This window comes from Aptenodytes patagonicus, chromosome 2 (assembly GCF_965638725.1).
Source record: "Aptenodytes patagonicus chromosome 2, bAptPat1.pri.cur, whole genome shotgun sequence".
Lineage (NCBI taxonomy): Eukaryota > Metazoa > Chordata > Aves > Sphenisciformes > Spheniscidae > Aptenodytes > Aptenodytes patagonicus.
In genome coordinates this window covers 13,434,799-13,506,887 of record NC_134950.1, presented here as the reverse complement: position 1 = coordinate 13,506,887, position 72,089 = coordinate 13,434,799, and positions in this window count along the sequence as shown.

Sequence of the window (72,089 nt, the reverse complement as noted above, 5' to 3'; positions counted from 1 at the left end):
TTTCCCCTGTCTTAGTGCAGGTGGAGGGATAAAAACTCCTCCTAGCAGAGGGATTTCTGCTTTTTAAGACTTAATGTCTTATTTTAATGCTTTACTGGTACACAGCTTTTGTATTTCTTAGATGTGTTTTGGGGTTTTTACTGTTGTTGGTATGCTGGTGGGATCTGGAGAGGTTAAAAGAAAAGGAGGGAATTTTCTCATTGTCATGACCAAAATGGAGCCAAATCCCAGTCCTTTCTCAACCTTCTGCAGACAGAAAGTACCAGCTTTCCTGGTAGAGAAATGGAGCAACACCACCCTTCCCCCCCCTTCAGTTACTCCGGTGTGTGCTGTGATGACAATGTGGGGTCAGTAAATTTAAGGAACTCTGTCTCACTTGACATTTATCTAAGATTTCAGCAAAGATTCTGGGCTTTTATACCACCTACTTGCACAGTTATACACCATAAATATTCTGTGACTTATGAAAACATGTGATGTGTAGTTCAAAACAGTTTCTCTTGCATTCTAGGGAAATCCAAATGCCTTGTCCATGAGTACCTTGAAATTGAAAGCAAGATTAAATCTATATTGCCCTCACCTTGACTTTGGTTATGGTTTCATTTTAAACACAGGTAGTCATCTGCTTGACCAGAATTTAAGTTGGTTAGGTTTTCATCTTGATCAAAGCTACTGAACAAACTGGAAAATGTTTCATGTTTCGTATTTAATTCTTTGAGAATTAAAATAAATCTATCAACTATGGAAAATATTAATGGTTTCTGCTCTTCAACATGTGGAGTCCATGCACACACAGACAATACGATTTTCAAATGCACTTAGCAGTGATCTGACTAAATCTTTGCATATCAGTGTAAAAATAGCTACTATTAATTTTCCTCAGAGTTAAAATAATAATGTTGATAATTGCACATAATGTATTTTACCACAGGAGTCTAGTCAAACATTAATAAGATTTAGAACATCTATGAAAGTGTTAATTTAAATCTGTTTTATCAGTTATCATAAACTGAAAGCTCCAGTGAACCTGTAGGTATTCTGTTCTGCTGTTGCCTAAAAGGAGTTAACACTTATGTGCCAAAAACAGAGAGAGGGTAAAACCATGTAAAAAGTGTTCATAGCCATGCATTGATGTGAAACCGGTATGTCAGATCCACCTTGCCACTGCTGGCCCAGTGCCCCGCACTACCAAGGAAGGTAATGAATACTAAGGGTGAATGTCTTCCTACACCCATATTTGGTGATCACTTTGACCCCAATCATGGGAGAAGACACAACAACGAAACACCTCAAAGAGGACTCTCTGTAGTGTTTCTGCTACTGATTTACCCCATCTGGTACTCTGTCTCCAAGGATGGTAAGTCTCTGAGACTTCAAAAGACTTGGAACGCAAACATGAAAAACATTGCTGAGAACAATGAGGAGCTCCGTTTTCTTTTCTAGGAACAAAAGGGAACAAAAATGGGAGAAACAGACTCACAGGACCCAATATAGAAACAGACTGAACCAAAGAAGTAAAAGACTGTGTGTGATGGCTTTTACGGTAGCTTCTTTGACAATATCAATATCAAGCCATTGGTATGAATAAAACACTCTGCAGTCATGCCTAGACAACAAAGCTGAACTTCAGTCAGGTCCTTAAAAACCCCAGTAACATTAAGCATGTCCACAAATGTTTTGCCAAGGTAGGCTCATAAAGAAATACCTGGCAGCACCACTTCAGTATCACTCAGTACCCTTCTGTCAGGAGTGTCACCACTTCTCAAGCAAATGCTTCAGGTAAAAAAAAATCTTTCAAAACTGTGAGAAAATTAGCCTTTGAATAGATCTAAGAATAAGTTCCCAAAGAAAGCCACAATTCTAAGCTCTCATATAAATCTCCCCTTGGCATCTAAGGTTACAATCTTCTTACTTTAAAGACTGTATGTTTTCACTATGCTCTTAGATGAATTTTTAAGTAAGTCTACTAGTGGTATGGCTGTTTTTGAGAAGAGCTAGTGCCATGTTCTCTATCTGTCTAAAGGAACATCCTCCAGTAATGAGATGAACCTCACAGTGAGGTACAAACAAATTGCAAATGAGCTTTTCCCCGGGAATCCATATGCTACAGCAAGTCCAGAGTGCCTGACCTGCTGAAATGGGAGTGGCTGCAAAAGGTAGAGTTGGATTCATCTGCAAGACATACACCACAGAGAAGAACAGCTTACAGGTTTCCTTACACAGTGCCCTGTGAACGAGTTTTGTGTTTTTCAGGAAGAATTGTCTGGAGGGGCAGACTCAGCCCCCTTACCCTATCTGTCCTGCTGTTTTGCTTAGTTTCCTGCTTTGTCATCCAAAGTAGCAGTAAGCACAGTGTGGGCTGTCCCCATCTGCCTTCAGTACACCTGGCTGTTTTATTGGCATCCCACTGGAAGCTGGTGGACAGTCTGTGGGCCACAAATTCTGTGCTAACCAGCCAGGTGTGCTTGACCACGGCGGCTCTGCTTACTCTGGAAGGTATGCTTCAGCTGCCGGACTTGCCACAGTGCTATGAACATGGAAGGGCAGGCTGGCCTTGAGGCAGTGCAGACAAGCCCCAAACACCATGGTGTTGTTAAGGGTCAACCCTGGTAAACAGAAGCTCCATGTAAAATGATGGACCTTGGCTACACTGCCCAGGGAGCCCTGTGGGGAAATGACCTAAGTGTGCCCTGGCCCTCCACCCCTTTGGTGCCGGGGAAGATTATGGAGCAGTTCATCTTGAGGGCGCTCACAAGGCATGTGCGGGACAACCAGGGGATCAGGCCCAGCCAGCACGGGTTCATGAGAGGCAGGTCCTGCTTGACCAACCTGATCTCCTTCTATGACCAGGTGACCCGCCTAGTGGACGAGGGAAAGGCTGTGGATGTGGTCTACCTGGACTTCAGCAAGGCCTTTGACACTGTCTCCCACAGCATTCTCCTAGAGAAGCTGGCAGCTCACGGCTTAGACAAGTGCACTCTTTGCTCGATCAAAAACTGGCTGGACGGCCGGGCCCAGAGAGTTGTGGTGAATGGAGTTCAATCCAGTTGGCGGCCGGTCACGAGCGGTGTTCCCCAGGGCTCAGTACTGGGGCCGGTCTTGTTTAATATCTTTATCAATGACCTGGACGAGGGAATCTAGTGCACCCTCAGTAAGTTTGCAGACGACACCAAGCTGGGCGGGAGTGTTGATCTGCTCGAGGGTAGGAAGGCTCTGCAGAGGGACCTGGACAGGCTGGATCGATGGGCCCAGGCCAACTGTATGAGGTTCAACAAGGCCAAGTGCCGGGTCCTGCACTTTGGCCACAACAACCCCATGCAGCGCTACAGGCTTGGGGAAGAGTGGCTGGAAAGCTGCCTGGCGGAAAAGGACCTGGGGGTGCTGGTCGACAGCCGGCTGAACATGAGCCGGCAGTGTGCCCAGGTGGCCAAGAAGGCCAATGGCCTCCTGGCCTGTATCAGAAATAGTGTGGCCAGCAGGAGTAGGGAAGTGATTGTGCCCCTGTAGTCGGCACTGGTGAGGCCGCACCTCGAATACTGTGTTCAGTTTTGGGCCCCTCACTACAAGAAGGACGTTGAGGTGCTGGAGCGTGTCCAGAGAAGGGCAACGAGGCTGGTGAGGGGTCTGGAGAACAAGTCTTATGAGGAGCGGCTGAGGGAACTGGGACTGTTTAGCCTGGAGAAAAGGAGGCTGAGGGGAGACCTCATCGCTCTCTACAACTCCCTGAAAGGAGGTTGTAGCGAGGTGGGTGTCGGTCTCTTCTCCCAAGTAACCAGCGATAGGACGAGAGGAAATGGCCTCAAGTTGCGCCAGGGGAGGTTTAGATTGGACGTGAGGAAAAATTTCTTTACTGAAAGAGTGGTTAAACATTGGACCAGGCTGCCCAGGGAAGTGGTCGAGTCCCCATCCCTGGAGGTATTTAAAAGACATGTAGATGAGGTGCTTAGGGACATGGTTTAGTGGGCGTGGTGGTGTTGGGTCGACGGTTGGACTCGATGACCTTAGAGGTCTTTTCCAACCTAAATGATTCTATGATTCTATGATTCTATGATTCAGCTTGGTTTCCACAAGGAGGAACTCAAGAGCTCAGGCAAGATGGAAACTACTGGACACTGGCCTAGGCCTTACTCAGATGGCCGGGGCAAGACACTGGAGACAGCCTGGTGGGGGTCAGTCGAGGCAGAGCCAGCTCTCACCCATTTCCAATGTGGAGAAAGGCAAGTTTTGCCACTCCTTACTGCCTGACCCAGAACATCAAACCAGTGAGTTAAATCACTTTTAAAACATCCATTTTCTTCACCAGCAGCCTTCTGCACTGTGGAACAAGGTGTGACTACTTGTACCCAAGGCAGCTTTAATCCCACAGATTCAGGTAACCGGACCACCATGGCTACGGCAGCTCTAGGCTTGGTGTGGGCTGCACAAATCCACATGGGACTGTGGGGACCTCTACAGCAGCAGCTTAAAAAGAGGCACATCACTAGGCAGAACACAATTTAATGAATAGCAGTGTCTCACAGACCACACGCCTGGTTTTAGCCCCTTTCTGATGCAACTAAAAGGCTCACACTAAAATAATACATGCTTGAGCTACCAAAAGGTACTGTGCATTTGGGACGTCCACACTGTCAATTCCTGCTGCTCAGCTAGATATAGCCACATCTTTTCCTCTGCTAACCTTACCAGACACCTAGACACTTAAGCTCTAGCTCTGAGAAGTACTGAGCAGATTTCCAATGATAATTCAAACTGTATAAGTTTCTGCTTGTGTGAAACAAGATAGGATATTATCCTGATCTCTGTGCAATGTGGGAAACCTGCTAAACTGAATTGAGTAGCTATGTCAATCACCCAGAGTACAGGGGAGATGAAAAAGGGGGGAAAAGATGATCTCTTAGTCTGCACATGAGACTCTCAGGATATGGTAGGAGAAGGTCTTTTAACTTCTATGTGTTTTATATGTTTACCTTACATGTTCTGACTGAGATTTCCAAAGTTGTGCAAAGATGTTGGACCACCGTCCCTGTTAAAGCTTAGGAACTTAATAACCAAATCTCCTAGGCAGATGTGAAAACTTCGGCCAAAGTATATCATCTGTAATTCAACTTGTTTTGCTGTATTTTCCAATAAGTGGATGAAAACTCAAAATGAAACTTCCCATGCTATTTTTTGCCTGCGGGCCTGAACAAGGCAGCTGTTTGTCCTACCATTGCTGTGGACTCACATGTGTTTTCCAGTTTAGATGTTGGCATATTCATTACGACCAAAAAGGCAAATGCTTGCTCTGAACAGCCTGCTTGTTTGAATCTGATCTCACAATGGCCTGTTTTCTTTCAAAATATACCCTTTGAGAATGTTATTATGCTTGTTATAAAGTAAATGAACTTCACTTCCTCACCACCATAGCCATTAGGCTGACAAGGACAGCAGGCAAATGTAATCAGCAAGTGCAGTCAACAACAGACGGAAGCAAAATCCACTTTCTTTTAAATAGTGCTTTGCTAATGACAATAAGGAACATTCAACACCTCAGATATTTATTTCCAGTTCAGTACATGAGGAAGCATATCCAAGATACCATCAGATGTAGCAAAGAAAATCTGCTCTAATTGACACTCCATCCATAACTCATGGTGGTGTGGAAAATGAAAAAGGAACCACAGTATCAGTTCAAGACAGACAATCACATCTGAATTTTCCTGATGTTCATAGGAGGCTAGAGGTGGAGAGGTTATGGGGAAGAAGGTCAGGATAGATACTCATGGTCCACATCTTTTTTTTTTTAATTGTTCTTTTAATATATTTTTTAAAAATACACTCACAAAAATTGTCCACTGGAAAAAAGTTATAAACTGCTGAATATCCACAGTTTCAGCAAGTAAGCTATTTTTCAGCCTCTCAGGAAATCAGGTCTAATCAAAATTATGCAACTCACTCAAAAGTTATGTAAGTCTAAAATCTTTAACCAAATTTGATTAAGTCACTTTACATGTGCCTGATTTGGGATAATAATGGTCCCTGGAATATCTTGTTATGGAGTCTTATGAACCTACTGGGTCATTTCCCATGCTGTGGTCCTTAAGTATCTTTGGCTGTGGGTGAATGTGCAGGCCAAAATTTCTGTCATCTTTATCTGTCACACTCACCTATCTTTCATGGAGTAATTCTATAGAAGTGCCCCAGAGTAGTGCATCTTGGAGTTTACAGATTTGATGAGATGTAGAAATCACATGCCTCTTAAGGCAATTTTTGTGCCCTTTATCTGTGATGGCTAGAAACATTCATTATAACATCAGAACATAATCAAAAGACTCCAGGAGCTGATTTCTCTTTTATAAGTGGATTTACTGTTATAACTGGATTTACTGCATACAATGTCACCTAGTAATCCCTGCTGCAGATCTGTAACTTGTGTTTGAGGTTAGGATAACTTTCAGGAAAGCCCAGACTCTTAGCTTTAGAAGTCCATGAATAGTGGAGAAGGTTTATCAGATCCAGGACACAATACAGAAGGGAAAGCCTGGAGCAATGTCTGTCATGAAAGTTATCATGTTCCCAGGTTACGTGGCAATGCTGGGAAGCCTAGTCTTAGAGGCTTAAATGTTGTGAGCCAGATTCTCAGCTGGTACAGATAGGCAAATCCCACTGAAGTCAATGAAAGTGTTCAAATATATAATGGCTAAAAATACAGCCTGAAATTTCTCTTCTGAGTTTTTTATCTTTGTTTTTGACCAACTGTTATCAAAGGTACTGTTCTGGAATGTAACCAGCTAAGGCTGATGTTAAAGGGGAAAAGGAAAAATCCCCAAGCTAGATTTTAGAGTTGCCTGACAGCCAAAGACACAGTTGTTTGATTTATACACTGTGAAAAGCTATTGAATTAATCTAATTAATTAATTAGGATTGGGGTTTCAGCTGAAGAAAAATCCCACCACTGTATTTGTTTTCATCAACTCAAATCCCATGGAAAAGTATTGTCTTCCTATCTATTGAAGGTAATAGGTTGCATGTTTGGAACAGAGGGCCCTCACTGACAATGTATGACATAATTACCTTTCTTCATGTGTTGACCTGGCCAATACATTTTATCTCTGAGACAAAATGGTTCAGTTTTTCCCCAGTATACTTTCAAGAACTAATGTGTTTTCTCAGACACACTGTAGTATGCTTCAAAGTCACTTTCTCATGCCAAATTACTTCTGGGGTGTAACTTCTTTGCTTTCAGCAGAAATACACTTCCCAAATGAATTGGACCTATCTGTGAGTTTTAAAATCAGATTGTTTGTAATATTATACATTTTCATTAACGTCAGAACTCCAATTGGTGCATCAGTACATCTGTAATGTTTGGGAGCGCCCTGAATGCATCAAAAATGTCAACACCAGCCCTCTGTAGTTCTAGACTGAAGATTTCCACATGGACTGGAAAGAAATACAGTCACCAATTTAATAGTTAAATCAAAGCTTGGGAGGTTACCAAATAGTCCAGATGTATCTGTCTTGCTGCTGGAATCCCTTGTTGCTTTGCATGAATACAGGGTTCCCTTATAAAAGTGATTACAAGTGTTTGTGTTCAGAAATGTCAGGAGGAAAAAGGAAAATAATGATAGAAAAATCATGGCAGCCAGCCCTTCATTCCAGCCTCCTAACACACAGTGTAAGGAGGGACTTCTTCATGACTGCATCAAGAGTCTTACATGACAGCACATAATTTCAGCAATAGCAATAGATGAAAAATAAGTTCATACCTTCCTTTGGTTGCTTGTTCTGTGACCAACATAAATGTCCATGGATAACAAGGGTAAGTAAATAAATTATTTCCACAGGGGGTAAGGTAACTGTTTGCTTTCTTCTCTGCCTTTTGGTAGCTCTTTTCTATACTGTTCTTTACTATACCCTTGTCTGAAACATTATTCTGAATTAGTTTTAGAATGATTTCTTATTTAGACTGCAGAAGGAGACACAGTCATGAACCAGGATCCTAGTGTGCTACATGATCAATAGAGAACAAAGTCCTTGCCCCAGAAAGTTTGTAGTCTACCACTTGAGAAACAACAGATAAAGACACAGACAAATACAGAGAATCAGTGAGCATAATATGACTGTATTTGCAGTGGTAAATTATAGCTGCCCAGGACCAGTCAGTGGCTCTAATGTCACCAGGTACACTTATCTTCTGAAACAAGGGGTCCATACTCCCTCCACCAAAAGGAAATGTCCTTGGCCTGCACTAATCTCTGAACCCTGCCCGGGGAATGTATGGGAGATGAACCCAGCCAACACAGTGCCATGGACCATCCTAACAACCTGCCAGTAGAGACCATTGAGTTCCTGTGTCCAGAGTGTTGTTTGGTACTGCTTTATTTGCTAGTATAGGTGGAGTCACTGACCATCCTGATGGGCCTTGATCAAAGCAAACCAGCTGCCTTTCCAATGACGTAAAATATAAGAAACTATATATGGTGTGTCCAGATCATCTCAATAAAAATGTAATCTCAGCAAACAGGCTCACTGTTAGGGTAAACCATATGAACAAAACTGAAGTGTTTGGGTTTTTTTTTTCTTCACCAGAACAGTTTATAAAACAAACATATCCAAGAGTTTTGGAAAGGTTAGAAACCCTCAGGCTTTTGTGTATAAATCAGCCTCTAATGAACAGTGGGTTAGCAGGTGATTTTCTTCCAGGGCAAGTTATTTCTCTGAACAACTTCTTTTTCTCCCTCCAGAACAGATGGCAATGTTCAATGTCTAACACAGATTACCGAAAGAGATGGACAACTTATGTTTCATTTGTGCACGCAGTTTTGTGCATTGGCTATGTTAGACAAATCTGTTTTATTGAAACATATCCACACACACACGCATTAAGTGTACAACACCCACGGTTTGTGCATATGTGATGTATATGAAACAAAGCCACAAAAGCAATCGAATACACCTTTAAACCATCTATTAGTGTAGTGCAGTGTAAACCATTTATGCCCTTGTCTAGAGGAAAATGTCTTCCCAGTCCTACAACCACTATATTTCAAGGCGGTGCATCATAACACTGTCTGTCCTGTAATGGTGGTGATGGATTGTACGGTGAGGTTGCTACTGTAATCCTACAAAAAGAAAGTGAAAAAAAAAAGTTTTGCAAAAAAATTGGACTTGTTCACAGAAGGATTTGCAGTAGATTGAACAATTATAAGAATCAAAAAAATATAGTCTGTTATGCGCCTTGATGTGGGTCATCGTCCCTTCATGCTGATAACTGAGTCTTAATAGTCAAAGTGGATCACTAGCTGTACTAGCACAGTCATCCTGCCCTGTGAATGTCCAGGCAGATGTACTCAAACCACCCGTTTAACTATGCATTGACCCTTCTCCCTCTCCTATGTGTATCCACAGCTTTTTTCTTATTCATAACATTTTTGTTTTTTCTTTAGGGGAACATGAAGGAAAAGATCCCTCTGGCTTTGCAGTAATGAGGTAAGAAATGGAGTTTCTGTTTTCATAGTTACAGTAGTAGCAGTATTTCTTAAGGACTGACAGTCACCAGAGAAATTACAATACCAAGACTTCTTTGTGTTCTTTGGGAGTTTTGATGGTGTTTATTTAACTGTGGCACCAAACCCCATTAGCACTTAGACTTTTTGCTATCCATTCATTTCACTTCAGTTGGATATAATGATAGTATCCATTCATGTTCACAGACAGGAACGTGTTGCATGCAGTACAAATGACTGGCAGATCCTTTCTAGACACTATGGACCATTTGGGCCCTTTATCTCCTAAGGTAACACGATTATATTGGGCCAGCCAGAGACACAGCAGTGATATTTGAATACTGCAAGAGTTTCTTGCAGCTGAAAGTTCTGTGATTTAAGATCAAGGGAAGCAATCTATATTTTAAGGAGCCAGTGCACTTCAGATGACATAATTTTCTTTGTTAGTAAAACAAGACTGAAGCATTTTCCCTGAAGACCTGGTGACCACAGAGGTGCTGGCTGGAGGTATGCTTGCACTGTCTACTCACTGGCAAAGCCAACTGCTGGCTCCCTGTCGCCAGATACTGAATTCCACACCCCATTGTCCCCTTCTGTTGGACCATGGTATGTAGTAGAAATCAGTTCAGTTAAATTATTCAGACATAATTAAAAAAAATGTATTTTTAATCCTGATCATTTCACTAATTCAACGCCCAGCGTGGGTCCGCAGGCAGTGGGACCAGGACTGAGAAGGTGCGGGCTTCAAGGGACAGGGACAGAGCAGGAGGGGAAGGGAGAGGAAAATGAGGATCCAGCTATATGGGCGGCTTGAGATGGCATCATCATGGAGGAAAAAGTGGAATCAGTTTTCCTGTATCGTGGGAAACTAATGAGCAAAGTACCATTTCAGGAACTGGAGTTGAGACCAATCAGGCTAGAACTCAATTGCTGTGAATGGGGCAGAAGTATTTTCTAATGAGCACGAGGCTTTACACTGTGATTTAAAGCATAAAACCTCCATTTAAGTGGCATGTAAACGAATTAATGGCAATGCAATGAAAATGTGTAATAATTTTTTTAAAGGCCACAATAGAAAGAAGCTTAACTGCTGCTTCTTGTTAAGTAAAGAGTTCCAAACCTCAAACATAAGTTGCAGCACTTTTATTAAAAAGTCTTAAAAAATTATACAGAAAATCTGTCCCTATTCTTTTTAAATATAGAAGATTATTCATCTTCTACTATACTTTCTACACTTCTCATTTCTAGCTTACTGGAAACATTTCCCAAGAAATATTTCGGGCTAATACTTACTAATTTCTGAATGCTAACAAGTTTAATCCTAACCTAGTCTGTCTGCTATTTGCAATATAAAAGAAGGAGCTTGAGGACAGCCAGAGCCAGCCTTGAACTTGAAGCAAATGTTGTTCCCATTAAAATCAATGAAGATGTACAATTCACTGTAACTAAGGCTTTTGTATATTCATTCCTTAGAGAATAAACAGGTTTAATGGCTTTGATATTACGATCACGTAAGACTCTGCCAGAACACATATTGGTATGGTTTTTTCAGACAAATTCTTATTTTTCCAAAACCAACATGACGATGATGGGCAGAACTGCTTTAGTTATCCACCTAAAATTAAATCAAATACACCAAAGACTCATAAATTGTTAAGAAAAAAAAATCCAACCAAAGTTTTCCAACTCCCTTGGACTCTGCCCTAGTGCCATACATAATTTACAAGTGAAATTAAATCTCAAAGCATATCAGTGAGCTTTATACAAGGTAAAGACCATACTTAGGAGCCGGAGAAATTCAGTTGGCCTTTGGGAGGGATCCTAGACCTGTGCAAGGGGCTTATGCCTGCAGGGGAGCAGAGCCAGGCAAAGTACAGGTATGAATGATGACAGCTGTCCTCCTTTGCAGCCAGGGCATCTAGGGAGACTCCCTATGTGGTGTAGCCCTCCTCAAACAACTTAATTTAATCCTTTAGCTATGACATCCCTCTTATCATTCCCTTTTGCCATCACCTCATATATCACAGAAGTGTTATTCATTCATTAATTATTAGAACTGGCCATTGACAAGTATATTTTAATAACATGTATTCCTTACAAAGGCTGTTTATTAAGCTAATATTTCTAGGCCTCTTTATAATTAATCATAAAGTGTCCAAGACATATGTTGTGGTTTAACCTCAGTCGGCAACTGAGCACCACACTCATGAAAAGTCCTTGACTAGTGTAAGCACTACCTAGCAACAACTAAAACATTGGTGTGTTATCAACATTGTTCTCATCCTAAATCCAAAACACAGCACTGTACCAGCCACTAGGAAGAAAATTAACTCTATCCCTGCCAAAACCAGGACAACATATATTTTCATTATCTCTCTGGCTTTTTGATTGGATGAAAGCCCAAAAGCTTGTATCCTAAGATGAGAGCGTGCTGGCACAACTGTGTGTGTTTGATATCATGTAATTCCATTGCTGCAAGAACAATAACCAATATGGCAACTTTGCTGATTTATTAACTTGGCCAAGTGCAAACATACCTTTTTCACTCAGTAGAGGAAAAAAATGTTCTAGTTGAAACATAATTGAAAAAAAAAAAAAGAGTTTAATGCTATTTGTTTGAGAACTGAGATACATAATGGGAAAATAATCTTGAAGTTGACAACATTTTCATGGGCAGGGCTTTTCTGGTGTGAGCTGCATGTTTTTGATCAATCTGAGAGAGTGAGACAAAGAGAGAGGAGCCAAATTGTCAATGATTTTTTTCCAATATGACATTTTGACTGCAGTTTTAGGTCTGATGCGGATTTCTTTAGTTGAAAGTTTTCTTATCAGAAAAAGATGATTCACACAAGTGAATATGTATGGACCAGTTCTGAAGACATTTTCATTGAGAAAAAACTCTCCCACCCTAGAGACTAGCCAGTAGACCAGTGGCAATATTGGAAGTAACACTGGACACTGACCTGGACATGGGAAACCAGCTGTACCTCTCCTCCTTGTCCTGGTTAAGGAACTGTAATTTCTGAAAGAAAAGCAAACAAATTAGAGGTCTTGTACTCCTTTTCAAACGTAATTTGGTGACAATATAAATTATTAGTCATGCAAACACAGCATGCAATAGCAGAAAGCAGATGCCAGGGAGAAAATAAAGAGAATGGAAATGGCGAATTATCAGTGGGTTTAAAGCTAACCCTTTTTCTGCAAACACATCTTCCTAGAGGTATTAATCCTGTGCAAAGTCCAACTGAGGTCACTGGTGCACCACTTGAATCTGGGCATCCGTCCTGAGGGAGAGAACTGTGGGTTGGGGGCTTGTGTCCGTTATGAGTTTTCTTTAGAGAAGCAGGGCACAAAGCATTTTAAAGTAGACGTTGCTCAGTTTCTTTTCCACAATGTAACATGCTTTGAGTTCACCTGGTGAAAATGCTAAATAAAAAAAGTCAGGTGTTACGACTACTGCACAGCTTTCACCACACAGCAATTCTCGCCTATCACCAATTCAGAGAGGCACCACTTCAGGTCAGGATCCTTTTTTTCTGATGTGTCAAAACAGCTCCTACAGTAGTAAAAAGTGAGAACATTTAATACTAATAATATATAAATTATATATAATATATTTTTAAGAGTTCCTAGATTTGTATTTTACAGGAAACATTTATCTAGAATGAAGTTATAAATGAACCTTCTTGGCTTCCTTATATTTAAAATGTGGTAAATTCGTCCCAAATTGTCAGTCAATACATTTCGCAATGTTTCTGCACAAATCTATCAACAATCATTTCACCTGCATCTGATTAAACAGAGCAAAGTCACTGAGCATGACAAATTCCTTCTTAGTTTGCCCTGAAAAGCCTAACAAGAATAAAAGTTTCTAACATTCCTTGTTTCCACTCAGCATTGTATTTGCGTGCAAAATCCAGGAAGAAAATCAGATAGGCAACATGAGCGTGTTGGGGCTTTCTCTCCTTGTGAAAGAAGCTCCTGAAACAAACTCCAGATACGTGACCCTTACAAAAAGAGCTGAGCTGTTCAGGATCTTTTGTTAGTCAGTCACTTTCCTTTCCCCCACGACTTTACAAACTCACACAGGCTGGGTGTCCAGTCCTTCATGTGAAGCCAGGGATACATTAAGGAAGGAGAATCCACAAGGGAGCAGGTGAACGGTTACTGAAGAAACATTTGTGTCGTAACCTGCAGCCACCCAGAAGTAGCTGTCAAAGAGCCAGTGAGCCGTAAAATGTCAGGGGTCAGCTATCCACTGGGACTAGTTTTCTAAAGCGAATATAGTAATAAATCTAGAGCTATGCTCAGAAAGAATTTGGATTCCTTAGGTGCTGGATACAGGTGCTTTCTAGACTTCCATAACATGATCTTCAAAGATGCTATTCTTGTAAAAATGTAAAATTCTTCTGAAAAATAATGTAAAAAATCTTGTAAAAATGAATAAACAAAACAAAATTTGATATTCGGCAATCTTTCCTCTCCTAGCCTTGCTCTATCTGAGATACATTTGTGTTCGTAGTCAGGAATTAAATTCACCTGGCAAATCTGGGGTATGGGAGAGCTCTAGTGGACACAGAGATATTAGTTTCCCTCACTTCCTCAAAAGAGTGAAGATTTGTTTTGGGTACCTTCACTTGCCACAGTCTTTCTTTTCAATATGCTTCTGATGCAGTGCTTTGAGAACAGGAGAAAATAAAAATGCACAATGACATAATTTAGTGGGATTTTTTTAATTACATAACACCATTGGTCTTGTTAATGAATGTGTGTTTGTCTCTCTTTATCTCATACTGTTTAAACTTCTTGTTAACTTTGCTTGGAAATCCCTTACCCATCTCTGATCCACAAATTCTTGTCACCCTTTTTTCTCAAATGGTCTAGTCAAGTCAAGCCCAGAGCAGTTATTATTAACCTGGATTGACTTTGGAAGATCACTGTTCTCATTTCAGACCTAAAAGCTTGTCTGCTTTTTTGCAGCTATACTTATTGGTTTAATACAAGATATGACCTCTGCCTATACATCTTGCCTCTGACTACAGTCATCTGATCCTCAGAGTGATCACCTCAACATCTTCCTACTTCAGCCATCGATATGTGAGTTCCTCATACTGAAAAGTGAAAAAAATGGCTGTTTGAGGTTGTTCCCTTACAAGCTTGGAAAATGTTAAACTTTTGCTTAGGTTTTCTGATAATATTATTATCTAACAATTCAAGTTGGAAATGCACATATTATATCATATGGTTGCAAAGAGGTCAGCCCATTCCCCCAGTGGACAAATATACTTGAGCACAGTTTTATTTATCCAGTTTGACTTTTCTGTTAGACATGCAGAAAAAGATTGTTCTAATCTTACATGGTGCACAGGGGAAACTGAATTGAGCAGTAGTAGGGGCAGGGAAAAGCAGCCCTTAACACCAGATGCTCAAGGCCTGAAAGCATAAGTTAAAGAGCTGAAGGACACCAGAGGTGCAGGAGTGAACCAAAGGACAGAAGGCGAGTGTAGGGTAGCCTGGGTACAACACTGGGGTGGAGTGTGAATGGCAGGTGTGGGATTCTAAGTAAATTAGTGAGAAGTTGTAGAAATTAACTGGCACGTGAAGTGTGCATCAGGAACTAGTGTTCCTGTCTCTGAATCTTTCCAGACCGACCGTCTCTAACTCATCCACAATACTGATATCTGTGCTTTCATAGACCTTTATTATCTTCAGTTGTTTTGTTTATCATCTGTTGCTCGCTACAGGAAGATCCATTTCCAACTCTAAACAACACACCTTTTGTTTGTGAAATTTCAAGCAGACACTTCAGTGCTTTTTCCCCAAGCTGCCTTCAGTCTCAGGAGGAGCTCCTGTAAACTCCTGCAAATTAAACTCATCAATCTCTTTCATGGTATTTGAGCTGCTAGACTGCTAAGATCATGAATGTGCTGTCTATCTCTCTGGCCAATATTGTCTCTTTATGATTGTTTATATCCATTTATTGTCTCTGGTCTTACCTTTAGTTTGTGATTTCTTGGGGAGAGCTTCCTGTCTGGTCACTGCTTGTCCAGGGCTCAGGTCAGTGGATCTTGGCTCTCGTCTGAGACACTCAGGCACAACATGAGTGCCACCAATAGATGAGAATGGCATTGGTAGGGATGGCTAACTGATGCCAAAATTTTTATCTGCGTAAGAGCTGAAAATTGCTTCAACAGGCAGAAAGTTGTTCAGATTCATACAAGCCTTGAGAGCCAGCTGGAGCCTATGGGACCCTGGTAAACCCATCCTTACACCAGCATACTCAGGAGAAAGCTGGAAGGACTCTTTCCTATGCCTGCTGGAAATGGGTAAAGTAGTACAAAAAGGAAAGGAAAGGACAAAACTCCCACATGATTAGGATCAGACAATCAGTGAACAGTTTGGATTGGAAGGAACCTCAGGAGGTCTTCTAGTGCAACAGAAAATTTTAGCTTTTTGGGGAAAAAAAATTCACAAATTTAGCAGCAATCTTTTTTTTTGCCAGGGGGAGGGGAGGAGATGATTTATGATATTTGAGCTCTCTGGATTGGCAAAAGGATGGTGGCAGGATCACAGGCACAGGTTCTGACAGTCCATTTGGTAGCTGTACACATAATGGGAAGTTAATTGGATAAGCAGGCACAAATAGCCCATATAATGCCAAGATTTTCAGATTTATGCCTTTGAATGCCTCCTGTTTTTCTGGTCCAAGTTATTAAGGCATCTCATTTTCTGGAACCACTGAACATTTGAACACTTGAAAATCAGGCCCTGGAAAACTGATGCAAATCATGCACCAGAAATGTATGTTTCCAGAACCATCAACTATTTTTTAAAATCTTGCTGTGATTTAGATATTTCCTTTGTTGATAATCATTAAAATATGGTAATTATTTTAATACGCAGCCTCTGCTAAATTAAAAAGAAAACTGATACTCACTTTAAAGTAACAGGAATGCTGCTTATTTTCAGTTTTAAAAAACAAGCACATCCCTATCTAGTGATCCTTCTTAATGAAGCATGTCTTGCATCTCCAACTGCCAGGCAAACAGGGAAGTAAGCTGTCCAAATTGTTGTGCAGCCAGATACTTGCTCACTCCAGGAGAGCTGCCAGATCGCTCTCATTTGGAAAGAGCTTCCTTCAGTCTGGAGGTGACTGTCATTTCTTCTAGCTGTGGTGGAGGATTTAGCATTGTGTACATTTCAGTAGGGCTTTATATATGTGAGGCTGTCTCACGTTGTGGTAGGCTGCCCGTCGCTCACTCTCTCCCCATCATAAGTCTGTTTTAATATTGCTGAAGACACATTTCCTAAATGATCCACAGTTCACTACAAAGAATTGATTTCCCCATTCCTAGTTACTGCCTCACATGAGATGATTTGGAAATGGATTGAACTATTTTGTGCTATCAACTGGAAGCAACTATACTAGTTGCTGTAGGGGCCCTTCCCCCATGAAGGGGAAGGGAGAAAGTCGGTCTGATTGCAAAGATGGCATATGGCAAAAATAGTTTAAAAAATATTTTTGTTAGTAGATAGAGACTTCCCAGTCACAGCAACAAAGAAAATGCTGTAGTGGTGGTTCATCTAGCTGTATTTTCTGCCTCTAGAGTCGAAGGCAGCTTAGATGTTTCATCTTAGACATCTGTCCTGGTTTTGGCAGGGATAGAGTTAATTTTCTTCCTAGTAGCTGGTACAGTGCTGTGGTTTGGATTTAGGATGAGAACAATGTTGATAACACACCCATGTTTTAGTTGTGGCTGAGCAGTGCTTACACTAGTCAAGGACTTTCCAGCTTCCCATGCTCTACCGACTGAGAAGGCTGGAGGTGCACAAGAAGCTGGGAGGGGGCACAGCCGGGACAGCTGACCCAAACTGGCCAAAGGGACGTTCCATACCATGTGATGTCATGCTCAGTATATAAAGCTGGGGGAAGAAGGAGGAAGGGGGGATGTTCGGAGTGATGGCATTTGTCTTCCCAAGTAACTGTTAGGCTTGATGGAGCCCTGCTTTCCTGGAGATGGCTGAACACCTGCCTGCCGATGGGAAGTGGTGGATGAATTCCTTGTTCTGCTTTGCTTGCATGCGCAGCTTTTGCTTTACCTATTAAGCTGTCTTTATCTCAACCCATGAGTTTTCTCACTTTTACCCTTCTGATTCTCTCCCCCATCCCACTGGGGGGGGAGTGAGCGAGCGGCTGTGTGGTGCTCAGTTGCCGGCTGAGGTTAAACCACAACATCTGAGTCTGATCTCAAAGACTTCAAGTTTGGTCATAGGTATGAATTAGACAGTGACAGCTACTTGAGTGAAAGGACACCCTCCCTTAGCAGCAGCCACCACAGCATTACTGTCTCTTATGACTCAGTTACGGAGCAGATGTGCTCCAAGGGGTCTGATTTGCCACCCAGGTGAAGACGTGCACGTAGCTTGGCAAGGGCAGTCTGAAGAAGAGTGATACTCCTAGTGGCCTTGAGCACATGGAAAAGTGTTACAGATTAAATTGAGAGGTATTACAGAACTGCAGTTGGGATGCTTAAGATAGGGGTGTGGGTCCTTTTAAAACAGGAACTAAGCTCTTTTTCAGGGAGAAAAGAAAGAAAATATTTTTAAGTGCTACATAGCAGGGGCATTACTTTTTCTTCACGTAGACAGGATCTATAAAAAGTCATCGTTATCATAATATGCATTTTCCATACTCAGTAAAGAAATGTAATGACCAGAGCTGCTTGTGAAAAGTCTGTGCTTGCCTGAGTGTGCACTGCGGCTGTAACTATGTGTGTACAGGCTCCTGCAGATGTGCAAAATATCCCAATGGTTCAAACCAAACAGTTACTGCCTTCTGCTGACAGCTGGTGGTGGACAGTCCACTGCTCTGGGACTGGAGGTCCCACATCACACCTCTGTCACAGCCCAGGATGGGGTCACCGCATAGGCAGAGATTTTCACACTTGTCAATGTAGGCTGCATCTTGAAAAATAAATAACAATAAAAGTAACCTCTTAATTCTTCCAGAATAAAATCATTCAGGGATATTATAACTTCCTTCTGTTTATCTTCATATTAAAAGAAAAATTAAACCAGCAAATCAGCAGCTCATGTTATTAGCCATGCTCGTTTCCAGTAATCTCCGTCACCCACCAGGTTACTGGTTAGTTTGATGAATAAGGATCTGCGGACAGTTCATCATTGTCTTTGTAATACTCTAGTCATCAAACATGTATTTATGTATTGTATGCTTGTTGCTAAACAAGAATAATCCAGAGCGGCTGCTAGCGTCATCACCCCCGGTTGCCATGGAGATGAGCCACAACATCTCTCAGGATGGCTTCTCGCTCAGGGATCTCTTCAAGGGTTTTCCCTGCTTTCGTTACACAGTAAAAAGCAGCTTTGTGAAGCAAAATTGATGATTTAGTTCTGCTGTGCAGTCAGAGATATAATTCCTCCAGCGGTACTAAAACTTTTATGAAATCAACTTCTGTGGCCATTCAAAAGCTCCCAAACATATCTTTGTGTGAAAACAATTTAGATTTGAATCCTAAACACTCTCATCCTCTTAAAAAAAAAAGTGTAGAATGAACTTCCCACCCTTTTTCTGTGCACTAGAGTCTGCAAAGCAGGGCCTGGTAAGGTCCATGGGGAGGTACCCACTTCTGTGTCGGAAAGTCTCTATGGATGAGCTCCAAGGAGAATTTAGATAAAAATTTACTGGCATTTGTGGCATCCCCACAGGACCCGCACAGGGCAAGCACTCCCCAACTCCATCTGACTCCAGATCAGTCTCAGCGTGTGAGCACACCGCCATTGATTTTGACAGAGCACTTCATAGATTTTCTGCTGAGTTTCATGCCAGCAGCAGGAAGGCAGATAAGTCTTGAGCTGGATGAGGCCAAAGCAATGAGGACAGAAAATAAAACTGGAAAATGTAATGTTGCTGCTAACCACGAGTGCTTTCCGAAAGATGGCATAAAGTTTCACCCTTTCTCGGCAGAGTTCAAGGGCATGAATCCTCCATGGAAGGTAACATCATCTAGTGGGGCAAGTAGCTATCCAAAGCAACTGCAGAGTGGGGAGGGACTCAAGAAATCCCATTGTCCTCTGATGTTTCTAGTGGATATATTTCCTCAAAGCACTGCTTTTGGGCAGCACTCTGCTCCTTTGCTGTTACTTGTCAGCTCCGGTCTCCTTGCTCAGTGCACGAACTTCTATCTCAGGCTAGTGGATATAGGACCAGGGCCTGAAAATTAAATGCTGTAATGCTGAGCGTTGCAAAGCACTAAATCCTGGAGATTAGCATTGATGAGGAATGGATGCAAAGCAAAAACTGCAGGTTGTGTGCTGCAAATTCCTGTGTTGGTCAGGTAGTTACAGTCACAGACAGATAATCACAGGTGATTTTCCACAAGTGGACATCTGTGCTTTAAAAAATGGGCATTGCCCAAGCACTCTCTTCACACAGGCATATGGTCATAATATGCATTTTTTACCTCTGTAATAGGATTTTTTGTCAATCCAGAACAAAACCCACCACGTTTTGAAACTCTGTTTAAAAGAAATTGGATACGAATATTGTTGGATTGAACAAAGTGTTTCATTTTGATCTGGGATTCTTTTGGTAGAAGGATATAACATACACAAGAGAAAAATGGCATAAAGTCAAGGGTATTTTGAATTGAAAACTCAAAAGGCTCGTCATAAAAAATGCTGAAATGGGACAGAGTTTTCAGCTGTGTCAGACCATTTATTCCTGGTCCATTTTCAAAAGGAGATTCAAACATAATTGCAATGATTTCGCAAATGGCATTTTGATTTCGAAAGAACTACATTTTCCAATTAAAAAAAAAAAAGTTGTAGCATGAAAGATCTTCTAATCAGCCCCAGTGAGTGAGAAAACTTCAGTAGTTGGATACAACATGCAAAGCCTGCGAAGGGGAATTAAGAGTTCCTGAAATGTAAATACAGAGGATTTTTTATTTTTATTTTTTAGTTTAAAAAAAAAAAAAGAGGTTTTGACATCATGCGATATTGGAGTGTGAGGGCTGCAGAGACCCCACCCTGCATCTGGCAGGCGGGGAGGTAACCGAAAGCTGCTCCGGTCTCCCACGGGCCATCTCTTCACAGGTGGAAAGCCCGGGGTAATGAAGGGGGGGGTTCTGGGCAAAAGCAGTTGGGAGCACCCTGGGGAGCCCTATAAAAATGACTCACTTGCAAGGGGCGGGGGCGTGTTTTGGAAGGAGGTTAATGGGGAGCAGGCTGCTCCACTGGCCCTTGGGGACTGGGGCTGTGAAAAGACTGGGAGTTTTTATAGCCTGAGCAGGCTGCTGCTTCTCTTTTAACGTAGGAGGGAAGGGGAAGGGGAGGAGGATGGAGGGAGGGAATTGTTTTGGTTTTTGTTTGGGTAACAAAATCAGGAGAGACAGTTTGGTAGAGTTATCTAGCATGACTTTTTTTTGCTTGCATGTTTTGCTGACATAAAGCTGCGGGCGGTTTGCCGTAAGCAAGGCTTATGCTGAGGTTTTTGTTAAGTGCCCAATACAGAGCTGTTTTAACAAAAGCCCCCGTGTTTCTTCTGGGAAAAATTGTGCTCTTACTGACAGCTTATTTCACTCAGTCAAAGTGGATGTTAGGGGAGAAAGATTATCTTAAGTATGCTGCTAAAAGACCAGTTCTGCCACAGCTGCTCACACCAGAGCACTTTCCTGATTTTAGCATCCCCTCCACAGTCTTGGTAATTGTCTCAAACCCCATATTTATGTGACTGTGATTTGTTTTGCCTTTTGCACTATGGTTGTAAGCGGTGCCATAAAGATTTTTTCACTGTGGTGGAAAATTATTTCAGGTTAACCTGTGTTTCTTGAGAAATGACGGCAATTCAAATGCTTAACTCCAAATCCTGATTTTCATTTGAATATTTTTCTGGAGCTCACTTTAGAAATAAAACAGAGCTGAGGTAAATGTCAATTAAAAAATGAACATTAAGTCTGGACTGAATTATTTTCATTTTCTCAAAGCTGAGCTCTTCTAGTGACCCAACATATATAGCTAATATTTATTTAAAATATTCCAACTTCAGTTGAAAATTAGTTGTCTTCTGATTTGAGGCAAAGTGATTTCAAATAACAATATTACTTGTGGAATGGAAATTATGCTACTCTCACTGTTCTGCTTTTGTTAGTTTTGTTTTTCATGACTAGCTTTTTTCCAAGCCAAAAGTAACAGGTATTAGATCAGTAAAATTACAAAATAAGTTTGCATGAATGCCCTGGGACTGAAACCAGTATAGTATTTTACATAAATTTGAGTATAACACTTTGCTAAATCTCCTGTTGTCTGCAAGGACATGGCTAGATTCTTTACAGATTGTCTTTTTTACCTTTTTGAAGGAGTGACTTGACATTAAGAGAAGGAAATATGTTTCTAAACAGCTTTTGCAAAATATCCAATGAGGCATAAAAAACAACAAAATAATCAAAAAACCCAACAAAATAATCAAATTGCATCTCCTTTGTTGTATACTTTGGACTTACTGCACCAAAGAAAAAGTATGAGCGCATGACAGGTTAGGATCCAAAAGAAGATGCAGCAAAGATGCATCTTTCATTTTAGGTGTGTCCACACACTCCCTTTGGTTATGTTGCAGGGTGATGTGGTCATGCTAGTGTTAAACTCGCTAGTCCAGATGTTGGTAGCTGTCTCTTCATAGTGGTTCAGAGCTGAGCATTCACTACGCTGCTCTGGTGATTTTGTACCCAGCTCCAGTTCCCATGGCTTTGAGGGTGCTGACAGTAGCTTTAAAGTTACCTTGAGTGCGTCTCCACCATACTGTGATCGCTGCCATGGCACTGACTTATTTCTACAGGAAATGTCAAACCTCCAGACGAAATTTGGTCGTTACTAATGTCTGCAATTTCCTTCTTTTTTGTCCTTCTCCCATTCCTGCTTTCCATCCCCACCCCTATTCATGCTTTGCTCCAGACTCACAGCCTAGAGCAATATGTGCAGGATATAATATTCCAGTACAACGCCAAACATAAAACGAGATGTGTGACAAATTGTAATGACAAGGTTGATCTGGGTCTGTGTGTGGAGGGACTATTTGCAGCACACAACTTGGAGAAAGAGAGAGCTGGGTTAACATGATGAATGCATTTAAGCCATGGCATCTGGAGAATCCCAGCAAAATAGCTCACTGCCTTCTCCTCTATACGATGCCTTTTCAGTACTCAGCTCTATAAATGTGGAAAACTGAGTTCAATATACGCAGGTGTTTGCTGTTTTGGAACTGGCTTAACTTTCTAATGATGAGCAAAACAATGTGTTACTTTTCTGGGTGTCCCATGTCCCCGTGCTCCCCAGCTGGTGCCCATAAGCACTGCCGGACACTCTGTCCCAGTTCCTGTCCCTTGGTGGATGCACCCTGAGGTCTATGGGTTTGTTTCCAGCTGGGCATGGGTTGGTGGTTGGCTGTGAAAAGATGGTATTTGCAGTTGCGTGGGTCTAGGTCCTGCTCCTTCATTATCTTGTCTGTGTGTCCCAGCACTGTCTGGTTTTATAACTCTCCCACCTGATTCCTAAATTTCTAGCTGATGGTGGGGTTAGCTCAGGCCTCCCATGAAGAAATATGACTTCTCTTCTGCTTCCCCTCGCTGTGCTGCAAATGAGAGGAGGTGGTAGCGGCAGCAGGCGGCGTGAAAGAAGAAGAGGAGGCAGCCCTGTGCCAGCCTCTTAGGGCTGACAAGTCCCAGAGTACCAGAGAAGCCATGGAGCTGTGCAGACAGATAAACGTGTGATGTCCCAGATACAGCGTCCTACCACGGTCTCCCTCCTCTGTCAGACCCAGGGCAGAAGCAGAGCAAGAACCACATCACCCCACGTGTGGAGCCTTATGCTTTGAGCGATTGCAGCCTGAGGTCTCTGATTTCCAAACTGCTGTGCCTGGTGAAGCACGGAGCCCATACATAAAATGACGCCAAACTGAAACCTTACTTTGAGTTTTGGTTTTTCAGGGTTTGGGCTAAATTTCGTTTACCTATAGGAACTTAATTCCTTCAGCCAACACATGAATACATACAGACAGGACTGAACTTCAGGGAGATCCTCCCTCCCTTACGTTCACTTTAAGTGGCAGCATCACAGAAATGTTCCTGAATGATGAGCTCTGTGCCAAAGGCATTCCTGGCAAGTAATTTCCTCCCTTTTCCGAGCTTCAAAAAATGTAGGAGATAAAGACTTATCTCTGTAGCTGGTATTTGTTGTAGCAAGGTGAATAGATAGAGCTGTATCACAGAAATCATGACTCAGAAAAAAAAGTATCTAACAGATGGAAACGAAAGTGTTTTTTCAGTAAATTTCATCTGATTAGACTACTCAGTTTCTTGTGTAAGTGCCTTTTTATTGCTTCAAGGACCAGGTTAAAATAAATAGCTAGAAGCAAAAACATTAAATGCCTTTCTTTTATTTTCTGTTTTGCTCTATTACATGTAACTGTTTAAATGACAAAAATACATGGAAACCAAAGCACCTCTGCTGCCATAGTTTTAATGCCATTTCCCTTCTACATACGGGAGTGCATCCCATGCTTGCAAGGTGCTTCAACCTTTTCACTGTCAGAAGGTACCAGATTTTGTAACTCGGTCCTGGCCCAGGAGGGTCATGTTTCACCAGCGAGTATATGAAATAGACATTTATAGCCAGGCTTCATGTGCTGCAGCAGTGCAGCTCCCTTCCCATCAAAGGACTGACCAGGAGGTAATCACCCTACGGGGTGCCTGTTGGACCAGAACAAAGTGACAGTACTTTCTCTCAGTGACAAGAGACATTCATAGATGGGTCTGCAAGAGATTAGAAAATGCTTTTGATTCACCCAAGAGTTAATTTCCTCTCGTTTCTGTGAGCGTTTCCTCCCCTACAATCGCTCATGAACTTTCTCCTTTTGGGTGACAGTAACAGTGTCCCAGTAGAAAGTACTTCTTGGGATGGTCATGGCCACAAAGGAGACACGGGTCCCTTACCTTCTTTGTAGAGTTGCTCAGAAGAAATAACTTGTACTCCAGCAGGCCAGAGCTGTTTCATACGACGTCTATGACATCTTGAACAGTGGTGGTGCTCTTCTTACACACTTGGAAAGCATATGAGAATCAGAGATCCCATTTCCAGGATGCATTCATCTCCAGAAGGTTGCACTGCTAGGCAAGCCTTGGCCTTGTTGTTGCTGACCACTTTGACGCATTTCGCATCAGGGAGAAAGTGGGGGCAGAAATGATTATACAGTACACACAGGAGAGTCAATAATAGTGCCAAAAGGCAACAAACAAAGGAGTATTGAGACAGGGTTTGTTTTTGTAAGATTATACTCAATTCAGTCATTCTATGACTACATATATTCTTCTGTTTATTTATGTAATAAGTTGCCCTTGTAAGGCTCTGGCAGATAAAAAAATGGAGTCTTTCCAGATGTGTGAAAAGGGCAGTTACTTGGAGAGGATTTTATACACTGTGTTGCTACAAGAGATTTTAACTCACCAATCATCATCAAGAATATTTGGGTTTTCCTTGCTAAACCACAAAAACCTTAATGGGGAAAATCATTAAACACATAAAGTTATAGCAATATAAATATTTGACTAAAACCATTATTGCGATGGCTCTTGGGAGCCTGTGTTTCTGTAAACTTTAAGGGCTATAATGAATATACACATGCCCTTCTTCCTCTCTTCTTTCTCTCCTCCCATGAAAGGCCAAAATTGCTTCAAGTTACGGCTGTGAGGCTGAGTAGCTTTATAAAGTTTTCCTTCCTTGCCTTGTCCTAAGAACAAAATTTTTATCCCAGTGTATGGCATAGCAAAAGGTATATTAATGTCTGATGAACAAATGTAAATGTTTAAAAATGAGCTGAGAAATCTATATAATAGCAGAGCCAGGGAGGCCACCTTGTAGCGCCTGTGTTTTATGATCTGTGCTTTTAACAGCACAAGTGTGAGTATATTATAGTTCATATTTGAAAGAAGAAAATCTTTTACGTATCTTTCCTAAAATGTGCGATCACAGCAAACCTCTGCAAATTAACTCCTATGAAGCCAGTCATATGAAGGGCCTCATTACAAAGAAAAGTTGTATGACCTTCAACATCACTGTTCATTTATTTTGGATCATTTTTTTCTTACTGCTGGCTTCACAGGAATGGAAGAGTTGCTATATTAATTGTGGGCATTTCTGCCCTTTTTTTCTGGAGAAGGAGAGAGAGAAAGGAACTCAGGATTTGAAACCTCAGTCTTTCCGCTACATGGACAAGGAAGCTCACAAGAGAAGAGCTTAACTTGGATTTCATTTTTTTGTCATATTTTAGAAGCCTACAGAAGTTTAAAATAAGGACCTGAGCCTATGATTCAGTGAGCACCCTCTGGGAATTACAGCCTGAAGCTTGAAGGGATAAGGTAAGGAGAAGTAATGGTGGGCTGTTTCCTGGATCCAGGATGCCTCTCTGGCTCCTCCAGGAGCCAAAGGACTGCAAGATCCCTCCGGCCTGTCTTTGAGGAGTTCATTTGTCATAGATATCCCCCTTTCCAACACCCCTTCAACTTTGAAACAGATCATAATAATTTCCAGAACTGAACTTCACAGCTATGTCTGGTAGGACAGAGAAGGCCTTTTGATCTCTCACCAGAACAAGGTGAAGCCCTCTGCAGGTCTGCCGGGCATCGCTCTTCAACCTTAAGCTGACCAGTGCCTGTAGGTGCTGACCCTAACTTCACACAGCTGCTTTATGTAGGACGCACTGTGTGCCTTTAGAAAGAGTTTTTTTGATGCAGCCCAATTGGTTTCCTTCTCTGCCCCCTTTGAAGTGATGTCACTATTTTGAATTTACATGGTTAAACCAGAGTAGCCTTAAACACAGTGTATTCATGTGCCAGGAAATTGTGAATTTAGTGAAAACTCACAGCAAATCAAAGCAAAGTATGAAGCTCTATGTTTTATGTCTTTATTAACAAGTTTAATAAAATTTTAAATTTAATTACTTGTATAATCAAACAAAGACTCCATAGTCTCTCAGTATATTGCTCAGTTTTAGGGCCCACAGATATTGCAGAAGGGGGTATGCCTTTTCCATAAGCCTTTAAGGGATTTAATTACAATCACATTTCAAAAGTAATTTCAACTGGAAATGTAACTGGAAGTCATCAAATGAGTTTGCCTTAAGATATAGTACCTGGCTATAGTGTGCTTGTGTGGGAATAATGAAGGATATATTCTTCACACACCCACCACACAGTCTATGTTCCCTTCCTTATAGTATATCTTAGGAACAACACGCAGTAAAGCACTGTTACTGGCTAAGCACCCAATGTCATTATAGCATCCAATCCTTCCCCCTGTACACTGTGCTATTCAGTAGAAGCAACAGCCTTAAGACATGCAACCCTTTTGGTGTTCTTTTTGTAGGCTGTGCTGTGTGCAGATACTGTCTTTACTAAAAACTTCTGCATTCTGCTGAATATATTCTTCCATCAATAGTGTCCCAATTTAGCAACCTCTAGTGCACGTGTGCTGGAAGTATACTTTGACTCCATTTGGATTTCATTGTATGGAAAAGTACAGCTTTTCCCATTGCAACATATAGTTGTCTGTAGTTGCACCAAAACTTCTTTGGAAGAGACTGGTAAGTAGAAAAGAGTTCAAAGATGCTAAGGATAATGCCATTTCTAAGCAAAGGTGTAAAAAAATGTAGAGTAATATCAGTAATGACACTCTTGGCTGGGGTAGAAAAGGTCTACCTAAGGTGTAATATTGACCTATAAGGACAGTTATGTCATTTCTTTGCACAGTAGTCAATAGGAAAGTAAATCCAAGGCTTGGGACATCCTCGTCATGCAACCGGAACAGTCTGACCTGCCACCCAGCAGCGAGCGTAATACAGTACTCAGCCAAGAAAAATCCATCCCTCTTTCTGCAGTTTCAACCCCTGTCAGACCACATGTCTAACCCAATAGATATGTTTCCTGTGAGATCTTGGCTTTCTCCTATCGGTGGTCACAGCAGATATGAAGGGATTAAGCAGGACGTTGGCCATCAACTCAAGCAGTGGCAGCTTCCCATAGGCTAAATGAGGTATGCACAGAGCTGCTACGTGTGCAAGTGTGAGCGGGGTTGATCACATTCACTTACTCCACCACAAGACTGTAGCTGGCTTGTTGTGTGTAACTACACCAACAACAGGAGCTGACCTGACAGAAAGGCTCAGTTTCTGTATAATAAAGAATTACTCTCCATGTGAATGTTTTCAGTTTACTTAGTGGACAGCTGTTGGAAAAACAATCTGGGAAGTAACATAATGGATCAAGATGAGCAACCTCTTGACATGGAATCAGAGAGTCATTTCAGAACATCTGCATGTTTCCTGACCACAGGCTGAAACAGTAGAGTTGTTTTGTCCATGCAGAACATCCCTGAAATAAAGAGATCAGAAGAGAATTAAAGAGCTAAAAAACCTTTCTCAGGAAGGAAGAAACAAAGCAGTAAGTCCAAGGATGCACTTTGCAAGCCCAAGTTCAAAAAAGATAAGCTGTAGGGAAGAGCACTTATGTTGTAGACTTTACTGGTTTTTAATTTTGTTTGCTCTTAGATGCTTTGATTCTAAAATGTTCTTGTGGAGTTTTCCCTCAAGGCTTTGCTCACTGCTTCAGTCAGTGCTTACTGTGCTGGGATTAAGCCCAAGGCTTAGTCTAGTTTATTAAGGAAATCACGGTAAAAAAAAGGAGGCAACTGCCCCATCTGAGCTACGATGGCTGGAGAGCAGAGAAGGAGGTGAGCTTGGGGAGGCCACAGGAGTTAGAGGCTCTGCGTTCCCTGCAACTGTGAAGGGCACAGGGTGACATTTTCGCTTGTGCACCATCTTCTCATTCAAGTGAAAGAAGACAGAGGTAGAGCACTTGCACTGTAAAGCCACTATAATAGAGAAACCTGCCTTTGGTTTTATGAAATCCATTGCAAATGGCCATGGAAGAGTTTCTGTAGTCAGAGGAACATGCCAGTCTGTGCCTGGCATGTGCTCTGTGGGTGTCCATCCTAGACCTTGTGTCATCAAAGGAGGAGGTGGTGGGAACTGTGAGATGAAATTTCCCCAGTGAAATTCAGCCTGCCAGCTCAGACGGTCAAAGAGACACTGCATTTAGAGATACACTGTGAACTTTTCAGGCAGTTGGAAGCACAGCCAGCCAAAGAAGTCCTTCAGCTAGGACTCCCTGGGTAACAAGCAGTTTGCATCACTGTCTTGAACCCGAGCAATTAAATTCTGCCTTAACTGGCTTTGTTTTTCAAAGTAGGTGGTCTGAGCAGGAACTGCTGCTCCTGAGGAGAAATAGAAGTGGCTGACGGCTGAGCTCGGTCTGCAGCCCCGCAAATGGCAGTCTTGCTGGGAGCCTCAGAAACTCTTTCTTCCCTCTGAGCACACGTTTCCACTGCTCCCTGTCCCCCAGCATACTGTGCAGCCATAAATCCTGCCCCCAAGCTCCCTCACTCTGCTCAGTTGTTAACTTTCACACATGATTTTTTTTTGCTGGATTTTGCAGTGCTGAAATTTCACCAAGGCTGCAGTAATTTCAAAATTTGGCCCATTTAGCATCAGGAAAACTGCCCAAGTCCATTTATTACAAACATATGTTATGAATTCAGTTAAAACAAACAGTCCCTTATTTTCTCAAGTCACAATAATCACACTCCAGACTTACTTAAAGCAAACATCATTTAAAAGCAGTATTTTTTTAATAGCAAATCTGTTCTAGTAGTGGGTCTGAGATCAAAAGGTAGGCAAAGTCCTAATGTAGGCTAAATGAAACAACAAAACCTATCAGAAAAGATGAAATCATAGTGTTTGCAAGGTTGTCTCGGTCTCTCTCTTCATCTTCCCACTTCTTTTCTTAGTTTTTATAGTTAAGACAAAACAAAATGAAACAAAAATAAATAAAGGATAGCGAAATAATGCAATGCCCAGAAGACAGGATGTCTCCCACAGCCAGCTTGGAGCTTTTCTGTATCCTTCCCAGCCTCGGTCTGTGGGGATGGTGGCTGGAACCAATGCCTTTATGTAAGCACAGTTAGCATTCACTTGTCTGCCCTTGATTTGTTTCAGAAGAAATCATCCCACAGCTTCAGAGTGGTCTAGAAACAGGGACTGGCATTCTGAAGTGAATGCCTCAGCATGAATGATGCCACATGTCTGGTTTATGAGTGCCACACTCGGACGCGATCCCTGCGGTGAGTTTCCACCATCAGAGCAGCTGAGCTTTTTTTGATGAGACAAACCACTGCCATCCAATGTCACACTCTTTAAGAGAGCTAAGGTCGAAGCCTGGCTCACCTTTATTAGGGGGATTAGTTGGTATAGCAGAAAGCTTTTATATCTCTTTCTTCAAGTAGTGCCAATAAGCTTAACAAGTTTGGGCGTATGAAAGCTGGCTTGTCAGAATGAAGGAGAAAGATTTTTGCAATGCTCCTACCTCAGGTCAGCTCAGGACAACAGTGTTGGAAAGGTTTGGCACAGTTTTTAGACTGTGGCTAGTGCTGGTCTGTGCTTTTATTGGTCAAACAACACTCAGAAGTACCAAATACAAGTGGTGCTCACCCGCTGAATGAAGAAGCTCTTTTGATGTCAGTGGGTATGGAGGGTATAAGATAGTGCCATTAAAACCTGTTTGGAGGCACAAGTTAACTGTGAAGAGCTTTCATGCTCTGCAGTCAGATGGACAGCTTCGCGGGCACCTGCCCTGAGGCGCAATGCCCTCACAGCCTAGATGATTGACCAGGGTGGGAGTCCAGTTCAAGAAACACACCTTCATTTCAGTCATTCAGCAGGATAGGTGAAGCAGAAAGTTGAAGCACTGTCCTTGATTATTATGCTGTTCTGTACTTTTTGCTACAGATTTCTGCAATGATCTGTGTATGGCATCAAGGTCTCCCCACATCTTGTTCTTTCAACGTGTCAGTTCCTCCTGTGGTCACCAACATGACACAAGTGTGACTGTCTTTGAGCACAGCACACCAAAACCTGTGACCCAGGCACAGCAGAGAGCTGCAGACTTCAGCCTCCATTCTTATGTTTTGTCTGTAGAAGCTCATGGTGGGGAGTGCTCGCTGTTGGCGGGGGGTGAGAGGGAGAGGGAAGGATAAAAGGATAATGCAGACCAGTTGGTGATGATAATCCATGAGGTCATTGACAAAGTATCCAACTGGCCTGGGCTCCCAATATTTTCCATGCCTCAGTCAGCTCCTTTTGTGCATAGTTCTTTCTTTCGTCATGATCTCACCTGAAATGTCAAAGAAGGTCTCCCTATGTGCCGTGCTCTCGACTACTTTAATCAGGACTACCCTTTCACAAGGAGCACGAGATCTCAATGTAAGGCCACAGTAGAGGAGTTATTAAATGTTTCTGCACTTCCACAGCACTTCAGTGCATGGGGGCAGGTTTCTAGTGGGTGCTAATCGGCATTGTTCACCAGAGCCTGTAGCAGGATGCCATTCTACCCCAGCTGTGCATCTAATCCTAATTTTGCATTCCTGTATACTGCTGTGTGAAGCATCAGATGAAAATGATGCTACTTAGCATTTTGAAAGGCATCTTCTACACAGAGTGGAAGGCAGCTCTCAGTAATTCTCCACTTGACAGTTATTTAATACATTTCAGCTCTAGTTTCAGTTCTACATTTAGATTTACAAAAAAAGGATTCCTGACATTTTGTCAGTTTTTTCATCCATGCCTGTATTCCCACTTCATCTCACATTTCCTCAGTTCATTACAGCAACTCCTGCTATGACAGGATAAAGCCATACACAAAAAGCCCTTTCATGGCTACTTCACATTGATATCTATTTTTGAGAGAGAAACCGAACTGAAGCAGCATGACTCTCTAATTCACTTTTTTTCCTTGTCAGCAATTGGATTGACAGCGCTGGGGTACAGACAGACACACTGTCACCTCAAGTTTAGATGCCCCACTGGGACATAAATTCAGAATGAAAGGAGTGAAAAAATTCCAGCCCAGCCAAAATCTAAAACATATTTCATGTATATGCCAGATGAGGACGGTTATCATCTCCTTTTGTGAAGAGAAGCTCGATGCTTGCAAGACAGCTTCTGTATCTTTGGGCTTTTACTTAGCAGGTAACTTTCTCCCAGCACAACCTATCTGTTAGTGACCATTCTCATTCCATAAGCTGATTTGTCGACTGGAGAGCCAAGGAGTAATCAGCAAGACTCGCTCACCCTTTAACAGTCCCCTATGGTCAGTGTGAAAGTCTAATGGAGAGTGGAGACTAACAGTAGACTATCATGGCCTGAATGAAGTCACGCCACTGCTGAGCGCTGCCGTGCTGGGCATGCTAGAACTTCAATATGAACTGGAGTCAAAGGCAGCCAAGTGGTATGCCACAATTGATATCGCTAATGCATTCTTCTCAATCCCTTTGGCAGTGGAGTGCAGGCCACAGTTTGCTTTCACTTGGAGGGGCATCCAGTACACCTGGAACTGACTGCCCCAGGGGTGGAGATTGTAATGGAAATACCTTTAAATTGTTGTAACCCATGATTTGAGTTGCATGTTATGGGAATTACTACAGCATGAACCCCTTGTTGCTAGCCAAGCTAGGAGCAAGGGGAGGAGTTCATTACAATGTTAAACCCTATAACCTGACCCAAAGGAACCAGGAGTGCAGATTGTAATGGATCTACCTTTAAATTGTTGTAACCCATGATTTGAGTTGCATGTTATAGGAATTACTATAGCAGGAACCACCTAAAGCAATGAAGGACAAGCCTTACAAGAAGCAGTGCAAGTGCAGCAGTGACCTGACCTAAGCTGGCTTTGGTGCCCAGTAACTCCACGCAACACACCACCTCTCCTGTCCTGAGTGGCCACTGTAACAGATGGAGCCCAAAGTCATGGACTAAATGAACTCAGTGGACATTTTGTGGACATCTGTGGACTTTTTACAGATATTTTATAGGAGTGGTCCATAGACTAAGGAATGATACTTATGTATTATATCAAAGGATGGGAAGAGGGGTGGTGGTTAATGAGGTTGTATTGGATAGTGTAGTACCATGACGTAAATGGTATGGAATAAGGGGTGGAGAATGTGCTGGTTTTGGCTGGGATAGGGTTAATTTTCTTCATAGTAGCTAGTATGGGGCTATGTTTTCGATTTGTGCTGGAAACAGTGTTGATAACAGAGGGATGTTTTTGTCACTGCTGAGCAGTGCTTACACAGAGTCAAGGCCTTTTCTGCTTCCCACCCCACCCCACCAGCGAGTAAGCTGGGGGTGCACAAGAAGCTGGGAGGGGACACAGCCAGGACAGCTGACCCAAACTGGCCAAAGGGACATTCCATACCATGTGATGTCATGCTCAACATATAAAGCTGGGGAGGAAGAAGAAGGAAGGGGGGACATTTGGTGTGATGGCATTTGTCTTCCCAAGTAACCATTACGCATGATGGAGCCCTGCTTTCCTGGAGATGGCTGAACACCTGCCTGCCGATGGGAAGGAGTAAATGAATTCCTTGTTTTGCTTTGCTTGCATGCGCAGCTTTTGCTTTACCTACTAAACTGTCTTTATCTCAACCCACGAGTTTTCTCACTTTTACCCTTCCGATTCTCTCCCTCATCCCACTGGGGTGGGGAATGAGCAAATGGCTGTGTGGTGCTTAGTTGCTGGCTGCGGTTAAACCACGATAGTTTGCTCTAACAGCTTAGAAGATGGGGACTTTCTTCTCCTACACCTCTTTTAGCCAAGGTGGGGCAGGTCAGAAGGTCACAGGGCTTTTCTGTTTGTTCTGTTTTTTTCTTCTGGCTTGTAGCACAAGAAGGAGGAGAGATTAAATGAAATTCAAAGATAGCAAGTTCAAAATGGACACAAGAAAATACTTCTTCACATTTTGGCAGCTATAGTGATACGTGTCTTGACACAGCATCAAGAAAATTAAGACTAGGGAATGTTTTAAAACAAGATTAGATTTGGCAATGTATTCTGAAGACGACATGAAGATGCAGATGTTGAAAGTCAATGCCAGAAATATTTTGGAAAAGACAGAATCCCTGTGCCTCAAGATTTTATCTAATCTCTCTTCAGGATTAGGAGGAGATATTTGTAGATTTTAGATGATACTTCAACTGTTTTACAGGGGATTGTTGATAGCTTTGTCAGATATAACTGGTATTGATCTTTCTCAGAGAGAACCTTAGACTAGCCAGGCTTCTGGGCATACTGAAAAAACTTATATTATTTTTAACTCCACCTCCCCTAAACCTTTTCTGGAAGTGGTTTATGTTAGCCTAAATTCTCCTCCCAGAGAAATCAGACTCCTCCAAATCCATTCGATTTCTGACAGTTCTAGCTTTTGCCAGCCCCAAGCCTGCAAATACCCCCTTAGCCTTCATGTCACCCCTCTGCCCCAGTCCCTGAGCTCAAAGGATGCTGCTCACTGTATGGCTGCCTCCTTGATTTTCCTGTCATGTACAAGTTATGCCATTTGGAGCACAATTGCTGCCAATAGGATCAAAACAGGTGCTGAGAACTAGGTCATGATCCTAAGCATTAGCTCTGTTGGGTATTTAATTACTAGAATTATTTTATTTTTTGACTAATTGAAGTAACACCGGTTCAAACTGTTGGACAGAATTGAATTTTGGTCCTACAGAAGTCCATGTGAACATAGCTATGCCATAGAGGAGGGCAGTTCTTCTGCCATGGATCCATTCTGTTCTCCCCCATGAACTCTCTGTGCTACCAGAAAGAACCTTCACTACTCTCCTGGCATGTTCAGGTCACTACATCTGATAAAGCAGATAATACTCTTCCTTACTTCAAGAAGGAATTATCACCTTCAGGAAGGTGTGAGAATTAATACATAAGAAATCACAAAAACACCCCACGGCCACAAATTAATACACAACTTATTCACACTAAGTAGCTTGATTGACTTTCCCATGAGCTGAGGTTGAAAAAGCATATCCTTGCACAATCATACCTTGGACACGCATCCACTGGCATCAGTTGCTCTGTACAGTAATGTCAAACTCGTTTCACAGCCAGTGCCAAATTCCACGTCCAGCTACTTCCAGAAGGTCAGGATATGAATTTCAGACAACATATTTTTTGACAGCCCAGACTGGCACACCCACTGACCTCATGGGGAGGTCTGCACATACTTCAAGGGTAGAATATGGCTTTTAAGTAGTAAATTGTTGTTTATCTGCTTAATGCCTTCCTACAGTCAGTGTTGCTGAGTAAGAAGATGTATTTCCCTTCCAGGTCTCTGTGCTTTCTCCCCAGTCTCCTCCATCCCCTGTTCTCTTCTCTCCCTCTTCCCACCCATCTCTTCCTCCTTCTATATTTCCTTCCCTGTAATAGCTCCCAGCTTCCACCATGAAGCAAAGAAATTCTTCATATCTCCATCCTTGGGATAAGAGCTATCATTAGATTAAATTTATTCATTCAAGATAAACCCAGTAAATTGGATTTCAACGAGATATGGTTTCCACACACACAGAGCTCACCCTCTGCTAAATATTTGGTTTAACCAGGCTGGTATTACACCATTTTAGTTTAAGTCCCATAATTTTAGATGACATTCAGGTGTTAAATTTGATGTCTAAATAAGTTAAATGAATCCCAAACTAGTCTTTCAGACTGTCTGTAGGCCCAGGAAAGCAATCCTGACAGTTACATTAATAAAACATAGAATCATAGAACCATAGAATCATTAAGGTTGGAACAGACCTCTAAGATCATCAGGTCCAACCATCAACCCAACACCACCATGCCCACTAAACCATGTCCCTAAGCGCCTCATCTACACGTCTTTTAAATACCTCCAGGGATGGGGACTCAACCACTTCCCTGGGCAGCCTGTTCCAATGTTTCACCACTCTTTCAGTAAAGAAATTTTTCCTCATGTCCAATCTAAACCTCCCCTGGAGCAACTTGAGGCCATTTCCTCTCGTCCTATCGCTTGTTACTTGGGAGAAGAGACCGACACCCACCTCGCTACAACCTCCTTTCAGGGAGTTGTAGAGAGCGATGAGGTCTCCCCTCAGCCTCCTTTTCTCCAGGCTAAACAACCCCAGTTCCCTCAGCCGCTCCTCAGAAGACTTGTTCTCCAGACCCCTCACCAGCCTCGTTGCCCTTCTCTGGACACGCTCCAGCACCTCAACGTCCTTCTTGTAGTGAGGGGCCCAAAACTCAACACAGTATTTGAGGTGCGGTCTCACCAGGGCTGAGTACAGGGGCACAATCACATCCCTACTCATTTTACGTTGTATGATTTGTAAAATTTACATGATTTGTAAAATTTACATTTTACAAAGCTCTCTTGCAGTCAATGCGGTTGCAGAAAGTATATTGACATTTAGTTTCTGTGCATTTCCAAGCCTCTTGGTGATACAATGTCTGTGTTTTCAGATGATTCTTTTCAGTGAAAAAGTTGCTGAAATCGCCTGTTTTTTAAGTAGCTGTGCTTTATTTTTCTTGTTTAAAATTGTTAAATAATAATAATTCTTTTCTTCACTCTTCACTTTGTTGGGCGATAAGGAGGATGGGAAGCCCCAGTTAAATGAAGGGGTTTGACCCTGGAGGATTGTGGGAGAGGAAATGGAAGGAGACTAGTAGGGATATTTTTATTGCACAAAATGCCCGAAGACCTATGGGTATTTTAACAAAATAGAAATAGGAATAGCAAGGTAAGGTGCTATAATATTTTACAAGAGGAACAAAGGAGGAAAATAACACAGGCTTTGCCCCTTCTTCTGCAGTCCCACCCATGCTAAAATACAGCCCAAGGGAATATTCAATCAATCACACGCAGTGCAAATGTCCATGGCAAAACCAGGGGTGACTCAAGGGGGAGATTTTGAGAAAAACAGAGCGTAGTGAAGAGGCTGGCAGTCAGCACACACTCACCTGTTCTCTTCAGTTCATGTGTCTGTAAAATTGGCTAGTCGGGTTAGACCTTTTAATTCTGACTTTCACACCGACCCATACAGTAACCTCAATCAGCTGAATTTTGTCTCACTCTTATAAGGCCCCAGATATGTCATTCCTGCACACGCTTCTCTTTTCCATATGGACAAGCAAAAGCAGTCACAGGACCAGACCCCTCTCCATGGAGGATATGGCACTAGGCTCGGTAGTCGGAAACTCCTGCTTTGCCAGTATGGGCAGTCTACCACTAAATTACCTGATATCTTGCTAGTCCTGGCAGCTGCTGTGGGATTGCTCCCCAGTCCTTTCCTGCAGAAGCGAGGTGGCAGGGTCAGGGCTCCCTGCACCCCACGTGCCGGCCACAGAACTCGGTGGGGGCAAGGGCTTCCCTCCACCCACCGCTCCTGGAAAGAGCTCTTGCGCATCACCCCAAATCGCCACCTTCGGGAACACCAGAAGGTCGGGCATATTCACCTCCCTAAGTGCATATGTGAGCAGCTTCCCTTTATTAAGGAACTGCTTAAAAAAGCACAGATGGACCTAGACTAAGATGAGAAACCTCAGTGCAGTGTAAATTATAAATATAGACAGAGGGATAACAGGGGTGGGGAGGCCTGGGATAAACTCTCTACATACTTTTGGCAAGGTTTAGTAGATTTAGTAAATAACTGAGAAAATATGCATAACGATGAAGGCGAGGTGTATCATCCTCCTGGCTGCTGATCTGCCATGAAGTGACCCACACTCCACTCCTGTGAGCTCAGAGAGCTGCTGGAAGAGAACGAAATGGAGGATCTAATTTACCCAAGAAAACAGAAATAGCTTTAGGGAAAAAAAACACTTATTGATTCTTACGCTAAATGTGTTTGTATTCATAGCAGCAGGTGAATAATGTCAGAGGAGGAACTTTAATCACAACCAGAGCAAGTACACTACTGTGGCCTTAATTGAGGAATAATTAATTTTAAAGTAGTGCAAGTTACATTTTCTCAGGTTGCTCATTACGTGGCATTTGTATGTAATCACTCACATACACACAACGCATCCTGGGACACATTGAGCATTTCATTTTCTTGTATTTAAAAAGGAGCTTCTTGCTGTTAAATTGCTCACAGCCCTTCCAGAATCCACCAGTATTTATATAGCTTTTGCCAATGTTTATATTAACAGCAGAGGTGCTAACAGATCAGTAAGATAATTTTCCCTCAGGTCTGTGCAGGAATTTTCTGTACTTTCCCAAAGGAATCTAGAAGATAATCCACAATATTTAACAAAAATGGATTCATTGTCAAATACTTTCCTTTTGTGCCAATCCTGCAGTTTCTTAGGTTATGATTGTTACAGTGGCTATGTCTTTCTCTCTCATACACAGGCGTGTGCATGCGCGCACACACACTGACACAGTACATCAGACATTGTTATGACATAACTACTTTTTAGGACTATAATTAGTCCAGATTGTGCCAGCTCAATAAAGCTGCTAAAGCAAAAAGTCTTAAAGGCTTTTTCTCCTCTTTCCAACTTGTAGCTTGCCTGCATGAAGGCTTTAGGCACCCTGGCACCAAGGGATGATTGCTTTCTTCCACGGGCAAATGCAAAATCCAGCAGAGACATCCTGCCTGCACGACAGCCAGCAGACTTGGCTCTCTCCTTACACAGGACACTGTGCAAAGCCACCAGCTAGTCCATTCTGCAACTTCTATGTAGTTGCAAAAAGTGCAAAAAGTGAGAAAACGCTGCATGACAGGCTGAAGGGACATTCGGTGCACCTTGCCTCTATCAGACACAAGTGCAATACTGTCCAGACATCTTTACCCAGTAATTTTCAGTTTAAGGAGTGTCTTCATTAGGACTGAAGAGCATGACCTACCATCTTGCCCAGGGTGTAACTGGGCGGGACCCCTTTGGGTCCTCGCCAGGAGAGAGCATCACAAGAACACAAACAGACATGTAATGGGTACCAAAGCAAGTCTGCATTTGAAGCTACGCCTAGGCTGGCCCGCAGTGAGAATTATGCATATTGACTAAAATTGAACGAGCAATAAACGTATGAGTGTTGGATTCAGAAAACATAAGGGCACCCAGAAAATCATAAGAGTTTCTGAATGTTTGTCAGGGACATGCATCAATGACAGTGTAAGTATACCGATCCTATAACCAGGGGAATATTTTTAAGAACATCAGTCAAGCTAACGGGTGCACAGGTTCTGAATGTTATGATTTTATGACTTAAAAATCACTGTTAAGCAGCAATTGTTCTTTCTTAAGACAGGTGAAATTTGCACTTCTGAATGTTTTCTTCAGGATTCATTGTCTTAAAGAAAAACTTAAATAGGCACGTTTAATCTGCACTGATTTAACTTACTGAAGAAAAATTTCAGGTGACATGATTATGGATGCAGCATAAGAATTTAATACATTACACTTCCCAATTAACAAATCTTTCTTACCATTACAAGATGAGAATTTTCTTAGAACATGAATAATTAGCATGAGTTACTCCCCAAATTTGTTTATGTCCATTAATTATTTGGTTTCTGAGGTAGCATCCCAGATTTCAGGAAAAGCAAATACTGAAGTCTGGAATCCAGACAGGATTTTGTAGCTGCTTTAGATGCTTTCCTTTAGCTTTACAAAGGCTAGTTACTTCAGTGGGTCTATACCTAACTTACAAAGATACAGCATTCAATATATTAAATCAGTGTGCTGAAGGACACATTTGGTTAAGCGAATCTCTTGAAAGATGACCTTCTTTACCTGGCTATTGTGGCCAGCCATTTTCAGATTCAATATAGTTCTCAGCACATGGCATGTAGGATATGTTAATTTCATATCTTCACCCCTGTTTTTAGAAAGCAAATATTCATATAAAGATGTCTGGTCAAATGTAAATCCTGAAAATGGAGCATGTTTGATATCAGAATACTTTTTCAATACCTTAAACCACAAAGTTTCACATGCGGTCTTGACTAATTTTTCCTTTTACACCTTTCTGACTTTGATAATTCCTAGCTGGTTTACAGGCTATGTCCTGATAACATGCTTTGTTGTCATCTTAGCATCTACAATTACTTCTATCCACCAAATTAATCTTCTCTTCCCTCCTTGTCAGCAGCATGCTTGGTATTTTTGAGGAACAGGCTCATTTCCTGAGAGGAGATGTGTTTCAGTTAAAAACCTCCACTTTGGCTATTTTGTTTGTATATCTCCTAGCGTATTTCTAGTTTGTTCTCTCTCTTGTTTTCCTCATTTCTCTTAAAATTTGCCTTTTAGAAGTGCAACAGTCTCGCCTATGGTAGCTCTACTATTTACTTTGAACTGTAGTCCCTCTAGTCATCCCTTCAAAAATATTGGCTGCCTTCACCTCCGTGATTACTTTCTCCCCTGTGCTTAAGAGGAAATATCATGTATGATTTGTATTTTTTATGCCTCCTCCTGCAGAAAGTTACCTGCAGATTCCAACTTGCAAACAGCCTGATGAGCTTGTGAGGGTGTTTGTGAACACACAGATTATTGCAGTGAAATTCTTTAGTGATGGGCCTGAAACACAGGGCTATTTTGTCTACCTACCAGAGTGCTGTTTTTAGCACGTCTGTGCTAGCAGTCTTCTTATTCCCAGCCTCGTCTTTCCACTCTTGCTGCTGGCATCCTCCTGCCAGTTGGGGAATCTCTTTGCCAAATGCTTTTGGTCTTCATTGAAAATGAAAGACAACGCCAACATTCAGTGGATGTATTTTACTTCTGGGAAAAAACTAAGCAATGCAAACTCTGTAAGCAGGTTAAGCAGTCTCAGGAGCTAAGACAAAAGCATGCAAAGTGTCCAATCTAACTTGCACATGGCCTTAAACAACCCATGTCTTCCAGCCCTTTGTTCATAAAAATTTCCCATGTAGCAATTTTGGGGCAGGGAAAAGCTGTCCAATATTTTGTATACATAGAAGCTGTGAAGCTCTCTGTTCAGACAGAAACATTTGAGGAACAAGTGACCCTTGTAACAGGATATGTGTGATCCCAAAAGGCAGTGCATCTACTTAACCAGATGACATCGCAGTCCTGCATATATTATCATAAAGATTGGTACAGGAAGGGATTTAACTGAGAATACAAGTTATCCTGCAGAACAAAGGTGAGTTGAAGGTAATGGCACTTCAGCTATCCCTCCAGCATTCTAATGACGGGACATCAAAGTGAACCCTGGAGTCGCAAGCGCTGTCGTCTGATGAACACAGGAGAAGCCTGGGAGTGGATCTGATGTTCAGCTGCTGCATCTTGTGTATTGGGTATGCTAAATTCACTGCTGAAACAAAGTCAGCAGAGAGACAGCAGAACAGTTTTAACCACTTATGTTAGAGATAAATTTCTCTTTTCTGAAGCCTTAAGTGCCTTAATTCTACACATTAGATAGCGCTGAATAAACAGTGTTTCATATTGTTAAAATAAATCCCAAATCATTACAAATATTTGCCTGTTTTGATAAAGGCATTTATATCAAAGCTTAATAACTGCTTGTAGCTGTATTCTGAGCCATGTTCTTATCTTGGCACAAGGAGAAAAAGCAAGTCTTTCAAAAAATTAACTGAGTGTTGTGATCATCCCTATGAGACTAGATAAGGACAATTCCCCCTCTCTCTGTTGCACTTTGAGCAAAGGGAGAAGAAAAGGTTTCCCTTTCCTACCTTGGGTTTCCTGCAGGATGTCAGCAACCTCAGAAATGTCTAGTACTTGCCCTCTGTCACACCAGGCTCACATTTGAGAAGTAACACAGCAGAGTGTGGGTAATTTTGGTGTAGTTGCTTTTATATGTATTGGTAGATGTAGTTAACATGGTTAAGCATGGATGCTTGCTGCTGCTCTTCGTTGAATGCCTTCAGACTCTGAAACGTGCCTGTGCAGAGATTTTTGGGTGTAATTTGAAGTGATCCCTGTAACTCATTGAAGCAGCCCAAGCTGGGAGAAGGTAGAGCACCTGCCTTCCGAAAACTGGGCACTTACAAGGTATTTCAGTTCTGAGTACTGGAACTGAGTAGTCGCATGTGAACATCTTGACCTCACTCCTTTTCTGTTGAAGCTACGGTGTCCGTTTCACAGCGGTTTATTTTTGTCTGGTGCAGCAGAATAAAAACAGCCCATAACCTGATTATTTCCCCAGGGACAGTTTGGGCAAACAATGCCAGTGTGTTCATTGTGCTTGCTGTCTCTATATATATTGCAAATGGACAGAAAAGGAAATTTTCTCTATTAGCTTATAAAAAGACTTATCAGATATCAAAAATAAAAGATGTTCTGATGTTAAGCCTCAGTGCTGCACTGACAATGAAATTATTCATTTCAGACCATCTATGGTCTCACTTCTTTATTCAAATGTTCTTCAAGTGCTTCAGAAATGTGAATGTTTGTTCCATGGTGATGGGATGGAAAAAAAATACAGAGCAAAAGACCCTTTCTAGATTGTACCCATCTCCTTCATTTATCTATCCAGAGCTCAGAACAAAGAGAAAACAAAAACATACTTGTTGCACTAATAAAGCACATTACTGATTTTCCTAATGCTGGTCAGAAATCACGCTAATCAGTAGGTTTTGCTATTCTTACTGTCTTTTTACTCATGTGAAAAGAACATTTTCTTCAACAAGGTGAACTTCCTAAAAGCTATTTCTGTGCTCAGCCATAACAATTCTCAAATGAATTCATTATTTGCTCTAGGGTGGGAAAAAAAAATATTCTAATTAATTTGCAGCTTCCTCAGTTGCTTTGGTAATCTCAGACGCCTTGTCATCCTCAGCAACATATGTAGACTCTGATTCATGAGAGTTCATGTGAGTCCTGTGGTCCCACATGAATCGGAAGCAGGGATGAACTAGCCGGCAGACATGCCCTATGACATTTAGTTTCTGGGAACTCCAAAAAAACTCCCACCCATGTCTTCATTCAGTAGCAATGTGATTTAAACTCTGCCTGTTTAGCACAGATGTGGTCATGTTCACAAAGATGCTTAAACTATTTCCCAATTGTATTTTTAATGAGAAATTACTGGTTACGTGGACTCAAACTGCAAGTTCAACTACGCTGTTCCTGTTTAAAGAGAAAAAGAAAGCACATGCATTACTATTCCTTGTAAGTTCGTTGCTCCTTGGGCTTCCTTGTACAGGAAACAGATGTAAACCAAGACATTCCAGCTATCAGAGAAATATGACATGCTGCCTTTCTCCTGTCTCCCCTTTTGGAAGACTTAAAATTCCAGATTCTGGGCTAGAAAGCCCAAATTCAGGGAGAAGGGGGAGAAGGTGGGGAGGGGGAAGAAAAGAGAGGAAGAGAGGAAGAAAGAGAGAAAGAGAGAAAGAGAGAAAGAGAGAAAGAGAGAAAGAGAGAAAGAGAGAAAGAGAGAAAGAGAGAAAGAGAGAAAGAAAGAAAGGAAGAAAGGAAGAAAGGAAGAAAGAAAGGAAGAAAGGAAGAAAGGAAGAAAGGAAGAAAGGAAGAAAGGAAGAAAGGAAGGAAGAAAGAAAGGAAGAAAGGAAGGAAGAAAGGAAGAAAGGAAGAAAGGAAGAAAGGAAGAAAGGAAGGAAGAAAGAAAGGAAGAAAGAAAGGAAGAAAGAAAGGAAGAAAGAAAGAAAGGAAGAAAGAAAGGAAGAAAGAAAGGAAGAAAGAAAGGAAGAAAGAAAGGAAGAAAGAAAGAAAGAAAGAAAGAAAGAAAGAAAGAAAGAAAGAAAGAAAGAAAGAAAGAAAGAAAGAAAGAAAGAAAGAAAGAAAGAAAGAAAGAAAGAAAGAAAGAAAGAAAGAAAGAAAGAAAGAAAGAAAGAAAGAAAGAAAGAAAGAAAGAAAGAAAGAAAGAAAGAAAGAAAGAAAGAAAGAAAGAAAGAAAAGAAGGAAGGAAGGAAGGAAGGAAGGAAGGAAGGAAGGAAGGAAGGAAGGAAGGAAGGAAGGAAGGAAGGAAGGAAGGAAGGAAGGAAGGAAGGAAGGAAGGAAGGAAGGGTGAGCCCTTCTTCCCCTTGAACTAGGTCTTTCTCCTCATATCACTGATTCACTGCTTAGACTCTCCAAGCAAAAAAGCAGAGGAAAATATTCACAAAATTCTTCTTCAAGACCTCTGCTATCAGAATGCACCTTTTCTTCATTTGGACTTGTCATCTTCAATGAAACATCTTTCTGGGCAGAAGAGGAAGTTTTTTGCACAGAAGCAGTGCAAGGGAAAGGCAAAGATCCAGGGAGGGATTAGTCAAATTCTTTTTTCATCTATGCACAAGGTGCTGGAGTCAGTAGATCCACTTGTGCTCCTGCTTTGACCACAATCCTGTGGACAGTTCTGCTGGTGTTTGGCATTGCCCAGGGAAGATGGTCTGCTGAGAGCCGTGGGAGGCTTAGGATTGTAAAGTGAAGCTGGTGGGGGTTTACAAGCTTGAAGCTTCAGTCTGAAAGAACAAACTCCAGGAAAAACTCAGAAATAACTAACGAATCAGCCAGGGTAGTTATAGCCAGGGTGCAGCACAGTGCACCACATCAGTTTTCAATTCATATTTTCTATTTACATTTTGGTATCTCCTAAGAATCCCAGTTTGGACTGAGTCTCAAAAATAGTGTTTTAACTGAGTACCAGATGCACTCAGGCGTGCATCCTGCCCACATGGGTCTCGCTGTTCTTCTACTGTCATCAGAGCTTACTGCAGCTGCCTCCTGCCCATACACCCTAGTTACTAAAAAAACAAACTGTGAAGAGAGATAGTGTGTCATCACATCACACAGCTGGACCCCAGAGGTAAAGTGCTCCTGGACCCCATGGTTAAATGTAGACATAGTGTCTAACATTGTATGAACACAGAGCACTAGAAAGTTTACAGCTTGAGCAGCTTCTGGTCAAAAAGACAAGCCAGATAACTACGCATAACCACAAAAGCCACTTTTTGAAAGCTGAATTTGATACAAGATCTCTGTGTGTTTTCTGAGTTTTCTAATCCTAAATCATTCATTTCCCTTAACATCACCCACAGCATCCGTTTGGCAGTCAAATGCCTTCATAGTCCCCATGCTGTTCAGTTATCCTCTTTCCCTCCTGTCACATCAACCACAGGATAGCTGTGGCCATTTTGGGGGGGCATATTCTTTTGATACCATATGAATTCTATAATTGTGGGTGAGTTGGCCTTAGCAGTATGACAGAAAAATAAGTTAAATGTCCTCCACAGGCTGAAGTCTCAGCACTCGGAAGATACAAACCTGCAAAGTGGGGTCACAGACATGATGCAAAACATCTTTTTCTCGACATGGACTAAGCATAAGTTAAAGGGTGATGGATTGCCCATCTCCTTTGTGTTGGACGCTGGGGCATGTCACTTCCACTTGTGATACAGCTGTTGTGCAGCTCTCAAGGGACATCGGAGTTGTATTCATGTTGCTTCCTCTGTGCTCTGCTGTTAAGGGTCCCCTGTTCTCCTGAAATTGAGACATCAGGCCAGACCTTTGCTGTTGTAACTCCTGCAATTGACAGGAGGTATGCTGCATTGCCTCAGCACGGGGGAGACTCCGAGCAAATTCCTAAGCAGCTATTGGAAATCCTGACAGCTCACCTGATGCACAATAATTTGTAAAGCTGTTGTAACCTGACCATACGTCTGGGCCTTCAGAGAAGCCCTATGATTCCCATCCAGAGCAGTTATGGAAGTTGACTCTAGGATTATTATTTTATCCTCCCATATGCAAGAATGGAGTTGCCAGTACTAAGATATACATTTTGCAAGCTACAGATGTGGGGAAGAAACTCCAACTGCAATTGCCTGAATATGAGCCAATGAGATTTGGCACCAGCTAGCTAGCTTGGAGAAAAGGTCTTGTTATCAGTTTCTGCATGCTTCAGTTCACACACTTTTTGCATGATTCTCTTTCCTGCCTTGTAACTTAATGATAAATATCATTCCATACCAGGTCTCCATTCAAAATGTCAAAGTCTGACAAAAAGTTGTTCTTAAAATATTAGGTGGAGACTCTTGAGGGAGCTTGAAGATGTTTGTTTGCTTGTTCATTTGAGTTTTCACAGGACTGGCACGAAAACTGGTACAAATTGTTTAAGTGTGACTTGCATAGCCATTGAAATGCAAATCCACTGGTCACAATGGTTTTCTGGTATTATGGCAAGTTCTTTACAAATGTGGGATTTTTTTTTTTTTGGTGCAGTTATGTAGTTTCTGGAATAATTGCACTTCTAACCTTTCTTAGTTCCTTTAAGTGTACATCTTCTCAAATCTAAGAATAAGACCTTCACTGTGAAAGTGACTGAGCACTAGAGCAGGTTGCCCAGAGTGGTTGTGGAATCTCCATACTTGGAGATGTTCAGAAGCCATCTGGACACCGTCCTGGGCAACCAGCTTTAGGTGGCTCTGCTGAAGCAGGGGCGTTGGACCAGATGACCTGCAGAGGTCCCTTCCAACCTCAACCATTCTGTGATTCTGTGATTCTATCTACTGATAGGACAGCCTTTTGGACTACAATAGTGCTTTCTTGGAAAAAAACAGTTTAGGGGGAAAAAAAAAAAGAAAAAAAAAGAAAAACCCAATCAACAGATGATGTACCTGTCTAGCTTACCACCCTCCAACAATCCATGTAGTGTTCCTGATACATCTTACTTTCCCAAAACTATGTCAAGGCTCCATAGTCTGGGTACCACTAATGGGATCTGGATTATTCTCTCTGCTTCACGAAATGTGCTGTTAAACCCCAGTCAGTCTTATGGTCATATTCTTATAAAAATGAAGCCACTTTTGAACTTATTTCAGCACTTTCATCTACCAGGCCCTAGATGTGGCAAACCAAACTTATGGTAAAACCAAGCTCAGAGGTAGAATGCAATATCACCTCCACACTTGCCATAGTCATGAGAGAATGCTGTTTTACTCCTATGTTAACCAGGAGCCCGTTAGTACCTTCCCTGTACCTCAGAAAAGGAGAACAGCTAACCAAGAAGAAAAAGTAGGGAAAAAAGTTTACTCTAATGAATATCTTAAATATTCATTTTCAGAGTGCACTGTCCATTTTTGCATATATTATTTGAACAATTTTTCTCTTATATCAGTCTGTGATTGTGAACTTTGAACCTACTTTACTGGTTTATAGCAATTTTTGTAATTTCTCCAACACTTCAAAATCACCTTGAGTATTTATAGTGCACCAAACGTCTTTGGATTGGGTTGTGACTCAAGACACAGCCATGACATACATGAGATGCGTTACTACAGATGTTTGTTAACACAGTGACACATCTCTGAGTCAGACTTCCTTCTTTCTTTATTCGTCTAGTGGGTGGGACATAAGTTATTGCTAGCCTATACTGTGTCAGCTGTTATAGTAGGGTGGATCAAGAGGCGTCTCTGTCTGTTCCTTAACTTTGTCCACGGACAGTAAGCAAGCTCATCGCTTTTATTTCTTCTTCAATATGTAATTCTGGTAACCTGTGGGAAATGGATAGTCTAACTCACTGTGACCCAGCTCTAACACGCCTTCCAGCCTTGGTGTCTGTTTACAGCTCATCTGCTTTCAGAATTATGCCTCCCTTATCTGACAACTGTCTGGCACTGATTTAGAGTGGTAGATACATATATGAAATACACATAACTTCAAATAATTTGGCAACTCTATTACTCTGGAACTTATTTTATATCAAATGTGACATTTCCTGTGTGGGGGACCATATCTTGCTTTAATACTATTAAGACCAATATCTTGCTGTTGCTTTTCCATTTGGTCCTTTAACTGCCATTTAACGGCAAGGGGGGTGGGGAGGGCAATACCTCATGCTAAATGTAGTGAGTATTTAAATCCCCCCATTGATAAGGAGGAAGGGATGCTTGGTGTTCTCTATCAATAAAAGGGGTGCCTAAACAAAGGGCTTCATTGAGCTGGATGCCAGACTCTCATCCCAGTGATCAAGCACTGACTAGCTCCATCTCAGGAAGTGCCTGAACATATGGAGATAGTTAACTTCCCAGCAATGGGAGAGTCGGAAACCAAAAGCAAGGCTGCCAGCAAAATCAAACTGCTGCAAACCCAGGAGATGTGAAAACTGTTGAATCCATATAGGAACATCCACAAGGACACCACTACATCCCAGTCTTTCTGTGCTCATTTTCTCTGGTACATGTGTGATATTTGCATATCACAAAAGTCAAGAGGAAAAAAAGGAGCTAGAAATGAGAAGGAGCAATGATCAGATGCCAAAGAAATACCCTGCACACATAGTTTGCACCTACTCTAATGCTCTCAAAAGTAGAGAACAGCGTATACCCTGGCATTTGTAAGGTAAACTCAAAGGTTCATGAAGAAGTCAAAGTTGTCCAATTTGGAGCATTATCCCAAGTTACTGAGCCTCCAAGGAACATTTGACATCTGTAGGTCATAAAAAAGCTAGGAGACAGGACAGAACATACCAGCCACAGGTAAAAATAAAATACATATTGCAGTGTGTTCAGCAGGTAAATAAAGCATTGCTATAAGGATTGCAAGGTATTTAGAGGGAAGTTAGAAAAGTTCAAGGGCAGATTTTATTTCAAGATGAAGTGCTCCCCAAAGTTCAGGTTCTGAAATTGGTCCCAGCTGCAGTTTTATTTCATGTTTTTTCTTGCTTTTCTTATTATTTTCCTCATTTGGATATTCTAATCAAAACCAATAGAGTTCCTTCTGAGTATGTGGGAATAAGAAAGCTGACACTCACCAAGCCCTTTTGTACTGATAATATGAAAAGAAGATTGATCCCTTCTCTAATTATGATGATGTTTAATGATTTTTACACATTTGTAGCAAGTTCCTTGAGAAAATAGCAGAATAAAGCCATTTTCCTCCTTTTCTTAACAAAAATCTGTAGCACATAAACAAAGCTGATACAGTAACATGATCTAAAAATCTCAGCATTCACCCATTCATGCTGGTTTCTCAAGCAAAAAAGTAGTCATTTTCTAGTGAGACCTTTACCCTGTACCCACTTTTACACACATGCATAACCTTTAATACATACATGAGCCAGTCTAACAGTGGAGCTGATCCTGTGCATGAAGTTAGAAATAAAGGCCCAGCTCCTCAGACATGCATAAAGGAGTACATCAAGTACATCATGTTTAGTTATGTTGATCTCAATGATAACTAAGCTCTTAGGCAGGATTTAGAAATGGGAAACATCTTGCTGAATTTTGGGTGTCTACTCATGAACTAGTTGTCATGTCTCCCTTTCCAGACAATGTAGGCCCACCCAGTACAATCAGTAGTATGCAAAGGCCAATGGTCATTTCAGGATCAGATGAATCTACTCAGCACAAAGTATGGTGACTGTATTGATGATCTCCACTGGATACAAAGGGAATCTAAGGTGACTAACCCAGAGATAGAGACTTTTACTAAAGACATCCACAATTTAGATGAATTCCCCCTCTTTTTTCTCCTCAGGAAGTAAGGTCTTCTGGGCAGGAACTGGCCAATGTCTGGAACACTCATTGCTTTTCCTGAGCTGGGAAACATGGTTGATGTTTGTAGCAAACAAATGCATTTCTATAAATTATGGCCCAAGATATAATCTTGGAAATATTTCCATACATGAGTGCTACATATCATATGGGCAAAACTACAAAGCTACAGAAAAGTAGTGCTCAGATAGTAGCAGAACACTGTTTCTGCTTGACCGAGCAGACCAACAGTACCAAAGTTTGAAGTCAATGAAGTGTAGTTTTGATGAGATATTTTAAAGCCAGATAGGCCAGATACCAGCAGGAAAGAGCTGCTGGGTATCATCTGCAGAAAGCCCAGCTGAGTCCAACTGTTAAATCTGCTTCTGATATTTTTTGCAGTGTGCCTGCATGTCTGAGCTCACTGAGATACTTTTATGGAAAATTGACTAGTATATAAATGCCACTCACTCTGTAAATCTGGTAATTATAAATGTAAGTCGCCTCACTGGGTAGATCTTGTTGTATCAGCAGAAATCCACTTTTCCTATTCCAAGAGAGAGGAGATGGGTTGTGAGCTAGAGAGATATCTCACATTTAGGATGAGAGCACCACAGCTCGCTCTGTTTCGAAGTGGATAACCTCTCCATCTCATGTTATCCCCAGCCTCATCCATGAATCAGTTGCAGAAGGTTGACGAAACCAGAAACCACTAAAGGCTTCTGGTGACGGAGACACTAAGCGAATGGGAGACAGATGCAGGCAGTGGCTTGTGCAAGACGGCTGTCCCACCCTCCGCCGGCTGCTGCGGATCATCCCAGGAACATCCCACCATCCCAAGGGGACGCTGGAGGAAGTGAAGTCGTGGCCTTTCACCCACCGCCTGGCCGGCACCAGCTGACGGAGCAGGCCGCAGGCACAGTAGGAAGTAATTACGACTACAAAAAGCCCACAAGGTGACCTCAGAGGGGCCCCAGCTATGCCGATCACACTCCTGCATCCAAATGCTTTGCATAGCTCCCTGAACTCTTCCATCATTTTGTTTTCTATAAAACAAAAGAAAAAAAGTCATAAGGTATCAGAGATGCTTATAGTGACCGTATAATAATAGGAAGGTTAAAAAGACGTCTCTACATGATACACAGTTTAGATAAACAGAGGTTTCAGCTCTGCTTCATGGGTATTAAAAACAGCTTAGGACCATTTTTGTTCAGAAAATATTGAATGTGGAAATTAAATGCCTTCCTGTAGTGAGGAGATAAGATGTATAAACAACTGTGCATGTTAAAATGCTGCCACATCTTCTTTTAATTAAGTATTACTAAGCCGCCCTGATAAGGTCCTTTCTGTGTCCTGTGAGTCAGCCACAGCATAAGGATCTGTCAAATTTCTACTTCATTTGCAGTGGCCAGGGGTTAACAGATTCAAATAAGACAGGAAACATCCTGAACTTTCAAACAAATCTCACACCTGTTTGGTGCCCTGAAAACAGATTTTTATTGACTCTGCCTCCAAGTTCCCAGCAGTTTTCAGGATAATTCCAGCTTGAATGGAAGTAGAGAGACCCCTGAACCTCAAAAGAAAGTGCTCTGTCTTTCTCTCCTTTGCAAATTTTCCAGTACAAATTCACTGGGCCAATGATAGAAACTTTGTTTATTCATTTCTGAATGAGTCGCAGACTGGCAGTCAGCTGAACTTTCAACTTCAGAGATGAACAACCATTTCTAGGTGGCCAAAGGTATAGCTTTCCCTAAAATAGGTATGGAGAGAGTCATCTCTTCTGCAGGGACTGTTATTATTACTGAGAGAATCAACATTGTAATACCAAGTTACAGAAGGAAATAGAAATTTAAAACTAGTATAATAGAAGAAACATCTGTGCGACGTAACCATGTTATTCAATATAAAAATCCTGTTCAATAGCTCCCCTAACATATTACTTCTTATCTGCTTGAGGGTGGTCTAATGGCACTTTGGATTATATTACAAACATAGATGGATTAATTCAAAATGTCCTGCAGGACCCCCTCCTACTCTCCTCACTGTTACCTACTATCATTTGGGAACTGACCAGAAAACATGTGATTTGGCCCTTCTGTTAAAAGGAAACTAAAGTGATTAGTTGAGGTCAGTAAGTAATGGGTTTTTCAGATAGGAAAGAAACTTGGTTTGGGTCAAACCAAAACTGAATTTGTCCAAGTTTCATAGTGAAATGAACAAAGTGAAAAATGTGTTTTGACTCAAGCTTTAATGTTTCCTGTAATCTGGAATGGAAAATTTTCTCTCATTATCAGATTGTTTAACCCTTTTGCTTACCTTTTTGTTGTTTTGTTTTTTTTTTTAAGATTGCGTTGCTTTTGCTGAGATGAAGGGTCAAATTGGCTTAGATAAGTATCAAGTTCCACTTTTCACCATGCCTATTGATGTTTCAGTGCTTCTATTCAATGAAGGATGCTAATGACTCCTTCAATGGGAGCTGGCATCCAAATGGTACCCCAGGGATGGCTTGGGCTGAGAAGCAGTTGGAAATCATAGAATCATAGAATCATTTAGGTTGGAAAAGACCTCTAAGATCATCGAGTCCAACCGTCGACCCAACACCACCACGCCCACTAAACCATGTCCCTAAGTGCCTCATCTACACGTCTTTTAAATACCTCCAGGGATGGGGACTCAACCACCTCCCTGGGCAGCCTGTTCCAATGTTTCACCACTCTTTCAGTAAAGAAATTTTTCCTCATGTCCAATCTAAACCTCCCCTGCCGCAACTTGAGGCCATTTCCTCTCGTCCTATCGCTGGTTACTTGGGAGAAGAGACCGACACCCACCTCGCTACAACCTCCTTTCAGGGAGTTGTAGAGAGCGATGAGGTCTCCCCTGAGCCTCCTTTTCTCCAGGCTAAACATCCCCAGTTCCCTCAGCCGCTCCTCATAAGACTTGTTCTCCAGACCCCTCACCAGCCTCGTTGCCCTTCTCTGGACACGCTCCAGCACCTCAACGTCCTTCTTGTAGTGAGGGGCCCATGAATGAAGCAGGTTGTGATACTCCACACTGCAGTTAAGGATTTAACAGCAATGAAAGTGAAAGAAGAAATAGGCACAGGCAACTTAGTTTGCCATCTTAAAGACAGGAAAACGCACCCATAGCAAATGACGGGAGGGCCGCTGTCAAATTCACCTACTTACTTGAAAGGGGAATATTGCTCCAATTTACCTTGAAGAATGTATCTGACAGCACTGACAGTGCCAACTTTCTGCATGTGCTCCAGCAGTGGCTATATTTTCTGATGTTTCTCAATCTTTGATCAATACAATTTCCCAAAGAAGGTGATTCCTAAGTATTAGAAATATAGAAACACTGTTGAAGACTTGTATCAATTAGCATGTTCAGTGTGTGGCTTTCAACTTATTCTGGATGTTGATGTCTTGTTTCATTTTCTTTCTGGTTTAGCTTCATGGTGTTCTGTTACAGCAATAATGGGGGCCTATACTGTATTTTTCAGAGCTTTTCCTGCTGGATACTGAGATGAGATCGCAGTCACTAATATTTAGAACATGGTGTGCACTCACAGTCAGAAAGCACAGTCCTTAGACAGTGTGCCAGGCAGAACTGCAAAAATATGTGTCTGCTTTTCAAGAACATGCCCATGCCTCTGTATTTGAAGGAGAAAGTTGCCCGATTCCTTGTTAATCAGGTATTGTAACTGGAAAGCTTCCCTCTTTACTACAGTTTTCCCTGAATTATATTTTAAGAGCTGCAGGGAAGCAGTGAAATGAAATGAAAGGAGGATGTTAGGAACCAAAGGGGGAAAATTTTGAGCTGCAGAATTTGCTGTACGATGGTGTTCAGCTGTTCAAACAAGGCACAGATGTGCAACACGTGACCACAGGTGAAGACATGATGGGAAAGAGAGTGGTGATGCCTCCACACTCAGACAACATCCACCCCCAGCAGCTACTCCACCCTGAAGCATTTGCCCCTTCGGTCGGTCAGCCCCAGCAAGATCTCAGCTGGCCACCCTCTCTGCCCTGATAATCCGAGTGCAGGGGGATTACCGGGGCAGCACAGCCAGGGGGTTAGGACTTGAATGTCATCACTGCAGGTGGGGACATGGTAGGAGCAAAGGCTGGGAGCTGAGCAGTTCAGGGTCCCTGTCCTTAGAGGTCCCCACTGAACTACCTTTTTTAACAGATTTTGTGTGCAATAACCCACACAACCTTTGGCCTAAGCAAGGTCTGAAGGATCACAACAGCTACCTCAGGATGTTTGATTCTGGACACGTGGGAGCAAGCCCTGGTTTGTGCCTAAGGTGAAAGTCAGGTGCCCAGATATGAGCACCTAATGACTCTTTGAGATTAGGGTATCCAGGACATTTGCTTGGAAGCTGGCCAGTGTGACACAGCATCTCCAGGGGACCTGCACCCTTCGGGACTAGCAGCCGGAGGTTGGATAAAATACACAAGACCCTCTAAAATACCTCTAGAAAACTATCACTGGGCACTGGATTTGTCTACCTAGTGTCTCACGTCTGGTGTTGAAACTAAGCATGTTGGAAGGTAGGGGAGGGTAAGACCAATCAAACTCCTCTGTTGAGTGTTTTCTTTCCTGATTGGGGAAAAAGCAATCTTTCCCACTCTGGCAGTCATCCCTCTCCTCCTTCCTCATTTCTTTATCCTGCTGTGGTGTAGCTGATTCCATGTCTGTTTACTCAACTGTTTTGTCAGCAAAGAGTGCGATACAAGTGTAATTTTCTGCTGAAGAAGATTGTTTTGATCCACAGATCCTCATATGGAAGGGAGAAGAGAATGGATTTTATCACCTGTCTCTTCCCCTGATATATGCCAGGGTTGTCTGCCTTACACATAGGTGACAGTCAATACCATATGCTCTAGAAGTCCTGTCTAATATTTTTTTCTGGCCTTCAAAACTGGGAATGCATGAGAAACTGCTTGTGCCCTGCCATCCCCTTTGATGTCCAGCAGTCCCTTTAGGTAGTAAAAGCCACTTCAAATACCACAGAACCAGTATCTCCTACATGGCCAACATGGGTTGTCACAGGGTGGGGTTGACCAAGAAGTCACACAATGTTGGATGCACCGTCTGACCAGCAGCCAGCGTGCAGTACCCAGTGAAGCTGCTGAAGACGGAGCACAGCCTCCAGGTGAATTCAGTGAAATACACTTCTTGTTTGTAGGTGTAGTATGGTTAAGGTTTTTCTGCCAAGGGAATGCACAATGCTTTTGGTTGTGGCTATATCCTTTGCTAAGATCCACCAATTTTTTTTCTTACCCCAATGATTCATTTCCTTCATGAGTGAACCTTCCGCTTGCCATTTTCTTCCATTCTTAAACTCAATCACCCCTTGTGCTCACATGGTGTTTGGGAGTTACTGACCTGCATGGAAGCCATGGCTGGGCTACGGGGCGGTGGTTGTAGCTGTGTTCACACACCCTATTTCCAAGTGTTGAACTGCAGCTGTGGGAAAGGGAATTGCTTCATCTTGTCCTGTTCATCTGTCAGCACAAAGTTTAGGCTTTTACTTTCATCATCACAGGGATTGTTTTTAATTTTTGTATTTGGGTGGTCACATGTTAACAGATCCACCTGATTTAGAGATCTTCTCTTTCTGTTAGTAAATGCATTTGCTATATAAAAATGCTTGTATTTCCAGCTGATTATTGAGCCCACGAATCAGTCATGATAACTAGAGTTTGAAGGACAATTATCACTTCCACTTACAGGAGGACAAAAAAAGGGAAAACAAATAGACAAAACAAGAGAGTGATCTCTCCTCTCTGTGCAGGAATCTGTCATTCCCAATTGTCTATTTCTAATGTAGCCAGCATTTTCCAAAGTATTATCATCCTCTGCAATTCACTAACTTCATTTTTACATTAAATTACAAGGCAGGCAAATGTATACTTAGCCACTCAAAGATGATATTTTCTTGCCACACTTGTTAACTTTTTTGCCTTGAAATTTAACCTTCCGGCATGCGTTTATACAAAGAGGCAAAGAATACAGAAAAGGCATTAGCATGTTAAGCTGGCTCAGTCATATAAACTGACACCGTTTCATATCAGTGGGAAGGTCCCTTTTGGTAACTACTGAATGCAGAGATTTCAGGTACTCCAGTGTACCCCCAGCAGCCCCAGCAGCCTGCCAGGGCTCGGGGTGCTGCTGCTGTTCCTGCGGGCTGCCAGCAGAGAGAGCAAAAGGTGCCCGGACCAAAACCATTAGTCAGCTCTCACCTTGTACCCTTGATACACACAGCACAAGAAGAAGGAAAAAGTGTTTCCTTACACTGTATAAGGGACACAGGATTTTTTTCACGTATTATATAAAGCAGGTATAGCTCAGCTACTTAACTGCAAAGAATATGGTTCATTTAACCCTTTCAAAAAGCTACTGCAAAGAGGACTGGCACACAAGCTGTGACACTATGTGGAAGCGACCGCTGTGATTTATGTAGTTGAAGCTCCTGCCAGCACTTGGATTTCATCCATCCTGGGGCATGACGTCCATCCATAATGTGACTGTATGATCCCACCACCAGAAGATATGAACAACCTTCAATCTTTTAATATGTTCATTAAAAGGGGCTGTCAGCTGGGGTTTGTGTTTGCATCAGTCTATAGGCTGGAGCCTTAACTATTGACCCAGTCTTACAAACGTATAGAATTGCAGTTACAGTCGATAGCCTGTGGCTGATGGCTGTGGCTGGACTGGTTCAAGAAGGGGGGTGCATTTCTCTCTCAGCAGCAATGGCACTGTTCACACCGTCCTGCTCAGAAACACTTCCACTTGCTACCGTGTGAAACATTTTGGCACTTCGTGTTAGGAAAAGCCACAAGGGAAAGGATTTGGGCTAACAACTGGAGGCAGTGTTCAAATAGCAGTCAATGTGTGCTGAGGATGTTGCCAGTGTTTCAGATCTCCATAGCCCCTAGCCCAAAGTTGAGAAATAACTAGTACAGGTGGGATATGGCAGAGTAGGAACACAGGGCGAGGGGAATGACTGAAAGAGGGTTTTTTTCCCCCTTTCTCTTTTATAACATTGAGTAAGAGCAGGTCTGGTATAGATTAGAGTTTATGAACCAGACGGTAGTGAGCCTTTAGAAAGGGGATTTGGCCAGGGTCTTACGAAGTGGCTCGTTAGTCTAAACGCTTCTCACACAAAGACAGAAAACAAAGCAAGGTCTCTACAGAGGTTTACGGGGTGAGCTGCAAACACCTGCTTTCCACAGCAGGCAGACAGAGGGGCCACCAGGCTTGCCGCACTGAGTTGCGTTGATGGGCAATGCATGGACCCCACCAAAAGATTTCCAATTAACTGACCCTGAGCAGGAGCACAGAGAGGGGATAGTAAGAGGACACGTCCGCAGCATGGACCAGGAGTCGGAAAGCAAAGGTTTCCTCTCCAGCAGCACTTCATAACCACAAGATTGTTTTAACTGGGTTCATTATACAAATTATTATACAGTACTTCTGACAACCCTGATATCCAAAAGGACGGAAGAGTGAACGGTTTCCAAGAATAGTCACTTCAAAGGCAAACTAAAATATGTAAAATGTGCATTAACAAGGAAAGGAACAGCAATCTTCAGTTTTGCTGCCTTTGACAGAGAAATGTAAATTACTGTAGGCTGAATCATTCAAATCTTGGGGCCAGAAGCAAGGAAAAAATGTTCTTAAAGTCAATCACAACATTAAGTACGTGTAAACTCAGATAGATGAAAATTCAAGGAGATCTTGTTCTTAAATGCTTTTAAAAAGATATTTAGTTACTATTTTCCTCCAGATTTTCATTATGGTTTCAGTCTATTCACTCCATAGATATTTCCATCTGAAATTATTTCTAGCATCTCATACTGGTGTGAAAACAGCAACTCAAATAATTTAGAATTGGAGAGTGAATGAGAAAAAGACGGTGGGGATTGCATTGTGACGATAATATAAATATTTGGTCGATATAGTCTTGGCCTGAACTGAATTTATCTCTCATGAGTTTTGCAGTGCTCTGTATCTCTGCAAATAAGGTCATTTGGAGGCGTACATGTGGATTAAAATTGAAAACTTTGTGTATCAGCTTTTTTAAAAAAATTATGCTTGTATTTGTTTAATTCCCTTTACTTGCAATGTTGGTCTAAAATATCATTGTGTGAACTACAATATCATGAGGAAATTCTGGAAAAACTTGGAAAACTTGCTCCTCTTTTTGATGGTGATTTCATTTTGCTCATTTTATTCTTATTTCTTCAGATCAATATGAGGCTTGAAAGTACTGACCAAATAGTTGAAAACCTTCCCCTTCACTTATGTGATACTTACTTTGTATGCTGTGCAGTTGTTCAAATGTGAATCATGATGGTATTTCTGCTCTGCGACTTGAAGTTTTCCACTATGAATTTCCATTACAATCACTCACACTAAAATTCAAGAAGAGTTTATACCTATGAATGCTTTCAAGGTGTCCTGCTGACAGTCAGATGTGTCTGAGTATCAAACAAACCTGTGAACAGTGGCACATCTCTAGCCTATTTGCAAATCCTTTCTTAAGCTATTTGGCCAGCTTTAATAGAAAAGAAATAAACATTTAAAAATTGAGCAGGCATCTTTTGCTGGGATTTCTGATAATGTCCAAAAGGCTGTTAATGGTGAGAAATGTACCTGAAGTGTACTAATTCAGTGGTCAGAAATGTATCATCTCTCCTAACTCCTGCTGATCTCATGCACAGACATTTTACCCAGGTGCTCTCTGGCATTGCCTCCTTTATTTTTCATTACATTTTTAGCTGAACCCTAAGGTTCATCTGAACAACACTCTTCACTGCAAGCAAACTGTGACAATGCCACAAACTGAAGCCAGCTGGGGCACAAGTATACATCGTTAAAAGTAGCACAGTGTATTGGGGTGTCTGCATTCACATTAAAGGGTGCTCAAGCCCTTCCTCCATGGTGCTGACTTTATATCTCCCTCTTGTCACTGAATGGCATTTCTGACACTTTTGCTGGTGTTTTCTCATGAGAATTTGTCTGAGGTCCTGAGATCACAAAAATAGCAACTAGGAGCTAAGATTGCTGTTAAATATCCCTTTTCTCCCAGCAGTGTCATAAGCTCATTCTGTAATAAAAATTTTAACGGAAGCAATGCCACAGAATGGTAATGGACGTCTGTAACCTGGATGAAATATCAGTCTCTCTAATGACCACTCCCTCATATCTGGATGAGGCTTGGTGAAGAAAAGCATTTAGATTTTTGCATTCTGAATTTTAAGTTGCAATCCAGGAAGATGTTTTCCAACATGAAGACAATCAGCAATACGTAAGTCAGGAAAACTCCAGAAAACTTTGGAAAACTCTAAAAGACTGGGTTGCCTGATGGTGTCGCAGGTGTTGGAGTCTGAGCAGACCTATGAATTTTAAGTGATGAAGGCTATAACTGTCAACAGCCATGGTTATGAAATTATTTTTATGATGAAACATAAAGCTGCATGGAGTGTCTTGTAGGCAGGATATCCATATATATATATTTATATTTTTTTATATAAATATTCCTTGCCCTCCTCCCTCAACAAGGTCTGGCAGATCTCCTACACTCATCTATCATTATCAAGGGGTCTACAGGGGGGTCTATTGCCTTGCTCCCACTTCTTCACTGTGGTAGGTAACAGGAGAAGACTCCTCTTGCCATTGCTGGGACACTCTTCACTGTGAGGCTGTGCTATCTTCTAAAGTTGGGCTCTGATTTCAGAGGAGGCATACAGAGATGTCTGCTTTGGAAAAAAAATGGAAAAAGGGTGATAAAAAAATAAAGAAACAATATGCAGAAATGCAGAATGTTGTGGAGACAGGAGAGCCTGCAATTTCCTTTTATATGTTTTCAAGTTATTTCCTCAGTAATACTGTAAGAAAGAGGTATTGGGCAGCAGGACAAAGCTTTACAGGAAGCCTCAAAGCTCCGTTTAAGCCCAAACCAGCTAGTGTTTGTGCACTGCAAGAAGTGATTCTCCGTCTGCAGAAGAACAGATAAACTAGGAGGTCACTTACACCTTTGTTGTGTGATCCAGGGAAAGTTAAATAGTTGGCACAAGATGGAGTGCATGGGAAGGAAAGAAGATGAAGGGGATTACCTTCCCCTATAAAGTTTTCTTGGGCTTCTAGCCTCAATTACAGGGCCTAATGGCCACCCTCATTTGTTTCCCATTAGCTGTAGCAATGGAGGGAAAAAACGTTGCCTTCACCCGAACCACAAGATGAAACAGCCCTCCAAGCACTAAAAAAGTTACTGAATGTGTTCTGTTTCTTGAAGTAAACAAAACGGGAAGAAAAAATATGCCAGCCTAACTTTTTTTCTCTAATTCTGTATTAGTTTCAATTAATTACACCAGAGCAGGATTATTTTTTATTATTTTTACATTAATTTGAGATCAGTGACCCTAGTGTTCACAAAGACAGAATTCTGATTAGCTGAGCCAAACACACACAAAAATGGTGTTTGAAGACAATGATTAAGTCCACACAGGTCTGCATTGTATAGGGCCTAGAGATTTCTCCTGAACTAATATTTGATGTTTGTCTGCTGAATAAACTACTCAGCTTTCATTAAGATCACCATTAAGAAAAACCACAGGCAAGGAATTACTATATATATTAACAACATGTATTATTACACTTCAGAGGGAACATTTACAAGCATAAGGAAATAATGTACTCTTTTTTATTATAATTTGCAGTACTTTCTCGGTGCATGAGTCAGATCTATTCTGCTAACCCTTACTGAATTTTAAAAAGGAGTAGGAACATGCTACTAAATATATTGTTTTCGTCTTTAATTTTTTTTTTTTAGTCACAAGAGTTTTACTCTCTGAAAGAAGCTTACCTTGTAATTTTTCCATTTCACAATTTTTTTGTAGTGCTCTGCTTAATCACCACTGAGGTTATTGATGATTTGAACCGGTTTTGCCTAAAAAATGTTCCACAGTGTACATAAAATAACCATGGTATTATTTCTCCTATGAGATGAGCAGCTGAGTGAAATGGTGGAAAGAGATAGTACACTGTTTGCTACAATTAAATAATGAACGGTATTGATAAATAAAAAGCCAAGTAGTTTAATTAGCTACATGGTTGTAGACATTACTTATATATATTTCTGAATATCTGAAAGAGTATTCCTGTGGTCATGACATTGATGGCTTCACATCTCAGTTACACATACTTAGTGCAAAACAGTGTCCCAGTCCCTATATGTAAGACATGGATAACACTTCTTCCCTGATTTCACAGCTGTTAGAAAAATCACACTCACTAATGGCCGTGAAATAACGGGATGCTCAAATGAAGAGTCAAGGGAGTAGTACGAATACAGAACAGGAATTCACCCATGAGACTATCGTACTCTATTGCCCTTGTCCATGCAGAACTGCAAACCAGCTCTCTCCCTGTGGACTGGACAGTTGATAGGACTCCAAAGGAATCTCACCTGAGATTGGCCATGTATTTGTAAAATACAAAAGTGTTTTTCAATGTTTTTCTGCTCAGACCTGTGCTCCCCCCAAGCCACCTTTGTGCCCAGAGCACAGAAAAACTGAGAAGATTGCTGAGATGTGCTTCTGACAGTGACACAGTGTGTATGCCACACTCAAAATGCCAGACCACAATGATTAGTTAAATCTGAGCTAGGTTTACAAGAATAGAGTGGGGTTTGTACATAGCCACATGGATAACTTGGAGTGCTGGATTTTCTATGAACAGCTCATACTAACTCTCTTACTGCCAGAAAAATGGTCCGGAAATCTTCTTGCAACATCACCGTGATAATGTAGTATGTCTCCATAACATTTTCAAACTCCGTGGCATGCTGCCTGCTGGAAACAGCAAATAGGCTGTAGCCTGTGGTAGTACTGCAGCCTTTAATCTATGGTTTTATTAAACACAAAGCCTTTAGATATTCAAGCTTGTTTCAAATTTGTGTATAGATGTGAATGATGAATGCCGGACAAATTGTCAGAGCTGTTTAGAAGAGCTTTGATTTCTACTTCCAGTTGGGCCCACTCCGTATCTAGACTATCAAGCACTGAGATGCAATTTAGAAAATGGCAAACCACAACTTCGAGAAACTTCTACCTCCTTAGAATACCTTTTGGTAAAACACAGGAGACTCAAAATTCTTACCCTAGACTTAAGTCCTTCTGCATTTGTGTAAAAACTTCTTTTCTTTAACCAGTTTCAGATTCTTTTACAGAAGAGCCACAACTTAATATTTTCATACAATTTAAAGAATTATAAGAAACACTCACTTCCTCATGTTTTGATTTTTTTTTCTTTCTTCTAATTGTTTTTCTTAGCAGGTTTGATTCAGGAAGCACACCGATATCAGATTAAGGATTTGACTCTTGGTTACTGTTAGAGACGAAGACCAAGCAATGGAACCAATTAGTGACATTTACCATACTGGTAGCAATGCAGAATATTTGGCTTAATATTGTATAAAAGACTTCTGCATCCTGATAAGGTCTTACACAATTATTATTGAATAAAAGTGGTGCTTTGGCACCTCCAGTGCTCGAGGAAGTCTTGGAGAACACAATCAAGGTCTACACTCTGGGATTTTTTAACTGTGTCTGCACTGCAGAGCAGTGTCTGCTCCTCACGGAGCCCCAGCATTGCAAGGATCCAGGCTGTGGATCTCAAATCCCCATACCAAAACAATGGGGTGGGCACCATCGCTTCCATTTTAACAAGATATTAGATCTCAAATCCCCATGTCAAAGAAAAGGGGTGGACACCATCACTTCCATTTTAACAAGACATTAAATCTCATAACATTTATGAACTGACCGTACAGCTTATGCATGTGACCAAATGCATCACATCATTGCCATCAGTTTACGTACACTTACAAGTTTTCCAGCAACTGGAAAACACTGTAGTGCCTCTCCTGGTTTCAAATGCAGTATTTAGTGGCTTTTGCCCTCCATACGTCATGACAATGAGGACTGTGGTCCATTTTACCGGCTAGGGAATTACAAGTCTGTACAGCAAGCTTTCAGTGGAATGAGGACATTTCTGGCCCACAGGATTGTGTCTGACCTGAAACACCATCTGGTCTCATTGAATAAATTGAACTATTGTCTTTTTTATCAGGGCTTTAACAGTGACAAAGTGAATGAGGAGACTGAATTCAAACAAAACAAACAGTTCAGGATGCATGTTGTGCCTGAGTACCCTGGAAACAAAGAACTGAAAAATATTTAATGTTATAATGACTTAAAATATTACATCTGTGATTATATCCAAAAGGAGACATGCATATAAAAATGTGGGAATAGGTTGTTTATATAAGCTTGGATAAGTATAAAACAAAGATCTAGCTACAGTCTTGTAGTAGTATTTTCTTTTCTTTAAAAATGAAAGCGATATAAATTCAGGAATCATTGCAACATTAATAAAGTTTTTTTCTTTAGCCCCATCTTACTCTCTTCCCTTCTTTCCAACTACATGTTAGGTCCCATATTTATGGTTTGGATCCCGCAACAGACCATTTTTTTCCCTCTCATGTGTGACCTTTCCCAACCATCTGGCTAGTAATGGGTTTACAAGTAATTTCATATTTTCTGGGGCTGCCTCCAGCCAAATCAATGTAGAAATAATAGCAACCATTTGGGATAAAACATATAATGTCAAATTTACCCAATATGACTGATCAAAGACACAATATGGAAAACTGCTTCCTATGATTTTATGGCATATTTGTTTCAGTTTCTAGATGATCTACAGTTTCCCAGGTCCACTTTCCTAATTTATTTAGAATAAATTCACATTATTTCCTCATACACCAGACAAAATGATTTATTATCTAAGTTGTTATAGACATGCAAGACAGGTATAGAATACACAATGGCACTGTATTTTTGTGCAAGTTATTTTCAGGACGTTCCTGTGGACTGACTATATAATTCATTTCATTTCAATATGATTACATTTTCCCAGGTTCCACCAAAAATCATGGAGGGAGTGTTTCTGTCTCTGTGTTTCATTCTTGGCATCTTTAACTAAGACATATACTAAATCACTTTGAGTCTGCTGAGTGCCTCATAAAGTGATGCTGGAAGGACTGGAGTCTGGTACCAAACTGGGCTTTTCTGCGGCAATCACAGCTTCTAATAGCATTGCTAATTTTGCAATCATTCTGTAACAGGGAGCTTTCAGGTTCAAGGTTGTCACTGTTTGTGATGTGTGAGACAGACCTCCAAGGGACATAGAGGCACTCCTGCCCACTTCAGTCGGATGCGGAGATGCCAGTGGCTAACCATGCCTCACAGAAATTCTTCAGATACTGACGTTTCTGTAGCTACATGCTCACAGCAGCCACATTTGGATAGTATCAAACAGCAGAAGGTTAGATGATAGTTATGTATCCAATCCATGAGGTTGCATCAGTGTTGAAGGAATACAACAATAGCACTTGTTTCCTTAAAAGAAAGGGCAAAATCCTCTTCTAGGCTTGAAAGAAAAGGTATCTCTAGGAAAGAAATATCTAATGGCTAGAAAGGGAGGCATTTTTCCCTTCACCTCATGAGAGAAAGACCACAGATCCTATCCTCTCTCCTCACTGGTTCCTAATGAGAAGCTTAGGCAAACTTCTTTAACCCTGCTTTTGATCAACCAACTCTCTTCCTGAACTAGGTAGCCACAAACTTCCAATCACAAATGGTGACATGTGGCATTGCAACAGGAGCACTGTGACATTTGCATCCTTCTTGTCAGTCTTTCCCCCCTTTTGGGTTTTAGAGAGTCTCAGCATCCATTTAAAGAACCTTTGGGCCCTACATGTAGCTGAGAACCCCTTGGCCATTTGTTTTCAGAGGTCTAGCCACCACTTGGGAAGCATGAAACTACTCTGTTCTATTATCTTGTTTTTCTGCAGACTTGTGATTTTTTTATGTGTGCCATTGGAAAGAGAAGAGCCACTTTTATTGCTGAGTTGATGAAGGACTATGTCCACCAGATAGTGTTTGTAGAAATGAGCACAAGAGCATAAGCAGAGAAACAGAAGAAGAAGGGGTCTCTGTTATGGAAGTGGTGGTTGTTCTTCACAGCAGCATACAAAGCCAAATGGAGAAACTCCTGTGCAGTCCAAATTCTTGGACTTTGGCAAAGATTGCATTGAGTATTTTTAAGGAAAATTTTGTGTATGTCAAAAGGGGACTAGCAAGTTTTGATACTGGTAATTCTGTGGCACCACAAGGCTACACACAGGCTGTCACCTCCAACAGGAAGGTAATTCAGAGCTTTCTGAGCAAGCTAATTTAAAGCTAGCAGTACTATTTTTACCCAGCTCTGCAGCCACTTCTCTTAGTGCCATGTAAACTTAAGGTTAGTAACAGGGTTTACATTTTTTTGTTGTAAGTGTTCCCTGCTGCCTTGCATGAGGTGCTCCCCACCTCAAAGAGCGTGTGCAGTCTCCATCAATTTCCATGGCAGGTACATTGCCTTTTGTGGTATGTCCCAAAGGAAACAGCTCCAAATAGTACAATGCAAGAAAGCAGCACAGCAATATAGGTGTGCCTGAGAGTCCCTGGACTACTACTGTCAGGCCTGTGAAATGTAACTATTGGTATAAACCTGCTTGTTGCTAGGCATAAATTCACTACACTCGAGTAATCATCTTCACTGGAAAATACTTAGAAAAGACTGAAAATCCCAGATACAGGATAACGCCCTCGTCACTTTCCTTGACATGATCATTGCAGCCTCTGCAAGGCTGCAATCTTGGGTAGGATTCGGGTTATTGCTTTAAACTGAATACTTTAAGAGCTGAAACATGCTTCCCCTGCTCTGCATCTGTCTGTTCTGGAAGACAAACGGGAACACTGAGTGCTACTACGGAGAAGTTCTCCACTCGACACAACACCCACAGCTCAGTCAAGCACCTCCGTGCACATGGAGGTCTGTATCTCCTCTCCTCCTCACCCCCTACAAAGTTTGTCTCTGTTCCAGCCTGGTCATCTGCACCTGCATATTGCATTCATTGCCGGACAGCAAGTGATTCCTGACAGACAGAAGGAAGTTTAGAAAAAGACATTTAAGAACAATTATGGCTTTAAAGTAAATTGATTTCTTAAAGAACAACTAAGAGTTAAGCATTTGCAGGTTGTCTAAAAGACAAAAAGCTGGAGCATGACAATGGTCTACAGATATTTGAAGAATGCAAGCAGACAAAGGGAAAATTATTACCTGGATACAGAAATTGTGGATCTGAATGTGAAATAAAAATGCAGAATTTAGAGCCAGGAAAATCCCCATCTGAATGGAGCAGACACCAGGGAAAGTGGTGTAAAAACACCGTTTGTGGAGGGGAAATGTTTAAAACAAAGTAGGGTTGCTTCCTATTTCTGTACACAAGGGAACAATTTTTCACTGACAAGGACATAGATGACATGACCTGATAGACCTTTTCTACCACTAGCCTCCAGGATTGAAATCCAAGAGCTATATCCTGAACTACTGAAAACATGACTGAGGACAACGGTGTTATGCTGATTTCTATCACCTGAAGATCTGGCCTTACCTCAATTTTTTAAAGAATAAAATGGGGAAACTCACTTCCTGCATCAATAAACCTGTATCTGATAAATGTTGTGTGCAAGGAAGTATCAGATGTACTGAACCTGTTCTGCAAAAACATTTTTCTGTTTGGAGGTACCACGACAGTGCCAAAAAAAATCAAGCCTAATCAAACTTGTTGGTGTTTAAAGATTTATAGTTCATTCTTAGCCAAAAGCTGTGGTAATTAGTACCACACCAGGGCATGGACACAATCCAGTTCTGTAAGGCATAACTGGTAAAGTGCCACATGGAGCAGTTTTGCTGAGGTCAGATCTGGGACATTGTTTTCTACTTGGAAAAAGCAAGTCTCTGTCATTCCTTCTTCCCTTTATGGAGACTATTTTTTCTGTCACCAAAGAGGAAATTGAGAGTGAAATAGCCAACAGCAGAGAGACTGGAGTCAGGGCAGTAGGCAACAGAGACCCACCAGCCAAACCTCCCTGTTACAGGAACAACCAAGGCTGATGGAAGCTACATAAATGCAATTCATAAGTGCAAACAAATTAATCCCAAAGCAGGCAAGAGAATGACTGACATGATTCATGCCACTTTCTAATGAAATAAATTTTTGCTCAGCCCTCAAGAAGTTGACTTGGCTGTAAACCAGGTTGGCCTGGCCTTGATACAACCCCCAAATGATACTGCTGCAAAAGGTGAGGAACACATGATCTTCCCTGAAAGGGGCTGGAAGTTACAAATAAGAAGTTAAAAAGCATTAAAGGGAAGCTTAATATAGCTATACAATGAAATCCAATAAGCCAAATGTTAGTTGAAAGGATGCGTTCTGGGTTTGTGTCAAAAGCCATCTCCGCCCTTCTTCCTCTAAAGATATCCCTCACAGGTGGCTTGAATGTATTTTTGAGCCTGTGGTGGGGCTGTAGATTCCACACATGGTTTACTGACTGAGTCAGTCTTTGTTTAAGTATTACATCCACAGGTCAGGTAGAAAGCGAGATACATCATTATGATGCCTGCAGCCAGTGCGAAACATGAGTCAATGCAGTTATTTATAGCTGAAGCCCAGTACATCTGGGATGTAATATAAGACTGAAACACAAAAATCATAGTGGCAATGTCACCGCAATTTCTGAGGCTGCTCCCTCACTCCTGTAGTTCCTGTACAAAATGTGTGATGGGGAGCTTTGCTGTCGTGTGGTGATGGGAAATACCTGATTGACACTCACACCTGGCTGATCTAGGAAAGAAAATATCATGGGTCAGGCAATCAGGGCACAAGTTCACTGAGGACCTTGATGTGAGGCAGCACATCACCTTTATCAGCTAACAGGCTAGCCTAGGAAGAAAACACAAAGTCCAGCACTTTACCTCCAAGGCTATTTTTCCATCAGCTGTAGATCTTTCACTGACTGACATTTTTCATGCATAGATGATGTGCATAAAAAGCATGAAGATGGTCCAGACTTCTGAAAAAGGGCTCTGCAACTCTGCCTATGTTATGAACTTCTTTCTGTTTTGTGTAGCACTTTGGAAGTTGTTCTACTTTTACAGTACCTGTACTTTTCTTATAAAAGCAAGATTTACCATATTCATTTTCCTTTATCATGCAACAGAGCTACAGGAGAACTTATTTTACACAAAGGGATGTAAGGTTATTTGCTACTAAGAGAGATTTGAAATTCTTTGGAAAAATACAATTTATTGCAATAAAGGAAAAAAATTTTAAAAAACAGATGGAAGAAAGCTTGATTTCTGGCCTTTTTTTCAGTTTTGAGTTAAAAAAAAAAGCGCAAGTGACAAGAAAAGAACATCTCCTAAAACTTCTCTGCATAGGACAATTTCTGAGAAGTTTGTGCCATGTACATAGGACATATCTCCGCTGGGTATGTACGGATTCTGAGGGTCAGATGCTGTGAGCCTCCCCATGAGCAATACAAAAGCAGTTCCAGTGGTTTGGAACAATTCCTACTTCGTTGGGCCATTAAAGGATAGACACTATGATCACATAAAAAAAAGTTTTGTATGACTCTGCTGCCTTTCTGTGGTTTCCTGGCAGCACTGAGCAGCTGTGATCTCTAAGTGGAGAGGAAGGCTTCCACAGAATCCAGAGCGGTCTTCTAGGGAAGGAAAGGAAAATCTCCTTGATTCATCACTTGCTTACACCTGCCCTTTTTGTGGCAGCAGCAAGCGATGACTTCTTCATCAGCCAGCATGACAAGAATTTAATGTGAAAAAGGTTCATTTCATAGTTATGTGCTTTAGCCAATGACTACCTAGGGTAGCCTGCAGTATACAGACCTAAATCCTATATGGTAGAGGTAATATTAAACTGTTCTCCCAACTACTGCTGTTTAAATCAGTTAACCCAAATGCTGTAAAATTTAGCCTAGAATTTTTCACACATCAGTGAACTAACAGTAGTTTGTCCATATTACTTGTGGTTAGGGCTGGAGACCCATGCAGAGTTCCTTTAGCTCTTGAAACTTCTTTTTAATAGCACATGCCAAGGATAAACTGTGCTCAGCCTCTGTTCTCTCCCCACATTTGTGAAAGTGGCATCACTTATCTACTCTCTAAAAGCAGTTTGAAGATGATTTAATATCTGCAAAATGCTTTGAAAAAATGAAGCACTGAAATTGTGCAGTTTTTTTCCCAGAAGGGCAAGGATTCACCTCACCAGCTTCAGCAAACTAGAGACTGTTCAAACAAATGGAAGTAACTTCAAAAGTCATCTATTACTTTCTAATAAGTTTTGCCAAGGTTCTCCTGAAGTTGAAGAGTTTCCTGCTTCAGAGCTTGCAAACCTCATCCTGAAACCGTTCCAGCTTGGAAAGAAAGACTGAGCCCATTTCAGAAGGAGTCTGAATCGCAGTGCTCCTTCTTTCTTCACTGACCCATGCAGTTTGATGCTGTGTTACACTGTGTACAATGTAGTTAACAGCCATGGATTTTGTATAATGGAGGAATCACACAACTTTTGCAGCTGAAGAGTGATACTTCACTGTCAGCTGTTTGCAGCACTGTCTGGGAACTGGAGAGGGGAAATCAGCTACTGCTTGAGTGCCCTCTTTTCCCAGAGATTGTCAACTGCTGCTGTAAAGTGAAGGTCCATCATGCCTGCACAGACCAGGAACACCCCCTGTATTTGCTGCCACTGCTCCCCTTGAGGATCACCCAGCCCCTCCTGTGGCAGGGAGAAATGAAACAATGACTATTTTTAATTCTAAATAAAAGATGAGCTCTTTAGCAGGTTGAAAACTTCAGGGTGTATGTCACACTTCACAGGAGGTCACAGCAGTGGAAGTCCACTTGGGCTCTGTGGTGTTGCTGTCTATCTGTGCAGTGTTTGAGACTGGCGTTGGTCTGGTGACTGGCATCTGGCATCTGGTGACTCCAGACTGTGAGGTTAAAACCAGTATCCCTTTTTCACAGAACAGAGCAGTCGCTTGAGCTTCAGCCCGACTCTGAAACCAACCCACAAAGAGGTCATGCTGTGCACTCTGGTGTAGGAAACTGTGTCCCTGCCTCAGTGACGTTGAGAGATGGTTCCATACTGCATAGAGTGAAGTTGAGAGATAGTACCATACTGTATACAGTACAATATACAGTAGGCTTACCACAAAAGCATTTGAAACCCTCTGTTTCATGAGTGTTTAATGAAACAGTCTGTTAAGACAGGCTGCAACATCAATTTCCCTTGAAACAATAGATAAATATGGGCCTGAGCCCAGGAGGTGTACTCCTGGGAAACTCTGTCAATGGCATTTTCATATAACCTGGGGATATGGGGAAGCAAAATGCTGTGAATGAACTTCCCTCCAACCTATCAAGACTATTCACCGTGGAAGCAAAAAAGCTGTGTAAAACATGTTTTAATTTGGGAGTGTAAAAAAGGAAAGATCTACTTATTGGCCACCTGACAAGGGAGAAAAATATATTTGGAAAGGAAGATCAGCCCTTCCATGCCTGTTATCTTAATCTTTCTCTGCTACTTTTCCTTTATATTTCTCAGTCCCTCCCTTAGCTAGGAAGTCTTCTTAGTCTCACTTGTACTATAACTTCTATTCCTCAGTGTCAGGTTCAAAAGTAAGGGGTGTCTTCAACCCTTAGTATCAAATCTCTTCTTGAAGCTAACTCCTGCCACCAAAGAACGTTGCTCAGATTAAAACTGGCAGAAATTTAACAAGTAACATTCTTCAGCTGCACCATATGTCTGCCCACCTGTCCTAACAGCAAAATAAATGTGTTAGCTTAAACCAGCACATTTTAGCTTACAATCTAGGTGTGCTAAGAACACCCGTGTAGCCAGTTATGGTGGCTCAGCTGCCTTGCCAAACCAGCACATTAAATTGCAGCTGATCACGTCCCCATCCTATAAATTGAAAACTAATTTCTTAAAAAAGAGTTGGTCCAGCAAGATTTCCTCTTCCTTTCTAATCACACAGGAATAACAGTTTAGTACCAGTGATTTACCCACAGAAACAGGTGCAGAATGAGTGGAAATCTGTATTTGTGACTCATACAAGTAACACCCAGTACAATTTTAAATTAGTATCAAATCTTTGTTCATTCATAAGAATGCAGTCGACATTTATTTGGTCTCTAAAATTCTGTGACAGCCTTTTGGCAGAACCATGGTACTTTGTGTGGTTGAACATGGAATAAAATGGGTTACCCCAAACTATCCAAAAGTCATTCCTATAGTCTTTTATTTTTACTATGATAATTTCATTGAGCCCTACTGGGTACACGGTATGACGGAAATTTTGCCTGGATTTACAAAAGAGAGAGAAAAGAAACATCACTCAATCTCAAGCAGTAGCTCTAGATATATGTGAGTCTGCAAATATTGATATGACATAAAATTTCTCCCCAACACAGCCAGAAGGATATTTCACACAAGTAAATATTTAAAGCAAACAGTATGCTAGATCACCCTGTGGAGTGTGGAGAGACATGAGCTAGCTCGAAAGGAGCTAACTCAGGTACCAAGAGCTTTTTACCCATGCCTTCGTGCTGACTAACTTATCCAGCTCTGTATTTGGTGCTAGCTCAGGTAACACAGAATTGTGCAGCCTGAACAAGGCCTTTAAGAACATCACAGAATATTTATACATCTTCATACAAACTAAGATTTCACTGAAATCCTACCTCAAAAGACTCTTTTCTTATCTGTCAGGAACTCCAGGACAGAAATTAAAATTACTGGAAAAGGTAAATTCTCTTAATTTCACATTAGATACCACCTTTTGTGAATATGCCCTTCCCCCCCCCTTCCCCCCCCCCCCCCCCCCCCCCCATTACCATTCTGGCAGTGGATAGGCTGAGATGTCATAGATCATTGCCATTAAAATAGATTCTGATAAACAGAATTGTAATGAAAACCGTACATCCTCAGTTTTCTCACCGATCACATGCAATCCCTTTTAGCAATCTCAAGCTGGGTCTGTCACAAGCTTAATTTGCAATACAGTATGTTTGGTTGTAACAGTGGCTTCAGACCTATAAAATATCTACAGAAGGATGTCAAAACTCCATAAGTAATAGGGCTGGTAAATGATACACAAGTGAGTTGTAAATGACAATTATAATGGCATGGGAAAGTGAAAAATACTGGCTGATATTTAAGTAGAAGTTTTCAGTTTGTGAATGTAAATTTATTAGTCTCCTTGTTTACTTGAGTTTGAACACTCAACCTATAGCTTAGTTTAACATCTAAAACAGACTCATCAAATAGTTAAAAGGAATTAACCTCCTCCTTCTTTACTGAAATTAGTACAGCTTCCAAGGATGTTTTCCCCCATTTCTCATGAAAGCTCCAGTGCCTTCCACTTCATTAAAAAAGTATTTCAAAGTGTGGCAATACTACTCAATTCTGGTAGGACCAACTGCATTTATTACTTTTGGCCATCTTTCCTGCTTGCCTATTCATGACTGAAAATTGATAAACTAATTTCAAGTTAAGCAGCTCAAAACTAAACTGAGATTGATGGTTAAGCATATCAGAGGAGCTTTCAGAGCTACTGGTGACTGAATAAGATTATATTTGTTTAAATGATGCGAAGTCATTTTTGCATGATTTTTCACAGACACTATTTTATGGTTTAGCTGAAAATTTTAATGAATAATTATAACCAGGTTTATATGTTTGCACCACCACTTTTCTGGGCACTTCAGTTATCCCAGTTGACATAAGAAATGGATCCAATAAATGGGATATTCTGAAAACAATGGGAAGTGGTACAGGACATAAATTTTAGCTCTACTGTTCGAAACACTAGGCATTCTGTTACACCATTTTTTTTAATTACATCAATTTTCTGAAAAGAAAATTGTGCTTTTTCCAGGCAAATACCAATAGCGCTTGATATATTATAATTTCCACAAAGTTATATGCAAGATCAAAATTTAGAACAGATGAAAGGGACAAGTTCTTTTTGACTGACACTTTCAATGTAATGCATCTTGGATTTGACCTCATTCTGTCATTCCAAAGAACATAAATATTACTGAAGAAAACAGACTAGTGATATTCTTCAAAATTGTATAAATATATTCCATATTACCTTATGTATATGCTACTCTTGATCTTCCTCTACTGCAGCACTGATGTTATTGTTACCATATGGTTGGCCATGTGCCTTCATTTACCC